The sequence below is a fragment of the Phoenix dactylifera genome, chromosome 3, assembly GCF_051530095.1.
Source record: "Phoenix dactylifera cultivar Ajwa chromosome 3, Ajwa_hap1_PhDact_Kaust_v1.1, whole genome shotgun sequence".
NCBI classification, from domain to species: Eukaryota; Viridiplantae; Streptophyta; class Magnoliopsida; order Arecales; family Arecaceae; genus Phoenix; species Phoenix dactylifera.
The window spans coordinates 28,734,579-28,806,667 of NC_143192.1; the positions used below are offsets into that span (position 1 = coordinate 28,734,579).

Genomic DNA, 72,089 nt, shown 5'->3' on the forward strand with positions numbered 1-72,089 from the left:
ATGAGACCATGGCTCCAAAGCTAGTGCTATGGTGCCAATGTTATCGCAGTAAAGTGTTATGGCATCTAATGACATTACACCTAACTCTGCAATTAACTTTTAATCAGAAGGTTTCCATTGCACCCTTAGATACGGCTTAACATTCAGCTTCTAAGGTAGAATCTATAATGATCGGTTGTTTGGAACTCTTCCAATTTACTGAACCGCAATTGCACATATTCTGATGTAGACTTTCTATCATCAATATGTGTGCATCCTTCTACCTTCAACTCTGATTTTCTCCCAAAGACCAAGAACATGTCCTTAGTTCTTCTCAAGTACTTAAGACTGTTCTTCACAGCTATCCAGTGCTTCTTGCCTGGATCCGACTGATATCTGCTTGTGACACTCACAGTAAGAGCTATATCAGGTCGTGTACACAACATGGCATACATGAGGCTTCCTATTGCCGATGCATAGGGAATCTTGCTCATGCGTTGAATCTCTTCAGATGTGTTGGGGCACATCTTCTTGGAGAGATGAATTCCATGTCTTAGGGGTAAGAGACCCCTCTTGGAGTTTTCCATGCTGAACCTCTTCAGCACCTCCTCTATGTACATCTTCTGTGAAAGGGCAAGCATCCTTTTAGATCTATCTCTATAGACCTTTATTCCCAAAATATAGGATGCTTCCCCAAGGTCTTTCATGGAGAATTCTTTTGACAACCAGACCTTGACCGAGGTTAGCATGGGAATATCATTCCCAATCAGGAGAATGTCATCTACGTACAGTACGAAAAAAACGACAGCACTCCCACTAACCTTTTTGTAAACATATGGTTCCTCTTCGTTTTTGATGAAATCAAACGTTTTGATTGCGTCCTCGAAACGAGTGTTCCAACTCCAAGATGCTTGCTTTAGTCCATAGAGGGACCTTTGCAGCTTGCAGACCTTGTGATCTCCATCACTGGAAGTGAAACCCAAATGCTGTTCCATATAGATATCTTCATCAAGATATCCATTCAGGAAAGCAGTTTCTCGGAATCGATATCAGATATCGCCTCGTTGTAGGTTTTGGGATCCTGTATGCGATCCCTATCTCCCACTAGGAACATTTCCTCGGTATCCTCTTCTAGTATACCTAAGTATCTATCAGGAGGATGGGAGATCCTACTAGATCTACGAGGTGGTTGAGGGACATCGTGTACTGGCTCTGTATGAATGGGTTCTATAGGATCCATGACTCGTTGCTTTTCAGAGACTTTCTTTTCAAGCTCAATTTTCCTCCCACTGCCTCTATCAAGGATAAACTGATTTTCCAGGAGGATGGCATGACGGCTCACAAACACATTGTAATCCTCTGAGACGGAAAAATTGTATCCTAATGACTCTTTAGGATATCCTATAAAACGAGCACTTATGGTCCTAACCTCTAACTTGTCTGCCTGTAGTCGCTTGACGTGGGCCGGACATCCCCAAATCTTGAGATGACCAAGACTTGGTTTCTTACCATGCCATATCTTATACGGTGTGGTAGGAACGGATTTAGAGGGAACTCTATTCAATAAATAAATCGCTGTGAGTAAGGCATCTCCCCAAAGGAACATAGGTAAATCAGTGAAGCTCATCATGGACCTGACCATGTCCAACAGGGTCCGATTCCTCCTCTCTGACACCCCGTTGAGTTGAGGTGTACCCGGAGGTGTCCATTGTGAGACTATGCCGTTTTCTTTGAGATAGTCCCGGAATTCCCCACTAAGGTATTCTCCTCCTCGATCTGATCGAAGAGCCTTAAGAGGTTTTCCAGTTTGTTTTTCTACTTCATTCTTGAACTCTTTGAACTTTTCAAAAGACTCAGACTTGTGTCTCATAAGATACACATACCCATACCGCGAATAATCATCGGTAAAGGTAATGAAGTAAGAATAACGTCCCCTGGCTAGCACATCGAATGGGCCACATACATCTGTATGTACTAGGGTAAGAATTTCAGTGGTCCTCTCCCCATATCCTACAAAGGGCAGTCTAGCCATTTTTCCTTGAAGGCAGGACTCGCAAACTGGATATGACTCGGAAGTCAATGAGCCTAAAAGCCCATTTTTATCCATTTTGTTCATTCTGTCTTCTCCAATATGGCCAAGCCTGAGGTGCCACAAATATCTTTGGTTTATCTCATCTCTGGATCTTTTGGATCCTTTGGCACTCACTTCTTGCTCGGTAACGTTCACAGATACATCCATATGTAAATGATAGAGACTGTCAATCATGAAACCACGTGCGACTATTTTATTTCTTAAATAAATAGAACAGCAGTCTTTGTCAAATGTAAAAACATGACCTTCCTGTGCTAGACATGAAACAGAAATCAAATTTCTGCTAGCAGCAGGTACATAATAGCAGTCTCTAAGTAATAAACTAAATCCAGACGGTAGTCGCAGATGGTAGGTGCCCACAGCCACAGCAGCAACTTTTGCCCCGTTGCCAACCCGAAGGGTTACCGCACCTTCCGCCAGCCTTCTACTTTCCTTTAGACTCTGCATGGTAGTGCACAGATGAGCACTAGAACCAGAATCTATAACCCAACTAGAAGTAGAAGAAACCGTTAGATTAGTTTCAATTATGAGCAAGTCTATACCTTCTGAAGGTGTGTCACCTTTCTTGTTCTTCAGGCTCTCGAGGTATGAAGGACAGTTTCTCTTCCAGTGGCCTTCGACATTGCAGTGGAAACATTTTCCTTTGTCGTTAGCCTTTTTTTTTTTGAACTTCCTTCTTTGGCTTCTTGTCTTTCTTCTGCTTCTTAGCAGGCTTCTTTTTCTTCCAAGTAGACTTTCTCTTGGAACCAGAAGTCAACTCAGCAGCAAGGACATTGCCCCTTGAACCTTTCAAGGCTCCCTCAGCAGTTACCAACATGTTGATTAGTTCAGTCTTAGTGCATTCAATCTTATTCATGTGGTAGTTTACTATAAACTGACCAAATGAATCAGGAAGTGACTGTAGGATCAAATCCACTTGTAATTCCTTGTGCATGTCCATACCGAGCTTCTCAAGCTCCTCCAGGTCCTTGATCATGGTCAGACCGTGATCATGGACAGACTGCCCTTCGCGCATCTTCGCTTTGAAAAGCCTCTTGGACACTTCAAAACGAGCTGAGCGACTCTGCTCACCATACAACTCTTGCAGGTGTGCCAGTATGTCCCTAGCAGTCTTCATATTTTCATGCTGGCATTGGAGTTCATTTGACATTGATGCCATCATATAGCATTTTACTCTAATGTCATCATCCAACCACTTTTTATGCATCTCACGCTGAACATCAGTAGGACGTGTTGGTAGTGTGGGGATATCTGAATCGAGTATGTAGCCTATTTTCTCACAGTCCAAAATAATTTTGAGATTTCTAAGCCAGTCCTTGTAATTGGTTCCGGTCAGTCGGTTGGTCTCAAGAATACGGGTCAAAGGGTTTGAAGCTGACATTGTATCTGCAGAGAGTAAAGATTCTAGTTAGACTTTTGTACTTGATCCTAATCTGTTCTAAGGTCTTTTAGAACAAATGTAACTCCCACTATTTTCTCGAATTCCTCACACTCCCCTGGTAGGAAAACGGAAATTCCACACGACTAGGGTTTCTAGTGGGTACTGCGGTCCCACCGATTTACATGCCACCTCACCTAACAGTTATTGGTGACACATAGATTGATGAATGTACAACTCTTGTACAATGCTTCTCAAGCATGTTGCAGTGTAACTTGGTCTCTAAGCCATGAAAACCTCACCTAACAGTTATTGGTCCCATTTCTTAGTTAAGTCAGACCCACCGTATAACCGTAGGAATAAAGTCGTCATTGGGTCCTCACCTAACAGTTATTGGTGCCCAACCCCACCTTTACCCTACAACATCTCATGTCTATAGAGAGGTCCAGCCCCCCGATGCAACTTGACCACTGTGTCCAGCCGAGACAAATCAACATCAGAAAGGCCTTAGCAGCTCTACTACAGTGGAAGACCTATTGACTTAATATTGGTTAATCAGGTCTTAGTGTTTGCAACTTAAGCCCTTCATAAGAGGTAATCGAACAATTGGCCAGGTAAGCAGGTGGGAGGCTCCCCTTACTCAGAGAGTAAGGTCCTAATTAAGTAACCACCTTTCATGCTTTCCTAGACACCAATTAGATCAATTAATCTAATATGACTTGCTCATGTCGGTTCACTCTCGACTTGATTGAGGAGGTTTTGATTTAGGTCTCAATTGGGTTTGCTACATCACATGTAAACCTATCTACCCGACTCGCATTCACATCACATGCAAACGGTACATCACAGGCAGTTATAATCGCAGCATCAAATAAAGTTAAACTTTAAATAGGTGATGATCATGGATTCTAATTAGGTCGTATAACAAGCACATGCACATCAATCGATCAAGTGGTCTTCAACTCTTGAATTGGTTCCAAGCCTCCTTGATTCGATCCTTGATCAACTCTTGATCCCATCGCCATCAACCGCTTAGATCACCTTTCGTCTCATGCCTTTGCTTCAACTTTATCGTTGATGTACATCACATCACAGAAATACAACCAGATGTAAAATAAAAATAAAAATAATTTACATCTCCTTTTAGGAGGCACGCAGGCCTCTCAAAACATCAAACAAGATGCATGCAAGCATCTGAAAAATTACATGACATCGCAGATCACATCGCAGGTCATTACATTTGATACCAAAAGGGTTTGAATCCTATGATCATCACCGTATGCAACAATTATAATTTTCAGATCTGAAAACTAACTGATTATATCATGACATAGGTCGCTGATCATGCTAATCATGATTCTAAACTTTGTAATCCCATTAACAATGCAATTAGAATCATCTTTTTATCACATAAAAATCAGCATTCAGAAAATCAGCACCCCTGAAAAATCTGCATGCAGAATTTTTCAGCATGCATGATCATTCAATTTTCAGATCTAATAAGCCTTTAGATATTTAATTCTTACCTTAATCTACGAAGCCTAGGCTCTGATACCACTGTTGGGAACCCGCACACGCCGCTGATATTTCAAAAATTAAATCAGAGGGCAGCGGAAGAGGCATGCGCGGGATCGACGTTCATCGCATGAATGTTGTTTCGAGACATTTCGTAATTAGGTAAGAATTAAAACTTTTTAAAACTATTAGGAAGATCAGATCTTCACCTTGCGCAGGTAGATGATCACCACAAATCTGAATTCGTGGTTTTAGGATGATGGTTCGTTTGAAGCCGTTCAAACGTCCGGCCTCTACGGGTATCCACACGAAGCAGAGGACCGATCAAAGCTTTCTTGTCTTCCCGGGGTGCTAGCTCCCTTGCAAAGACTTCTTTTGATGGCTGATCTCCTCTCTTTCAATCAACCCTTGATTGTGCTTGAGAGGAGGAAGAAGAAGGATGAAGATGGGAAGAAGATCAAAAGCCCCTGCAGCCTTCTTCTCTTTTCATGCGCTGGAGCCAAGGAAGAAGACCAAGAAGAGGAGGGAGACGCCTCCTCTTCTTTTTCCTTTGCTGATGGCGGCTGAACCAAGGAAGGGAGACGGGTGGCCACGTGATGGAAGAGGAGAGGGAGAGCTCATCTAGGGCGCCGGCCCCCTTTGCCCCTTTTTATAACCATCTAGGGCTCCTACAATCTAGGAGCCCTAGAGTTATTTCCTAAGAGGGGCTCTCTTCTCCCTTCTCCACATGGAAAAGGGAGGGGCATATCCCCCTCCTCATGGTAAACCCTAATCCACATTAAGTAGGGTTTGAAATGCCCTAATGTGGTCAAGCCTTAATCCAATTAGGCTTAGTCCAAGGGTGAACCAATTAGGATCCAATCTAGGTAAGTCCTAATCCAATTAGAACTTAAATCAATTTTGACTCAATTGAACTCTTCAATCCTAATCCAATTAGGAGTCTTATTGATTCATTAGATTAATAATTAATTGTGACTTAAGAAATCCTAATCTAAATTAGGACATATTTAATTTTAGTCCTAATCCAATTAGGACTCTATTTGAATCCGAAGTCCTAATCTAATTAGGATTTCTAGGAATCCTACTCCAAGTAGGAATCCTATTTTAATTCAAAATTTCTAATCTCATTAGGATTGTAGGAATCCTATTCCAAGTAGGAATCCCAGTCCTACTCCAAGTAGGATTCCCAGTCCTAATCCAATTAGGACTCTAGGAATCCTACCCGAAGTAGGATTTGTGTTTAAGTCCAATTAATTAATTCCCTTTGTTCCTTCTTCAACTTCTTATCAATCAAATTGATTACTTGTGATTCCTAATCACGATTTCAACCATCGGATCGGTCAATACTTCTAGTGTGCGTGACCCCATAGGTTCTATTCTGACTGGTAGTGAGATATATTATGATCTCTATCACAATATCATTGAAAACTCCTTTCAATGGATTGGAACGATTCCAACTCAACTCGTTAGGGTTTATTGATCATCAAGATAATCCCTATGAGTCCCACCATTCACCAGTGACACCTAGCAGCATGTAGTGGCTACCCAGCAGAATGGAATGATGAACCTCTAGGTGCAGTTAACATGTGATACAGTCCTACTATTGTGGATCCCTACAGGACGGAGGTCATGGACAACTCGTCAAACCCCATCGTCTGTCATATGTCAAGATTTATTCGACTTGAGTTCGATGGTGGAAAACTCTTTTTCCACTTTATATTACTGCCCTGGCCAAGGTCTTAGAACTCAGTCTAACAAATCACATAGGATCACTCCTCTCCTATCAAGGTCGATAGATTCCTTATAGGTGCATACCCTACTCCTACAGTGAACCTACTGCAGCCAATCTACACTGCATGGACCCATATGGCTAGAGACCATGTATGTGTGCAGTCAAACTACAATAACCTCACTGTGAGTAGCCGAAGCACCGCAGGTCAAAGGACCAGTCACACTACTGCAACATCAAGCAAGTCACTGACGAGTGGATAAACATCCAAGTGACTTCTTGTCTTGGTCACGCTCAGTACCCTTGTTCTTAACAAGCACCTGCACTATCACTTCAGTGTCCCTACACGGTGGACTCCAGCCTCATCCATCCAGAAGGAAAGTGATCTGTGCACTGATCGGATCGATCACCGTCCTCGTGATGATCCATTGATCAGGAGCATTTAGAAATTAATCACCAATGATACATGGCTCAAATTCTCAACTCTTGAGAATATGTATCATCATCTTATTAATTTCTTGGACGATTCATAGACACATAAACAATATGAATGAAAAGATGCCTTTTATTTATTCCATAATAAATAGTCAAGTACAAAATTATGTTCCTAGAATTAACAATGCGTCAGCCAGATTGGCTTCTAGGGCATACATCTAACAATTAGTGCCTTCATGTATAACTTCCAGACTATCCCAGAGTTCTTTAGCAGTCATGCAAATAGATATACGATTAAATTTATTTGCATCTAAAGAACAGTAAAAAACATTCATGGCTTTTGCATTCAGCTGAGCCATTCTTTTATCATGGTCATCCCATTCAATTTTAGGTTTAAATAAGGTGATGCCATCAATAATCTTAGTGGATGTGTGAGGTCCATTGACAATAACAGTCCATAAATCATAGTCAAGTGCTTGAATAAAAAAACGCATACATGCTTTCCAATAAGTAAAGTTTGTGCCATTGAAAAGAGATGGTCTGTTGGTAGATTGCCTTTCGGCAATAGAAGATCCCATAGAGGCTGCCATGACCTTTAACTTTTGATTATTAGATCAATAAGTTACTGTGAGTACCAGGCTCTGATACCACTTGTTGCCCGAAGGTGCAGCCTAAGAGGGGGGGTGAATTGGGTCTCTTAAAAATTAATAATGTGAAGTAAATGAATCACTGAAATCTTTTGATAACTAGGAGATCTGGTAGCGAAACTAAAGTAGCACAAATAAAGCAGTAAATAAGGTGAGGAATGCAGATAGAAATATGCGGTGGAAGAAGAGAGACAAGCCAAATACAAACACCAGAATTTATAGTGGTTCAGTGCACTCCCAGCACCTACATCCACTCCCCAAGCCTAGTTTGAGATTTTACTATAACCCAGCAGATTACAGCCTAATTATTTTTCGGATGCACAATCAGAAACCAAATCGATTTTTCCAGGCAACCAACCGAAAATCTATCATCATTTATTTTTCCGGGCTCACAAACAACCCAGTTGGTTTTCAGACAAACCAACCAAAAATTTTACACTGATTATTTTCTCGGGCTCACAAATAACCTAGTTGATTTTCAGATAAACCAACCAGAAACTTTCTCTTTGCTGAATACTTCTGATTCAGCATCCAATCAAGGCTTGGAAGTGTCTTTACAAGTTTCAGATGATGAAACTGTTACAGCAACAAATAATCCAAACAAAAGATTGCTACAACAAGAAAACTAAAGCTTTATAACATATAAAATAAATCAATAGAAGCAATGCTGAAGCCGATGAAGAGGTTGGTCGATGATGTGAATCTCAATGCCGAGTACCAACTCTTTTTGCTGTAATGGATGAGAGGCTTTGACTGTTTTCCTTACAGAAGCAAGTTTCAGAGGAGTGCCAGTGTGAATGATGAACTTTTTAGCTTTTTTCTTCTCCTTTCTTTTTGGAAACTTCTCTTTTTTGATAGAATATTTCTCTCTTTTCTTGTTGTTTCCCTTCTAAGGTTTCTTTGAATTTATAGACAAGTTCTTCAGAGGGATTCAAATTCCTTTCTTGCTGTTCTGATGGAAATCTTTTATGTTATTAAAAAAGATAAAAGTTGTTACAAGGTTTCCGTCGTGGTCCCAGCTACAAAGGGGTCGACTCATGTAACTCAGGGGTTGACTCATGTTTATCCTGGGTCGGCACTTCAAAATATTGAGATGGCTCTTGCTGTTGTAACTTCAAAGGGTCGACTCATCTTGTTCAGGAGTCGCTTCTTTAAATACAAGGGTCGACTCATCCAATAATTTTTCTGGCCAACGCTGAGACTGAACTGGGGTCGACTCTTCAAACACAAGGGTCGACTCTTCAATGTCGGGGTTCGACTCACTTGGAACAAGGGTCGACTCTTCAAATTTTGTCTCAGGTGGTAAAAGTTCTCTGTTTAATTTGAACTACACAAGGATCGACTCATATTTTGCAGAGGTCGACTCATTGACTGTGCCACCTGAAGAAAACGTGCCACAGTCAACTCAAATTTGTCCTTTTTGCTTTGAGATCGACTCAAATGTCTCAAACAGAAAACTATAGACTTCATCTTTGATCTTCATGGATTGGATAAGGATCATCTTTTATTTAGAACATATCCAATAAAGTGTTTATAAAAAATTAAGGATAAGGATTTTGCAGTGCTTTATTTTTTCTGATTTTTTAACTTATAGAACTTCACAATTAAGTCAATATCATTAGTACACAATATTATCTCAAGTATTTTGTAATCATCAAAATTCTATTAGAATCCCTCGCACGTTGCAGAAAATTCCAGAAAAATTCTGCGGGCGGCGGAAGACTTGCGCAAGATCTCGTTCATCGCATGAACGTATTTTTAAAGCTGCCATTTGTAGATAAATTAGGATTAAAAACTTTTTACAAGATTAAAAAGATCAGATCTTCACCTTATGCGGGTGGATGATCACCTCAAATCTGATGATCGTGGATTTGTTGGAAGGTTCGCTTGAAGTCGCACACGCGTCGGGCCTCTACGAGTATCCACACGAGGCAGAGGACCCAACAAAGCTCTCGAATCTCTCCGGAGTGCTAGCTCCCTTGCAGAGAATACTTTTGATGGCTGAAATCCTCTCTTTTGAATCAACTCTTGATTGCGTTAGAGAGGAGGAAGAAAGACTAGAAAGGGAGAACCAGATTCACCCTTTCTTTAGCCTTTTATTTTGGTGGAAGAAGGAAGTAAGGGAGAGGGAGAGGTTCAGCCGCCTCTCTCTTACCTTTTTTTTTTCTTTTGTGCAGATGAATGCCAAGAGGGAAGGGGGCTGCCATACCCAAGAGCAATTAAAGAGAGAGTAGGGCCCACATCCCCTCCTCTTCCTTTTTAAACAACCCTAGGCGTGGAGCTCCTACAAAATAGGAGCTCACGCACGCCTAGGCCAAGAGGAAGGGCGTACGCCCCTCCTTATCCCCTTTTTAAATGGTGACTAGGTGGCTGAACCTTAAGGATTAATTCCCAAACCATGGCAGCCCCTATCCCCCTTTTCTTTGGCGTATGGAGCTCCTAAAAAATAGGAGCTCCATCCTTATCCCCTCTTAGTGCTGCACTTGTGTGTTTCTAATCCTCCTCTAAGGAGGATTAGGTGGTCCTTCAAATTAGAGATCTAATCTAATTAGATCTCTCCCAAATTATGAACCAATTTGGACTTATAAAAGTCCTAATCCAATTAGTACTCAATTGAATCATGACTCAATTGAACTCTACAATCCTAATCCAATTAGGAGTCATTTTAATTAGATTAAAATTAATTAGGACTTAAGAAATTCTAATCCAATTAAGACTTATTTAGTTTCAGTCCTAACCCAATTAGGACTTTAGAAATCCTACTCCAAGTAGGACTCTAATTTAATTTGAAGTCATAATTCAATTAGGACTCTAGAAATCCTACTCCAAGTAGGACTCGTATTTAATATGATCAAGTCCAATGGATTAAATCTAATTAATTCAATTAAATTGCAATCCAATTACAATTATTCCTTCTTCAACTCACTAATTCTTAGTGGGTTACACCAATTATCAATCAAATTGATAATTATGAATTATTTGTGATTCCAAATCACAATTCAACCATCGAATCAGTCAATACCTCTAATGTGTGTGATCCCATAGATTCTATTCTATCTGGTAGTGAGATATATTGCGATGTCTATCACAATATCATTGAAAACTTCTTTCAATGGGTTGGAACAATTCCAACTCAACTCATCAGGGATCATCGATCATCAAGATAGTCCCTGTGAGTCTCACCATCCACCAGTGATACCTAGCAGCATATAGTGGCAACCCAGCAGAATGGAATGATGAACCTCTAGGTGCAGTTATCGTATGATACAGTCCTTCTATTATGGATCCCTACAGGACGGAGGTCATGGATAATTCGTCAAACCCCATCGTCTATCATATGTCAAGATTTATTCGACTTAAGTTCGAGTGTGGAAAGCTCTTTCTTCACTGTTCATACTGCCCTGGCCGAGGTCTTACAAACTCAGTCTTATAAATCACTTAAGATCACTCCTTACGTACCAAGATCGATAGATTTCTTGTAGGTACATATCCTACTCCTACAGTGAACCTACTGCAGCCAATCTACACCACAAGGACCCATATGACTAGAGACCATATATATGTGTAGTCAAACTACAGCAACCTCACTGTGAATAGCCGAAGCACCATAGGTCAAAGGACCAGTCACACTACTGCAACATCAAGTAAGTCACTGACGAGTGGATAAATATCCAAGTGACTTCTTATCTTGGTCACGCTCAGTACCCTTGTTCTCTAACAAGCACCTGCACTATCACTTCAGTGTCGCTACACTATGGACTCGAGTCTCGTCCATCCACAAGAAAAGCGATCTGTGCACTGATCTCATCGAATTGATCACCGTCCTCATGATGATCCATTGATCAGGAGCATTTAGAAATCAACTCTTGAGAATATGTATCATCATCTTATTAATTCCTTAGACGAATTCATAGACACAGAAACAATATGAATGAAAAAGATGGCCATTTATTATTCAATAATAATAAGGTCAAGTACAAAATTATGTCCCAGAATTAATAATGTGTCAGCCAGATTAGCTTATAGGGCATACATCTAACAATCTCCCACTTGCACTAAAGCCAATCAGTCATATATCTAAGTCTCATTTTCTCAAGGTGGGCTTCAGTCTTCTGCTGACTTAGCTGCTTAGTGAGCGGGTTTGCGACATTGTCCGCGGAGTCTACTCTCTGCACCTCGACATATTTTTTCTCGAGGAAGTCGCGTATGAGGTGAAAGCGTCGCTCTATGTGCTTGGACTTCTGATGAGATCTTGGCTCTTTAGCAAGAGCTATGGCACCATTATTATCGCAGTAGAGTGTTATGGCATCTGATGGCATTACATTTAGCTCTGCAATGAATTTCTTGAACCAGAAGGCTTTCTTTGCAGCTTCATAGGCCGCGATATACTCAGCTTCAATGGTAGAATCAGCAATGATTGGTTGTTTGGAACTCTTCCAATTTACCGTACCACCATTGCATAAGAACACATACCAGATGTAGACTTTCTATCATCAATATCAGTCATGAAGTCTGAATCTGTGTATCCTTCTATCTTTAACTCTCATGCTCCTCCAAAGACCAAGAACAAATCTTTAGTTCTTCTCAAGTACTTAAGAATGTTCTTCATAGCTGTCCAGTGCTCTTTGCCTGGATTCGACTGATATCTACTAGTGACACTCACAGCAAGGGCTATATCATGTCGTATACACAGCATAGCATACATGAGGCTCCCTATTGCCGAAGCATAAGGGATCTTTCTCATACGTTGAATCTCTTCAGATGTGTTGGGGCACATCTTCTTGGAGAGATGAATCCCATGCCTAAGGGGTAATAAAGCCCTTTTAGAGTTTTCTATGCTGAACCTCTTCAGCACCTTCTCTATATACATCTTCTATGATAGGCCAAGCATCCTCTTAGATCTATCTCTATGGACCTTAATTCCCAAAACATAGGATGCTTCCCTAAGGTCTTTCATGGAGAATTCTTTTGACAACCAGACCTTGACCGAGGTTAGCATGGAAATATCATTTCCAATTAAGAGAATGTCATCCATGTACAATACGAGGAACACGACAGCACTTCCACTAACCTTCTTGTAGACACATGGTTTTTCTTCGTTTTTGATGAAATCAAACGATTTGATCGCATCATTGAAACGAGTATTCCAACTCCGAGATATGAGGTGGAGGAGGTACTACGTATACTGATTCTATATGAATAGGTTCTGTAGGTTCCATGACTCGTTGCTTTTCAGAGACTCTCTCTTCAAGCTCAATTTTTCTCCCACTGCCTCTATCAAGGATAAACTGTTTTTCCAAGAAGACGGCATGTCGGCTCACAAACACATTGTGATCCTCTGAGACGTAAAAATTGTATCCTAATGACTCTTTAGGATATCCAATAAAACGAGCACATATGGTTCTAGCCTCTAACTTGTCCGCCTGTAGTCACTTGACGTGGACCATCCCCAAATCTTGAGATGACCAAAACTCGGCTTCTTACCATGCCATATCTCATATGGTGTGGTAGGAACGGATTTAGAGGAAACTCTACTCAATAAATAAATCGCGGAAAGTAAGGCATCTCCCCAAAAAAATAAGGATAAATTAGTGAAGCTCATCATGGACCGGACCATATCTAATAGAGTCTGATTTCTCCTTTCTGACATTCCGTTGAGTTGAGGTGTACCAGGAGGTGTCCATTGTGATACTATGTCATTTTCCTTGAGATAATCCCGAAATTTTTCACTAAGGTATTCCCCTCCTCAATCTGATCGAAGAGCCTTAAGGAGTTTTTCAGTTTGTTTTTCTACTTCATTTCTGAATTCCTTGAACTTTTCAAAAGACTCAAACTTGTGTCTCATAAGATACATATACCCATATCATGAAAAATCATCGGTAAAGATAATGAAGTACGAATAACGTCCCTGGCCAGCACATCGAATGGGTCACACACATCTGTGTGTACCAGGATCAGTATTTCAGTGATCCTCTCCCCACGTCCTACAAAGGGTAGTTTAACAATTTTTTCTTGAAGACAGGACTCGCAAACTGGATATGACTCGGAAGTCAATGAGCCAAGAAGCCCATCTTTCTCCATTTTATTCATTCTGTCCTCTCCAATATGGCCAAGCCTGAGGTGCCACAAATACTTCTGGTTTATCTCATCTCTGGATCTTTTGGATCCTATGCCACTCACTACTTGCTCAGACACATTCACAGACACATCGACATGTAAGTGATAGAGACTGTCAATCATGAAACCACGTGCAACTAATTTATTTCTGAAATAAATAGAACAACAGTCTTTGTCAAATGTAAAAACATGACCATTTTGTGCTAAACACGAAACATAAATCAAATTTCTGCTAGTAGCAGGGACATAATAACTGTCTCTAAGCAACAAACTAAAACCAGACGGTAGGTGCCCACAGCTACAGCAGCAACTCTTGCCCCATTGCCAATCTGAAGGGTTACTGCACCTTCCGCTAGCCTTCTACTTTCCTTTAGATCATGTATAGTAGTGCACAAATGAGCACAAGAACCAGAATCTATAACCCAACTAGAAGTAGAAGAAACCATAAGGTTAGTTTCAATTACGAGCAAGTCTAACATACCTTTTGGAGGTGTGTCTGCCTTTTTGTTCTTCAGGCTCTCAAGATATAAAGGGCAGTTCCTTTTCCAGTGGCCGTCTACATTGCAGTGAACATTTTCCGTTGTCATTAGCCTTTTTCTTTTAAACTTCCTTCTTTGGCTTCTTATCTTTCTTCTACTTCTTTGCTGGCTTCTTTTTCTTCCAAGTAGATTTTCTCTTGAAATCAGAAGTCAACTCAGCAGCAAGGACAGTGCCCCTTGAACCTTTCAAGGCCCCTTCAGCAGTTACCAATATATTCAACAGTTCAGTCTTAGTGTTGCATTCAATCTTATTCATGTGGTAGTTTACTATAAACTGCCCAAATGAATCACGAAAGGACTGCAGGATCAGATCTACTTGCAATTCCTTGTGCATGTTCATTCCGAGCTTCTCAAGCTCCTCTAGATCCTTGATCATAGTCAGACCGTGATCATGGACAGATTGCCCCTCGCGCATCTTTGCCTTGAAGAGCCTCTTGGACACTTTAAAACGAGCTGTGCGACTTTGCTCACCATACAACTCTTGCAGGTGTGCCAATATCTTCCTAGCAGTCTTCGTATTCTCATGCTGGCATTGGAGTTCATTTGTCATGGATGCCATGCTGTAGCACTTGACTCTAATGTCATCATTCGTCCACTTTTGATGCATCTCATGCTGATCATCAGTAGGACGTGTTGGTAACCTAGGGATATCCCTTTCGAGCACATAGCCTAGTTTCTCGCAATTCAGAATGATTTTGAGGTTTCTAAGCTAGTCCTTGTAATTGGTTTCGGTCAGTCGGTTGGTCTTAAGAATACGGGTCAAAGGGTTCGACGCTGACATTGTGATCTGTAGAGAGTAAAGATTCTAGTTAGATTTTGTACTTGATCTTAATTTGTTCTAGGATCTTTTAGAACAAATGTACTCCCACTATTTTCTCGAATCCCTCATACTCCCCTGATGGAGAAATGAAAATCCTACGCGACTAGAATTTCTAGTGGGTACTGCGGTCTCACCGATTTATATGTCGCCTCACCTAACAGTTATTGGTGACATATAAATGGATGAGTGTACAACTCTTGTACAATGCTTCTCAAGCAAATTGCAGTGCTACTCGGTCCCTCAGTCATGAAGACCTCATCTAACAGTTATTGGCCCCATTCCTTAGTTAAGTCTGACCCACCGTATAACCGCAGAAATAAAGTTGTCATCGGGTCCTCACCTAGCAGTTATTGGCGCCCAACCCCATCTTTACCCCGCAACATCTCATATCCAATAGAGAGGTCCAGCCTCCGATGCAACTTGCCCACTGTGTCCAGCCAAGACAAATCAACACCGGAAAGATCTTAGCAACTCTACTACGGTGGAAGACCTATGAACTTAATATTTTCGAGGAGATTTAATTTAGGTCTCTTTCATTTAATTATCTACATCTCATGCAAATAATTATCTACCCGCTATGCATAAACATAAACATCAACAATAAGGCATAATCACAATATAACTGGTGATGATCATGAATCCAGGATGGGGTCATAGTATAAGCACATGCACGTCAATTAGTTAGATCATCTTCAACTCTTGACTCGATCTTGAGCACCCTTGGTCCAATTGCGATCAACTCCTTGACCATCTTCATACGCATCTCATGCATTAAATATAATTTACAGATCTGAATATTTAACTAATTATGTCATCTTATAAGTTGCTGATCATGCAAGATATGATTCTAAATATTTGTAATCACATTAACAAATCAATAGAATCATTAATCTAATCGCATAAAAAATCAGCATGCAGAAAAATCAGTAAGCTAAAAATTCTGCATGCAAAAAAATTCAGCAAGCATAATCTTTAAATTTTTAGATCTATTATGCCTTAATCTTTTAATCCTAATCTTAATCTATGAAACCATGGCTTTGATACCACTGTTAGGATCCCTCGCACGCCGCAGAAAATTCCAGAAAAATTCTGCAAGCAACGGAAGACATGCGCGAGATTCCGTTCATCGCATGAACGTATTTTTAAAGCTGTCATTTGTAGATAGATTAGGATTAAAAACTTTTTAAAAGATTAAGAAGATCATATCTTCACCTTGTGCAGGTAGATGATCACCATAAATCTGATGATCGTGGATTTGTTGGAAGGTTCGCTTGAAGCCGCACACGCATCCGGCCTCTACGGGTATCCACACGAGGGAGAGGACCGATCAAAGCTCTCGAATCTCCCCGGGGTGCTAGTTCCCTTGCAGAGAATACTTTTGATGGCTGAAATCCTCTTATTTGAATCAACTCTTAATTGCGTTAGAGAGGAGGAAGAAAGACTAGAAAGGGAGAACCAGATTCACCCTTTCTTTAAACTTTTATTTTGGTGGAAGAAGGAAGTAAGGGAGGGAGAGGTTCAGCCGCCTCTCTCTTACCTTTTTTTTTCTTTTGTGCGGATGAATGCCAAGAGGGAAGGGGGCTGTCGTGCCCAAGAGGAATTAAAGAGAGAGTAGGGCCCACATCCCCTCCTCTTCCTTTTTAAACAACCCTAGGCGTGGAGCTCCTACAAAATAGGAGCTCACGCACGCCTAGGCCAAGAGGAGGGGCGTACGCCCCTCCTTATCCCCGTTTTAAATGGTGACTAGGTGGCTGAACCTTAAAGATTAATTCCCAAACCGTGGCAGCCCCTATCCTTCTTTTCTTTGGCGTATGGAGCTCCTAAAAAATAGGAGCTCCATCCTTATCCCCTCTTAGTGCTGCACCAAATCCTCTCGTGTGCTTCTAATCCTCCTCTAAGGAGGATTAGGTGGTCCTTCAAATTAGAGATCTAATCTAATTAGATCTCTCCTAAATTATGAACCAATTTGGACTTATAAGAGTCCTAATCCAATTAGGACTCAATTGAATCATGACTCAATTGAACTCTTCAATTCTAATTCAATTAGGAGTCATTTTAATTAGATTAAAATTAATTAGGACTTAAGAAATTCTAATCCAATTAGGACTTCTTTAGTTTCAGTCCTAATCCAATTAGGACTTCAGAAATCCTACTCCAACTAGGACTCTAATTTAATTTGAAGTCCTAATTCAATTAGGACTCTAGGAATCCTACTCCAAGTAGGACTCGTATTTAATATGATCAAGTCTAATGAATTAAATCTAATTGATTCAATTAAATTGCAATCCAATTACAATTATTCCTTCTTCAACTCACTAACTCTTAGTGGGTTACACCAATTATCAATCAAATTGATAATTATGAATTATTTATGATTCCAAATCACAATTCAACCATCGGATCAGTCAATACCTCTAATGTATGTGACCCCATAGGTTCTATTCTGTCTGGTAGTGAGATATATTGCGATCTCTATCATAATATCATTGAAAACTTCTTTCAATGGGTTGGAACAATTCCAACTCAACTCACCAGGGATCATCGATCATCAAGATAGTCCTTATGAGTCTCACCATCTACCAGTGATACCTAGCAGCATATAGTGGCAACCCAGCAGAATGGAATGATGAATCTCTAGGTGCAGTTATCGTATGATACAGTCCTTCTATCATGGTCCCTACAGAACGGAGGTCATGGATAACTCGTCAAACCCCATCGTCTGTCATATGTCAAAATTTATTCGACTTAAGTTCGAGTGTGGAAAACTCTTTCTCCACTGTTCATACTGCCCCGGCTGAGGTCTTACGAACTCAGTCTTATAAATCACATAGGATCACTCCTTACCTACCAAGATCGATAGATTCCTTGTAGGTGCATACCCTACTCCTACAATGAACCTACTGCAGCCAATCTACACCACAAGGACCCATATGGCTAGAGACCATATATATGTATAGTCAAACTACAGCAACCTCATTATGAATAGCCGAAGCACCGCAGGTCAAAGGACCAATCACATTACTGCAACATCAAGTAAGTCACTGACGAGTGGATAGACATCCAAGTGACTTCTTGTCTTGGTCACGCTCTTGTTCTCTAACAAGCACCTGCACTATCACTTCAGTGTCGCTACACTATGGACTCGAGTCTCGTCCATCCACAAGGAAAGCGATCTGTGCACTGATCTCATCGGATCGTTCACCGTCTTTGTGATGATCCATTGATCAGGAGCATTTAGAAATTAATCACCAATGATACATGGCTCAAATTCTCAGCTCTTGAGAATATGTATCATCATCTTATTAATTCCTTAGATGATTCGTAGACACATAAACAATATGAATGAAAAAGATGCAAATTTATTATTTAATAATAATAAAGTCAAATACAAAATTATGTTCCAGAATTAATAATGTGTCAGCCAGATTGGCTTCTAGGGCATACATCTAACAAATTCATTCTTTAGGGTTGACACCCTGATGTAGCCCAAATTGAATCTTATTCAATTTAGCTCAACCTAAACCCAATCATTCAATCAAATTGAGTTCATTAGCAATCTAATTGCCAGTTATTCCTTTAATAATTCAATAATTATTTTACTGCAACCTTTGCTTAGGATAATTTGTCAATCGAATTGACTAATGTACCTCTGGATGATTCTTAATCGTCAATCAGCCATTTGATCAACCTATAAACTTTTATGCGTATGACCCCATAGGTTCGAACCTAAGCCGGTAGCATAAGAACGACTTTCTGTACTAATCGAAGTGACCATCTAGCAATGGTACCCGACGTCCGGATAGGCCGAATAATTCCAAAGCAATATTCTGGAATTCTTGGACTATAGTTACCGTATAATTCATCCCTATGACTCTGAATGCATAGGATGACTTCCGAGTTCACTGTCAACTATTTAATCAATTCATCCAAAATATGTTTCAACTTTACAAATCTTATGACTCCTCACATCGATTACCCTAGCCAAGGTTTTGCTAAATTGAACATAAAAGCATTATCTCTTGTCACCAGGAGGGGTCAATCCCTTCTTGACTCACCCATCGACTTTGTAAGTACTTGACTGTACCCAAAATACTTTCGTCACTAAATTAGAAATTCAGATAGTCCCGTACCAAAGTACAGTGAGTTGCTTACTAGTCACTAGGATGATCTTAGGTCGGAGGGATACTTATATCCATATCCACTCGAAATATTTCTTGACAGTAGAGCGCTCCGGAACAGGTCACATTCAGTGAAATATACTCCTACACTTCACTTGTGTGGCAAACTAGTGTCTTTACACTCCTTGGTTAAGAGGACAACCAACATATATGGCACACAATGACTTATACTTGATAATGTCATTGTCCTAGTAATAGTATACCGTTCGGTCGTGAACAGGTTTAAGGACTCGTAGATAAATCCTTCTTTATCATTTAAAAGAGTCCTAAGGATTTCATCATATTACATGAGTTCATGAAGATGTATAAAATATGCGATGAAAAAATGCCAAATAACTTTTATTATTTATTAGTTCATATACATCTCAATCATCAACAGGTTGACGATTGACTTTAGGACACATTTTCCAACAACTCCCACTTGGACTAAAGCCAATCGGTACGGTATCGTATACCCATCTTCGACTTATGATTATTGAACTCCTTCATACCGATGACTTTAGTAAATGAGTCAGCCAGATTTTTCTTTCCTTCGATCTTCTGGAGATCTATGTTCCCTTGTCTATTATCTCACGAACTAGATGATATCGACGCAGAATGTGCTTGGTCCGCTGATGTGCCTTTGGTTCCTTTGCTTAAGCAATGGCTCCAGTGCTATCAAATCTAGTGAAGGTAACATGACTTTCATCTATTTTGACTTTATCTAATCTGATCTATGTGGCACTTGCTTTCGGGCGTCGACTAGATTGTTGAGATTGAGTGTACATAGGGTATTTTTATAATTAGATTATATAGAAATTGCACATTAGCTACTTTCAAAGATTGGAGTTTCCTTTCTACCCTATCCCCCTTCTTTTTATACTCAAGCGATAGATTAAGTTCTCTGTCTAAGGGGAAAATGAAAAGATACAAATACATGTAGTATCATAATATCTACAAAGACACTTCTAGTGAATCTAAAATTCAACAAAATTAAGGATTAGGATTAAAACGAAGTTTATAATATGTTGCACCAATGATTTGGCAAAAAGAAGTCTATGTTGATGCCTTTACCACACTTAGAATTTCACCTGATAGATAAAACTTTAAAACTTCTTTGACTACTTCCATGTTAATTAAAATGGAAAAATGGAGAATATATATGAAATATGACCTAGTCAACAGCAAACAAAGAAAAAATGAAGTATACGTAACTAGCCATATATTTAAAAAATCAGTTAATTGGATTGTGAAATATTAGCCAAGATGCTTGCCCTAACAATTTTCTCCAAGATCATTTTTTTTACTTTGTTATATGAAATTAATATCGGGCATATTTTTAGGTTACTTCCACTATTTATTTGACAAAGATTGAGCCTTGAGCAATGGTAAGGTTGCTCTATTATAACTAGAGTGTTATGGGTTCAAAACATATAAGTAGCTACTTCGCGTCCAAGGTAAGGCTATGTATATTTGAACCCCTATACACTGTAGTTATAATAGCTTCATGCATTGGGATAATATTTCCACTACATTTTTGACATGAATACAACAAAAAAATGTCTATTCAATTCAATTTATTGATATGACAACAACCACATCGTCTTCTCATCTATTCTTAACTCAATTTAAAAGAGTTGTGATTGTAATTTTGGCTATGCTATGATCTACAAAATTGTTCTTTATTTGGAAAAGCTTGCGATTGGGCTCTCCTTGCTTGATTTGGCTTGGTAATGGCCATTAGCTTGTAAAATGCGTTTGTAATGAATTGATAACCTAAATTCATCCCTAGAGTCACTGCAGAATGGTTCATCTTCTTATAATGTACTAAAAGTGTAAATTTGTTTTATAAAGCTATTTTCCTCAAGGTGGCCTCCTTACACATATGAAATATTGTGGATTATAATAGGGCAAATCCGCTTATGTGCTCTAGATTCTTTACTCATAGGATCCTTTCCTCTTTAAAAATTTAGTAGTGAATATCAAGTAATGTTTCAAACAACCACCACATATAGTGTCAAGAAAAATCTGCTAATGTGGTAGCGTCAAGAAAAATTTAACACATATGTCTAATCTATCCTTTAAAGCAATACATTCAATCTACTCTATTGCAATTCTTCGGGTGATATCAAATATAAACAATATATATTACAATAATATACTCTAATAATTAAAGATTAAAATGCATCATCCATGATCTAATAATTAAAATGGATTGCTTTCAATCTCTATATAATTAAAGAATATGATCCATGAAGATCATCCATTTTTATATAAGAATACAGACTTTTTAATTTTTAAATATTTTAAGCGATATAGATAATGGAAGAAGCTTCATTATTGATTTTGGACCGTGAAGCCGGGAACTTAAACCGACTTTTACAGCTTTAGGGTTTTGCAGGCCACCCGGCCCCCTCCGATCAGTTGCTTCGTCCGTCAATCGTCATCGCTTACACGCTTCTTACCCCATTGCTGCCCTTCTCGGGCCTTCCAATCTCCTCCCATGGCATCGCTTCCCTCCGAGAGCTTTGGCATCGTCACGATCGGTGGCAAGGGTTCCTCCCTCTCTCCCGCCGCCGTCTATGCCGTCTGCCGCCGCCTTTCAAAGGTAACCATCGACTCCTCCGCCCTCGAGAAGCTATCCCAATCGAAGAAGCCATCTCCGCCACCCCGAAACGAGCCTCCTTCAAACCCTAGATTCCTAGCCCCGGAGGAGTCGCTCGCGGCCCTCGCCATTCTCCTCAACAAGCTAGTGCTCTCCGACGCCGCCATCCGGCCCACCCTCCCCGTCCTAATCGAAGAAACCCTAAACCTGGCATCCAGCCCCGAAATCCTAGATTTCGGCTCGCCGGTCAGGTTTCTGGATTCGCTATCCCGGTTGAACGGGAAGAATCTAGACGATATCGGAGTCGGGGAAAAGGAAACCGGTGTCTTTGAGGGCTCTTGCGCTGCTTCGATTGGAATCTGTGCCATATTGGACTGCTGCTCGTCGGCTCTGGTGAAGGTGTCTGATGCTGTGGCGGCCTTGTCTTGTGAGGCTGCTAGGGCTGATGTCACTGCGTTCGATTTGCCAGTATCTGGCGATGGTTTCTCCATTAAAGCTGAGATGGATGTAGCTGGCGACATGAAAGTGTTGCTGTTTGGGTCGAAGCTTGTAGGGCAGAATGATTCAGGACCCTTCGCTGAGATCCCGGCCATCCATGGTAGCTTCAGGGAAGCTGTAAGGTCACTGCATGGAAGAATCCGGGTTGAGTTGAACTCCGGTGTTAAGGTCAAGAAGGCAATGAATGCTGGAAATTATGGAAAAGAGAAAGCTTTGATTACTTCGGTTTTGCCGTTGGCAGTATCTATTCAGTCGATGAGCGAGTGTAGCTTGGGTAGATCAAAATTGACTATTGAATCAATTAGTGATGATGATCTAAGGTCAAAGGTGGCTGAAGTTTTTGAGAATGTTCGCCCTAGTTCTGATTGGCTGAGAGAGCAGTTCCAATCCATTACAGAAAAAGCTGCTTCTGGATTGGATTATGTTGGGGTTTTTCATCATGTATATGAGTTTTTGGTTAAATTTAGGGAGGTTCTTGCTTGGGAGGCGGCATTGGTGTTGTTTGCAATTGAAAGGGATGATGATTCAATTGAGAAAAAACAAAATTGTTGTTCGACCAGCATCAAGCCAGATGGAGAAACTGCAAAGGGTGAGAAGAAGAGGGAGAAGAAAAAGAAGACCTCAGGGAAGGGAACTTCTGTTATAAGGCAGCTCCTTAAAGACCGAATTATGGATAAGAATGAGATAGTCACTGAAGATGTTAAGATTCTGGTTGAGTGGGCACAAGAGCTTTCTTTGTGTTTTGATCCCAAGGATGCTGGTCTCGACACCTTGCTTGCAAAGGTGAAGGAAATAATTGAGAGCAATGAAGTCAGAAGGCTTCCTAAAATTCCAAAGGTGAGGACTACAAATCATATCAAGGTCTTAGTATTCTTTGAACTGCTAAAATGGTTATATTACTTGATTTTCCATTCCCCTTTATTTGATTTTTTGTCTTATCATGCATTTTTGACTAATAGCAACAAAGTATGTTTGTTCCCACCTATCTACCCTGAAGGAGCAGAAGAGTTGGAATATGTGCATAGAATTCATCTTTTGTTTTTGTTGTATATTTGAGATTTGCAATCTTTGGATCCCATTACAATCTTTAAAACATTTTGTGCAGAAATTAATGGTTTGTATACGTGCAATGCTGTCAATTTTCTAATTTAGCTAGAATTGATGAAGAAAAGACCACTTTCTCTACTTACGATGCTGATGCCTAATCTTTCAATTATTTGTTGTATATTATTAGCTGCATTAAATTTCATTGTGATTCTTTTTCTCAACCCAGGATTTTTGTAATTCTCTGAGACATTAGAAAATATAATTGATATCAAGTTGCTGATAAAACTGCTATTGAAATTTGACAGAAAGACAACCCTTCATATACGTATAGAGAAAAATTATTTTAACAAATTTTCGCCATAAATTTCCACTTACGTGTTTTCCCAGGATAAAATGCATTTTGTGAACTTAATCTTCTATGCCCTTGAAATCATTCTAAATGGTCAAAGAGGTGCTGATGTTTTTCATTGTACACATGAATTAAACTAAATTTGAATCATTTTCCATCAATTTAATGTTTCCTATATTTCAGTGCTTGTATATTACCTCTCAATGCTGTATACTAAGTCAGATCTCATTGTGATTGTCTAAAGGGCACTCGTGATTTTGGAAAAGAGCAAATGGCCATACGAGAACGTGCATTTTCAATTATCACAAGTGTTTTTAAGATGCATGGAGCAGTGGCCCTTGACACACCTGTCTTTGAATTGCGAGAGACTCTCATGGGAAAATATGGGGAAGATTCAAAGTTGATTTATGACCTTGCTGACCAGGTACTCACCAGGCATTGGAGTAGTTACATTTTGCTATTATAGTCAGTTTAGTTTTTGCTGCATGTTATATTTTATCTAAGCAGTCCAAGTATGTGTGCAATTTAATTCAGGGGGTGCTCAATCCCTCAAGCTTTCTCTATTTCTTCACTTTTGTTACCATCATATACAACTTCGAGGATACACATGAGTATACAACAAAATCATTTATCTAAGGTGGATAAATTAATGCCTTTATATTCAAATTCTAGCCATTGAGATTAATAAATTATTGCATAATAGTTATAAGGTTAGCTGAATCATATTAATTAGAAAGTTGGGCAGTCAAGAGGTCAAATGATCATAAGTTGTGCTAGCAAAATGAGACTATTTAGGTGAATGCCAGTAGGGATTAAGAAGGAAAATGTTTGACATGAGTATACCTGTCGAAGCTTTGCAGCAGCACCAGTTATGATCAGGGGACTGACCCTAATTTGATTTTACTAGAATTGGAGGCTAACTCCATGATAGATTTAACTTGGGTTTTGAGCGTTCAAGTCAGCAGCATTCCATGTTTTGGTTCCAAGGTCTGAATTTGGTGTGGACTATGGTCTCATATATTGAGCATTGCAAATTTCTTAGGCACTTTTGAAGCTCTTTGATTTGATTGGACTTGAACGAATTGAATTTAATGGACCTTACCGTAGCCACTTTGAAATTTGAAATTGAATAGGCTTTTTGGACCCAAGTTGAATTTGTTAAACTTAAGGTTTGAGTTGTTTGACTTTGTTAAGTCTAAACCTAACTTTGCTAACTTAAATATAAGCCTTCTTGGAATAGGTTGGAGTTTCTTGACATGCTTCTAGTTTTGCACCTTCTTGTTTATGTGAGCCCAGTCTTTGTTCATTTTGGTATTTCCAGAATTCCATGTAGTTTTTAAGGCTGAAGGCTTTTAATAGAGGCCCGAGTCACTAACGTTCATCATACCTTGAGCCCTTTTATACTTATGATCTGAGCTCATTTATATTCAGAATGTACTTGACCTTTATACATGTTACGTTTGAATTTTGTTTAGATCTAAACTTTTTTTAGATTGTATCCACCACTCTTGGTTAGTCCATTTAAGTCGACCCATGTGATTGTCTCAGACATGTTAATTATATCAACTCCCACCTTATTGGATATATTTTTTCCCACTTGATTTCAAGGGGTTCCAATTTCTTAATGACCCCAATCTAATAAACCTGTTTCGACCAGTCTACATTTATCTGTTTAAACCGTTTATACGAGATACATTTTCTGTTTAAACCATTTATACTAAAGTTTAAGAACCAATCCACATTGCTGGTATGGTATCAGTATGTTGTGAAGGCTTAGTGTGCCCTTGTATCAATCAACACATGATATGGGTGCTTATGTTGATTCCAACGACATCACGTGTTGTTATGCGGATGAGGTACATGTATGGATTCCAATATTTAGACTTAAAAACATTGACTTGAAGTTCACTTTGAGACCAAGGTAACAGGTTTAAACCCATTTAAGGAACTTTCCAAAGATTTTTTAAACTTCTGATTGGATTGTTTGCGCTAATTAATTGGAACCCATTTAAGACTCAATCAAGCTTGGAGACTTTGATATCTATATATGAATGTTCATGAATGTTGTCTCAAACGTGAGTCCATTTGAGAATCAACCTAAAATGCTGAAGTAATCCAAGCATAATTAAGTCGAGCAAACTTTTGATCATTTACTGCCTCAACTGATTTCAGTTAAGTTAATCTTTTCTATCTGATTGTATTAGGCTCAATGAATCCTTTTTAACTTCCATTGTGTTTGGCCAAGTCACTGCATTTATTGATTTAGGTTCAAGCAATTAAGGGCTCAGTTAAGACTTAAGACTGGATCAGGTTAAATTTAAAATGGCTTCTTTGTTGAAGATTGCATCTCATCATGTTCAGAATCAGTCTGATATTCAAATAAGTTTAGCTAATTCTATTTTAGACCTGTTAATAAAGTTCAGCATCACTCCAGTTCTCTTGGCGTAGATAATTTTGCAATCAGGTTCAGGACTGTTCATTTGTGATATTACAAGCTAGAGAGATTGACTTGAAGCACATCTAACTAGTTCATGTTGACTAAATTGGCCATCTTTTGATTCTTTTCCATTAAATTAGTTTACTTGAATCTTTGGAGTGCTGGAGCTTGAAACTTGTCTTGCTGTCAGGGGTTGAAACAATTTCAAATCATTGTGTCTTGTTTTCTAACTTAATGCTGAATCCTCAGAAGTTGGTTGGTTTAGACATTTGGAACTGAAGAACATGCATAGAACCTGAACTTGTTCAAAGGTTTGAAATAGGCTAGTAACTGAAACTCATTTGCTGAGATGAGAATGAACCGAATCCAGTTTGATATTTTGAAACCCTTTCTTCTTGTTCTTCTTCTTTGTAGATACATGTGGTGGATTATGAATATAAAGGGGAAAATCACACCCATATTGCCGGTAGAAACTAACAGAAAGCAGAATGAAAGATTAAAGAAAAGGAGATTGTCCGAGAAAGCTCCCAGATTAGCCATGTAGTTGGCCAGCTGATTATCCTCTCTAACAATACGTGGACCCCGACACACTGCTAGATCATTGAGCAGCTGCTTGATGTCTTGGAGGAACGGATGCGTGGAAGAGAGAGAACCATTTAGCCAAGACAATAACCGTAGTAGTTTCCTTCTAGCCATATATGGTTTTTATGAAAATGATGAATAGCAGTCTTGAGGCCAACCCATACACCAGTGAGTTTTGTAGTTTGTACTTAAGAGTTGCTAACAAGAATGGCACCTACTGCCACTACCATCCGGTCATGGTCATGAATTACAAAGCCCGAACCTATTGCATCATCCTTGATGGAGCGATCAAAGTTAACTTTTACAAGTCCAGGTTAAGGGGGTTCTCAGTGACATAAGAAAGGTGAAGGTCATGGCTGCAACCCATGGCTTTGAGAACCACAGAGACCGAGACAGGTGAGTTATTGTCTCTGATCACGGAAGACACTCAAAAGCTAGACTAGCTGCAGTTTGTGCTACAACATCCGTTTGAGACATCTCACCCAAGAGAACCTCACAGTTCCTAGCCTTCCAAATGTGCCAAAGGATATTGGCATTAAAAGTTTGAATATAGTTGGAATTAGGTCTAGACATCTTTAGAATGACTGACGTAGAGCATCATTTGCCTTCCTAAATGATTTTCAAGAGATTAAGACCCCATTTGGAGGAGCTTTTGGAAGGCAAAAAAACACTTTTTGGCTCTCCAAAAGTATTTTTAGATGAAATAAGGGTGTTTGGTAAAAATTTTAAAAAGTTGTTTTAGCTTTTTCAGAAAGCTAAAAACAGCTTTTTACGAAAAACGGAAAAGCACTTTTAGGCTCCATCGGAAAGCTGCTTTTTGGACCAAAATACCCATGATAAAATATAATAATTACACAAAATGTCTTTTTATAATTCTAAAAATCTGCAAGAGGGTGAAAAATTAATTTACATTAATAATTATAATATTTTATACCTTCATTATTGTATTATACTATAAATATAATATTATATTACGTTATATCATAATACATTAATATGTTATGTTAAATAATTTAATATTATGTTATATTATGAAAATTAATTTATGCTAATAATTATGATATTTTATACCTTTATTATTGTATTATACTGTAAATATAATATTATATTACATTATATCATAATACCTTGATATGTTATGTTAGATAATTTAATATTATATCAAATTATTATGCTATAGTATACAATATTATATTACTATATTATAATAATATTATATTACATTATAGTAATATTATACTATATCATATATTTATGTATTAATACGTATTATATTTTATTATGCTCTATTGTATAATATTATGCAATATCTTTTATGGTCATTTTGTCGTACCAAAAGTATTTCTCAGTTTGTTTACCAAATATATGTTAAAGTGCCACAACACTTTAAAAATGTAGTTACCAAACAGCAAACAGCTTTTTATAAAAGCTCTACTTCATAAAGCTTTACTTCCAAAAGCTCTATTGCCAACAACCCCTCCAAACGGGGCCTAAATCTCAAAGGCAATCAACTCTTTTGGAACTCTTTATAGAACATACTTTCATTAGAGTTCCAGGACCTTCCCTTCTCTGTCTTGTAAGGTTTTTCAAAGAGCTTTTATTTGAATCTTCCTGCATATTAATAAACCTGGAGCTAATCTTAAACATCAGACTTGGTTATTCAAACTTGAACTCAGAAATCTGATATTTCATAGTTCAAACCTGAAACTCTAGAAGCCTGAGTCTTAAAGCCTTCATTTATTAATTAATCATTATCATTATTTATTATCGTTATTTTATTATTATTATTATTTTAGTATTATTTTGTTATTATCATTTATTATTATTATTCTATTATTATTCAATTCTTGTTCTATTTTTATTTTATAATTGTTGCTTAAGACAAGCTAGAAATCTTGAACATGGTTGGTTTCCATTGTCAGAGATCCCAAACAAAAAGAAAGAAAAAAATTGTTTCTTTTGCTGGGGCCTAAGCTGAAATTTGATTTGGAGTTTAAACATTCCATCCATTTAACATTTAGGCCCATTCAGCCATGACTTAGTATTTCATGAAAGCCTCAAAATTTCTTCTTCTTATTAGACTTTCCAAGATCAAGTCTCTATTCATCCCAGGTCTGTGGGGGTCTGTTCCAGGTCTGTTGATTTCTATCAACATCAAAGTCTGGATAGACATTTAATTATTATCTTAAAAAGAAATTTAGCCTTTGTCAAAGCTAGAAGATCATCTTTATCGCATCTTTACTTCTTTAGGTGTTATTAACCCGTACTCTCAAGAACCATGGCTTATACAATCGTGAGCAACCTCTTGTGATGAAAATCTCTACAGGAGAGGACATACCTATTGTACCTTTAGTCTTCAATCTGAGGTGGGGGAGGACATGCCTGTCCCATCATCAGCTTTAAAGAAACAAAACAAAAGAAAAAGAAATTGACGGCACCATAAAGGAAGAAAGAAAGGTATACAGATTCAGAGGAGGCTTCTTAATTTTGGGCATGGTAAAGCACAAGGAGCAACGAACAGATAATAAAAGAAAAAAAATGAAGTAGAGTTTCGAAAACGGAAAATGGGAAATCTCAGTATATGTCTGGCTAGAGAGGAGAGGAAGTTTGAGAATGTGTAGGAAAATTGTTAAAGATGGGTAAATAAGAACAAATAAAAGAAAAAATAGGAGTGATAAAAGGTTTAACTGAGTCCACCAACATCCACCTACTCTCTGTCTCTTTCTCCTCTATTGTTCCCTCTCTCTTATGCTTTGTGACTATGGGAGGCTAAAAGAGTATCATTCAGTGTTTATGTTCTTTTCTGTATAAAACACTAAATAGTCTCTGCCATTAATTACTATGTGAATTGAACAAAATTACAGGGACAAACCACGTCCTCACATGGATTTTCTCATATAATTGAATTGCTGATTCCAATTTTGAATTCAACTTGACCTTTCGAACCTCGACAATACTGTCATGAATCAAATGGTAAATATGTGTATATGCATGATATCATCATTAACCTAGATTGGATGTGGATCAACCATAGAGTTCATTGCATAAAGAAGTAGCTAGCTGTACCAATTATTAGTCATTTGTTATTGGTTTGTATTATGGTTCCATGAATATTGTGGTGAGTGTATGATTGTAATTCATGCCTTAAACAAGGACTCATGCTTTTTGGTTCAGCAGAGGATTGATAGCTGTCTCCTTCTACATCTTGATTTGGTGTTCATGTATCATCATAACTGTTGGAGGCCATTGTGTGATACTTAATGTAATGACTAAGCAATTGACTTTGTGCAAAAACATAATTTCATATTGCTTTTTTGACATTCATGGTTAGTAGAATTATCTTAAACATAGGGCCAATTGCATTTCAGCAACTGTCAGAACTTAATGCTGGTCAGAGGACATGCATTTACATGAGATAAGTTTAACTTATCTTATATTTGTAGATTCTTGAGAATTATTTCATTCAACTTTATCATTGTAAATAGAAAGGTATAAGATATTGGAATTTTTTTTTTGGAATAAAAGTCCCTCACTCATTAAACCTTTTTTGAGATATTGGTCTGCAGTTTGTTCTTCCAGAATTGAGAATCTTTTCTTGTACCTTTCTCCCCTTGTTATCATTTATTATTGCACACTTAATATCAAATGGCATTTACTTTTCATTTGTAATTCTATTGCAGGGTGGTGAGCTTTGCTCTTTGAGATATGATCTGACAGTCCCCTTTGCCCGATATCTGGCCATGAATAATATTAGTGCATTAAAAAGGTATCAGATAGCTAAGGTATATCGAAGAGATAACCCATCAAAGGGGAGGTATCGTGAATTCTACCAATGCGACTTTGATATTGCTGGCCACTATGAGCCAATGGAACCTGATTTTGAGGTTATTAGAGTTTTGACTGAGCTGTTGGATCAGTTAGATATTGGCACCTATGAGGTATATTATAACCTATGTTTCTGGCATCAACTATATCACTTTCCTTATCTAATGCATTGTCATGTTTTCTTAATTGTCATAATGGTAAATTGATGGCATTGTTCAATGGGTGGAAATAGGATCCTTTTTTTTGAAGTAAAAGAATCTCTCTTTCATCCTCTATTGTGGTGTCTGACAGTGATTTTTCCTGAATTGAATATTGAATCGTCATGAGGGGTATTTCTTTTTTATTATTGCAGATAAAGCTGAATCATCGAAAGTTATTGGACGGAATGCTTGAAATTTGTGGTGTATCTTCTGAAAAATTCAGAACAGTTTGCTCAAGTATTGATAAATTGGACAAACAATCATTTGAACAGATAAAAAAGGAACTGGTGAGGACAGCATTATGTATTATTTGAAGAGAAAATTGTTGATGTACATTGTGTCCTTGATCTTCTTTTTATGTTTTAATTCCTTGCTTTTTTGTCTTGTGAAGTTCATTTCTTCTCTTACTTTGGAATTTGGTCATAATCGAGGACTAAGTCTTGTATTGGGGCTGTCTCAGTCTGGTCCAGTCCTGGGTGGATGCCTCCAAACCCCTTTTCTTGTTTTTTTTTTTATTGTTTAAGATTTTTTTTGTTGGTTTTAATAATTTTTAAAATCTTCCTGCTTCCTCTCCCTTCCTATCATTTCTCTCTTTATCTTGTTCCTCTTCTTTCTCTTACCTCCCTTCGTGTCCTTGCTTTCTCTTTTCCTCTCTTTTGATGAACCAGAGCTGACAAAGCATAGAGGCATCAGGCTTTCTTTTTCTTTAATCCAGATCCAGTTGTCCTGGTTGCTACCAGGCAACCTAGTTACCAAACCAGTCTTGGTCCAGAAGAGACGGGTTCCGGGAACTTCCAAGGACCGGATCTGTCACTGGTCCAGTACGGTACCAGTGGGATGCACCAGGGTGGAATGGGTCCCAGTTCGTTCTTCACAATTCTTGATCTAATTAAAAAACATATCTTGTAGGTGGAAGAGAAAGGTTTAGCTCTTGAAACGGCAGAGAAGATTGGCACTTTTGTGAAGAAAAGAGGGCCACCACTTGAAATATTGTCAGAACTGAAGAAAGATGGCAGCCAGTTTTTGGAGAATAGTGGGGCTGTCCTTGCATTAAATGAATTGGAGATTTTATTTAAAGCTCTTGAAAAATCAAAGTGCCTGGAACAAGTGGCTTTTGACCTGAGTCTTGCCAGAGGCCTTGATTATTATACTGGAGTTATATATGAAGCAGTTTTTAAAGGTGCTACACAGGTAAACACAGTTTTAGCACCATGGCACAATTTTATGTTGATTTCTACTATAATTTTTATTATCCTGTGTAGCAGCATATCTTATCAATCTTTGGATCTTTTATTTTTTACTCTGAATTTCCTGATTAAGGTTGTTCTTAATTTTATACATGGAAATAGTATTGACAAATTTGGCCATTAATTTTCATCTGATCCACATGAACAGAAATGGCTATCTTAAAAAGTAAAGCATGTTATATTAACATCAGATTAGGTTAAAATGGGGTCTATCTCTTCATACTGTGATAAAGAGTCATCTGGGACCATGGAAGAGACCTTTACTAATTCTGCCTTTGGGATTGATTGTTGGTCTAGTCATATGTGTTATAACTCTTTTCATTCTTTGTTCATTCTTTCTTTTTTCTTTCTTTGTTTTAAAGATGAATGTATTATTTTAAATTGAAATGCATAAAATAATCAATAAATTTCCATTGGCTTTAAACACAGGAGGAAGTCTTTTTGGCCCAACCTATCACAATTATCCGCATTTTTATAGGCCAATTAGAATAACATAATATCTCATATTTCCATCTCAATTTGAGTGGGTCTCATATGATGTCACTAAGCTAGGCTAGTTTTCTGAATGCGTGAATTTATGCCAATCACGTAGGTAGTGAGTTCCTGTTTCCTTACTAGATGTTCTTTATCTTAATCATGCTTTAAATAATGCAGTTTACATGTACATTGAAGGACATTGTTTGGCTACATTTTGCACCAACAATAATGCAGTATGTTTTTCTTCTATTGCATGATAATTGATTTTTAACTCAATTCTTTTGGCTTGAGGCTCATTGTCTCATAAAATCAATTATTCCCATCTATTGCATGCATGGTTTGCCGAATTGGGCCGAACCGCCCGGTTCCGCCTGTACCGAGCCAACTCGGTGGGGGAGCAGGTTGGTTCACCTAGTTTTTTCGGAATCGGTCGGAATTGGTCCCAAACTGATTAGAATCGGCCGAAACCGGCCACGAACTACATGAACTTGGTCCGAACCGGCCGGTTCCGTGCGAAACCGGCGGTTCGCACCGAGTTGGACCGATTCTGTACTGGTCCTATCTTTCATTTTAAACTTAAGTTGGAAACACCTGAAAAGTTAGAAACATCTCAGGCCTTCCCAACCTCTCCAAATAACTTCCTGCTCCATGATGAAAACACGTTGATTCAGTACAATTGAAGGAGTATCCAGCTCAAAATAAGATATGCTTCTTCTCACCTATCTTATTTTCTCTTTTTTTGGATGCCGAAAAATATCTTGAAATTTGAAAAATATGGTGAGATAATGTCAAAATTTTTGATTTTGGCATGATTTCATGATATGTTGTAGATTTATGGATGATCTACATGATCACATAAAAATTTTTAAATTTTGTGTTATATATAATTTTTAAAATTTTAAAGTACATTTTTGGATAAAAATAGAATTCAAAGAAATATAAAATCAGAAACATAGTTAGGGGCATGCAAGCTACTCTTTAGCTAAATTTGGTGTCTATTTATTCAAATTTTGATGCGATTATGTGCATAGTAGCGTAGGCCTAAATTTTAAAAAAAATTGAGAAATAAGTAACCTTTGATGCATGCCACGGGTCTAGAAAAATATATGTAACATCTATAGTAGGGTTCTATATGAATTTGAGCTCAAATTATTTTTTAAAATATTTATATTAAAAAAATATTTTTTAATTTTAAAATAATTAAAAATATAATTAATAAAAAAATATAAAAAATTACTAGTACGTAATACATATTTAGGAAATATTTTTTGAAGTAAAAAATATATATTTTTCAATTTATTGTATTTAAACATATTTTTTAATTTCAAAAATATTAACAATGTATAAATAAATAAAAAAATAAAAAATTAGTAATATATATTAGATAAGCTAGATGCATTTTTTGAAGTAAAAAATATTATTTTAATTAAAATAAAATTTTGTTATTTTTAAATAATTGATAAACTGACGTACTTGATAAATCTGCAAGAATGGAACTATAAAAAAAAGAGTCAGAGCGTGACATTGGTTGGGATCATGGCTAAATACTCTCGAGCCGGCATGCTAGAAGTGCAATTGGTGCAATATAGAGTTTAAGAGAGAAATAATTAGGTTGAAGCAATACTTAATTGGTGGTTACTCCGATGTATCTGCATCGAAAATGTCCACGGAAGATTCGACAGCTGATGTAGTACTTCGCTGATTTCAGAGCAGCGAAGGAGAGGGTTGCCAAAAAGAAGCCGGAGGTGGACCGCCGAGCTGTAGAGCCACCTTTCTATTACTCTAGAGAGTCAAAGAAATCGTCTGCTCTAGATAACAAGGTCTAGATCCAAGCTCATCATTCAGGCGAGCCTAGATGGTCAGTGGCAGCAGAATGAGGTGGCCATGAATTTGGGCCCTCATACTACGAGTCCGGCTCGGTTCTGCGAGCAACAGGGCTGATCTAGAGTTTAGGAGGACCTCAGTTAGAAAGGCCACCAGCAGAGGCAGTGAGGCTGGATGATCAGTGGCAATAGGATGAGGTGGCCAGGCATAGGGCACGATTTGGGCCCTCACAGTATGAGTCGGGCTCTGATTCTGTTAGCAGCAGGACAGATCTAGAGTTCAGAAGGACCTCCTTGGTTAGGAAGGCTGTCAGCAGAGGCGATGGCCGTATTGTATCTATGCTGGAGGCTTTTGGCAGCAGAAAGAAGTCTTCTAGTGAGATTCCATCAAGAGCCACCATCCATAATTTAGATCCACATGCCTTCTCTAGCAAGAATTCAAAGCGGCAGGGGGTTGACACAATGCAAAAGAAGGATATGTGGGGAGCTATTGGATTCTAGTTTCACTTCAGCCACATTCCAGCGAATACCGCAGACAATACGTATTATAGATCTGCCATTTTTTTCATACAGGCTGCCGGTCCCTATAGATCATCTAGGATTGAAGAACATTACGGTGAGCTTTTTGACAATAATGAGCTAGAAAAGTAGATTGCTTCATACAAGAGCAAGTGGCCCACATATGGGATGACGATGATATGTGATGGTTGGATCGGTCCTACCAAGTGGAACATCAACTTCTTGATATGTTTGTGTTACGAAGACTTAATTCCATAAGTTGGTTGCTGCTTCCGATCTGGTGCATGACACCATGTACATCCTTGGCTTGATATAAGTGATTTATTAGATAAAAAAGAAGAATGTCGTGCAGGTCGTCACTGATAATGAGCTGCAATATAAGGTCATCGGGAAGATCTTGATAGAGCGGTGGCCACATATTTTCTGAATTCTATGTGCAGCATGTTGTATTGACCTCATGTTCGTAGACATTATGAAGATTCGTAGGGTGCAGTAGATAGTGAATACAGCTTAAACCATCACCAGATATATTTATAAATATAGCCTATCATTGATGAGGAGGTATGCAGGGGAGAGATCTTGAGACCAGGTGTGACATGGTTTGCTACCAAAACACTTGATAGCCTTCTGAAGAGAAAAACAATCCTACGTCAGATGTGTCAATCCCGAGTGGCAAAAAAGTAGATTTGTGTTGGGGCACTGAAGGGAGGATTGTCAAGGACTTGGTGATGAGGCAGACATTCTACAACAGGCCGAGAAGATAGTGAAGATTCTCAAGCCATTGTAGAAAGTGCTTTGGGCCATGGACAGTAAGAGGTGCCCCCAAATGGACTTTTTGTACATCAACATCATTAAGCGGTGGTGGGACTACCAGATGGATGGGGACTTGCATCTAGTAGGTAAGCAAAAATATTAAATATTAGACTACTCTTGTACTTGTACAATTTTACTAAAATAATTACGAACTCTATCTGCAGTATACTACCTGAACCTGAGGTTTCAGTACACCATACCTGAAATCGATATGGATGATGAATGATGCGGAACAAAATGCTGAAATGCTATTCAGAAAATTCTATTCCTTTTTAAATTCGAGAAAATGTGGATCGGTGATGATTAAGAAATCCTCACTAAATTAAGGCACCTCGATCTATTTTTAATATGAACCGGGTTAAGCATAAACTTGGGTTTTTTCATCTAATTTTCAATAACGATCTACTCATGAATATAATTGTGGAAAGGTCTCACCGATACGAAGATTGGATTCCTGGAAGAGGGAGGACGGATCCACGGGTCCTGGCTGTTGTCGGGTCGCCCTTCGTCTTGGCACACGACGAACTCCGAGTAGACCTGAAACAAAACTATGGGGGATTAATTTCTGTGGACTAAATATGGATACGGATAAACTCTAACTAAGATAAATAACCCAGATGACGGATCGTCGGATCTGGGAAGGAATCCGGAAGGGAGAACAGAAGCCGGAGAATGTGCGCCGCCTGCTCTAGAAAGAGGAAACCGGAAGAAGGGGAGAGGCCGGTCGATGCGCTGCTTGCGCTAGAAGAACTTGCGGAAGACAGGGAGAAGCCGCTTTCACTCAAGAGGATGGGAGAACTCAAGGGGAGGGAAGCAAGAGAGAGAGCCTCAGCTCTTTCTTTTCAAAATACTCAAAACACTTTCATATTCATTTGCTTAATTCATTCATATCTGCCCTTTAAACATAAGAGGCCTATTTATAGGCAGGGGAAACCCAGGTTACAAGACAAAATAAAACTGGTGACCGTTGGATTAAATGGATATGGGCCATGGGATCCCTGTTGAAGACGTCTTGAATCGCGATGCTTTGGACGGTGGAAGGCATTGATGGCTGACCGGGTGATGGGAGAATAATCCTGAAAAATCGCTGAATGCGGGCTTCCTTCTTCTCTTCTCCGCGGAAAAGAAAATGCAACGATTGATGGTCTAGTTCCAAGAAAATCGCAGCAAGGAAGGAACCGATTGATCTTCCCTTGGTCGGCTGGAACAGCGGTTGCTTCCGTGGAACATCTTGGGATGAGGCGATCTCGAAGAAGCCTTGGAAAGGAGGAAACACCGGCTGGTTGGGAACCGGATGGATGCATCGCGATGCTAGAAGTCAGTGGCAATATTCCTTCGGTTTGGCTAGGCGTTCTTCTTGGGATGAAGCTGTTTTGGGAAGAGAAACGGGCGATATGGATCTGCTGAAAACGCTTGGGATGGCATCGGTTTGTTCTAGGAACCCATCGCAGGAATTAAAGGCATTGAATCGGCAATTTCCTTCTTGCTGTTGCCGATCGGTTGGGCGATGGAATCAGGTGCAGGAAATGATTAAATGACAAGGACTCAATACTACTTAGACTGGACCGACATTGACTTGACTCACCATTACTTGAATTGGACTTGAATTGGATTGGACCTGATACGAACTTGACTTAACACAGAAATTAACTGGACTCAAAAATTAAAATTTATGGATGCAAATAAAAAAAACTGGCATAACAGATAAACCAAAAATAAATGGCAGATAGGCTGGTGTCCCCACCAATGAACTTCTGGCAGCTCTGCGTAATGTGATTTATAAGATTGAGTCTGATCCAGAAGTCGCGACTCTATGTCTATAAGAGATAAGTTAAATAATTTGTGTAAATTAACTAGTATCTTCGGTTATTAACATATCACTATATGATTCTTTTTCATAGACCAAAATATGTAGAAAGGGCATTGACAGTTTTGAAGTCTCGACAGCTATCGTAAGTAAGAAAAGTATGAATGCAGATATATTACACATCAACGATAACTATTACTTGACGTTAGATGGTTACTAATACGATATTATTTTATATGTAATTTCTTCAATATTTTTGCAGTTCAATGGTGGATTCATCTTGGTTTGTCTGGGAGAAATTTTAAGTAGCTAATTATCTGGATCCTTTCCTAAATAGTGTTCTTGAGTGGTTGTGAGCATAATTGGTCCATCTTCGTCCTCATCCACAGCAAGCAGAAAAACTGTCTGACATAGAAGTGCCTCAATGATCTTGTATATATTCACTACGATCTAAGATTGAGGCTGAAGTGCATTCAAAAGGACGTAGAGCTAAAGTTCACAAATCCGATCCATATTGCTTTCATTGACGATGAGGATGATCCTATGATCGGATAGCTTGATGAGCCAGGATCGCCTCTATGATCGGCCAGTTTCGTAGCCAGTGAGGCTAAGATCGATGTAGGGCAATGGGCAGATCGCAACATTTCATGCATGCTTTCAGCTGATTAGCCACAGAGATCACTGGAGAGCCCATTATCACATGACTCGTTTGAGATATCCTCTCAGAGATATGATCGAGAGTTGCTTAGACAAGGCCACCATGCTACCTGATTGACTCAGTCAGGAGGGCGACAACCATCCTCCTAGCATAGTCAGGCAGAAAGGGCATAAAGGGTAAGTAGGCAGCTGCTTAGTGCACCAAAAAAGAAAAAAATGCAGCTGCAGCCCCATGGATGGTGTGGAGGAGCTTGTTCACTCAGATTTAGAGACTAGGAGCAGTAGCGATAGCAGTTCTGGTGGCCATGGATCTGCTGGCTAGAAAAAAAGTGAAGGACATGAGGCCACTGTTTATGAGACAGCCACAGGGTGGTCTTTAATTCATCGGTGAGTTCTAATTTACGCATGCTACATAAAATAAGGACTACAATGTACGATTTGGTAGAGCCCGCGAGGATACGATTGCATATAGAAGATGAGTTCTTCGAGATTACTTAAGAGGACACGATGCAACTGCAGATGACCTTGCACGTGAAGTAGGATCTATAGACGTATTAGGCTCTAAGTCGTATACTGAATCCTATTATCTGAAACCATAGACAGCTTATGACCCATACGGATACAAATATGGATATAGTGTATCTGAGGCATCGCTTTTCGGTGTTACTATCCTACGCAGCTCGGAGCATCTTATGGGTCGGATTTTGCTGCCGACATATTCGGATGGCCCCTTCGCAGCCGGATTATTAGCTCAGCGAGAGATCCGAGAGTGCTTATAACCCAAAGCGCGTTTCTTATAGGATGAATACACAAGACTACAATGCTGATTGGCTAGAGGGGTAGGCTGATGTGCCTCCTGACTATGCTAATGATCCGGATATCTACGAGAAGTATCGCTATTCGACAAGATTTGCACATAAGTACTCATCATTGTTCAAAAGTTGCAATATCGTTCATGTGGATGCATGTAATGATACTTGCTGACCTTTTTGGTTTGTCAATTCAATATATTTACCTTTTGCATTAATATTATTCACACATCAACTAAACAAATTTGATTCTCTTTTTCTGCCTCTTAAATCTTAGATTTGTATTTTATAAATCCATACCAAGGAACATTTGAACTATATCTTGGTGTCAAGTGGACCACATGCATTTCTTGCATGATTATTGATTTTTATGTCAGTTCTTTTGGTTCGAAGCCCAGTCTGTTAAAATCAATCATTGCTATCTATTGCATGTAATTTTGCTGACCTTTACTGCTAAACTGGGAAAGCAGGCTTGCATACAAATTTAAGGATTCAAATCTTTAAAATAAAATTATATCCACGTACGATGTACTCGTCATTGTTCAAAAGGTGCAGCATCGTACATGTCAATGCATGTAATGATATGTGCTGACCTTTTTTTGTTGGTCAATTCTGTATATCTAACTCTTGCATGAATATTATTTGCACATCGGCCAAACAAATTAGATTCTCTTTTTGGCCACTTAAATCTTAGTTTTGTATTTCATAAATCCATACCAAGGAATTTTCTTGAACTATTGGTCAACTGCAAATATCCATTAATCTTGGTTTTCTCTGTACCAATGCATACCTATGTCATTTGGACCACGTGCAACTCCAGAGGATCCTGTACAAAATACATGCAGTGAAATATTTCTCAGTCCTTATCTTTTGTTGATCTTATGCACAAAATTTATTGTTATCCCCCATCTGCTCCACAGATGTAATATGTTGTCCTTCCGAAAAGTTTTCAGTCATTGATAGTTTAAGTAATAACTTTAATTTTTCTACAAGATGATTTGTTTTGTTGGTACCAAGGATAAAGCATTCAGATCCTTCACTAACTAATGTGCATTCTAGGTTGGTTCAATTGCTGCTGGGGGCCGATACGACAACCTGGTGGGGATGTTTAGTGGAAAGCAGGTCCCTGCAGTTGGTGTCAGCCTTGGGATTGAAAGAGTCTTTACAATAATGGAGCAACTTGAAAGAGACAGAAACCAGGTAGTGGTTATTATCTTTTCTTACTAATGCTTGGTGTATCTGTTTCTTAGGAGGTAATAAGTCAATTTTGCTTTATATATACATGGTACCTTGCTAGTTTGTCTTAAATGCGCATCTAAAACCTATACATAATATGTAATAACAGATTATGCCCGAGTGTGGTTATTCTATTGTGCATACAAAAACACTCTCTATCAATGCTATTTAAGAAAGAATTATTTTGCTTTTGCTCTTGATCCCTTGGGATCAGCCCTCTTATGAGTTCCTTGTTTCAATATGGCATTCCACTTGATAAAATACATCATATCTTAGATTTGTGTGGATAAGTGAAGGGGAAGATCTGAGAAAATTCAAATGGAAGTTGTATAGACAAGAAAAGATAGCCCTTAATTGAAACAAGTCGAAGAAAGATTCATAAATATAACTAAACACAATCATAAGCATCGTTCTTGTTGGGAATATGATTTACTTTTTACGAACCTTCGTGGTATTTATGCATCATTCTTATATTAGTTGCAAGAACACCCAACAAGTTATCTTTGTACCTTAGATCTCATTTGGTTTGAGGAATAACTAACCCTGGCGTACATCTATTTCTGTGCCATATTTGTATAGTTATTCCTAAACTAAACCTGAATTTTGTTTTGTTGGAGTCCTCCTTTCTTGAGGTAAAGATGATGAGGGATGACTTAGTAACAGATTTGACCAACACTACTATAAGAGGTGCCAAAAATGAAGTAGGTAACTGGACGGTGGGATAAACTGGAGAAGAGTTTATTCCAGCCTCCTGATAGAATTGTTATCCCTTGGATATGTGTAATTTGACCAGAATAAGATCAACCTGTTATATACCATTCCAGCTAAAATTAGCTTGGCTGAAATAAAGGTTGTCACACCCCTTATCTCAGCCTTGTACTAAGAACAATTTTAATTTTTATCTAATTCTCTTGAATGTCATTGGTAGCAGTCCCCAAAAGTTATGTAGAAGTTAAATAGTTCCTTCGTCAGATTTAACAGTGCATTTCTTCTTGTTGGTATACCATTTATATTAGCTGGTTCAATTATATGCATGTGGTTTTGCAGGTGATTCGTGCTACTGAGACACAGGTTTTGGTGGCCATTCTGGGGAAGGATCTCATCTTGGCTGCAGACCTAGTGAGTGAACTATGGAATGCCAAAATAAAAGCAGAATTTGGTCTCACCAAAAGGGTGATGAATCATATTAATCGTGCGAAGCAATCTGGCATCCCATGGCTGGTGATTGTGGGTGAATCAGAACTAAACAAGGGTGTTGTTAAATTGAAGAACATTGAAGCCAACCAAGAGGAGGAGATTCCAAGAGAAAAAATTGTTGACGAGCTTCAGAGAAGGCTCGACGCTATCTAAAAAGTGCAAGCAATATCATACAATCAAGTTCTAAAGGACTGAATATATACTCACTTTATGCATGGATGATCCAACTTGACTCTATATAACAACACCAAGAGGAAAGGACATGACTGAATTCAAGCAGGCTGGTGTCATGGCAGAGCGAAAGCTTTAACCTTGGCAAACCTATGGGTTGGTAGCTGACAGACAAATTGGTTCAATAGTTAGCTGGTCATTGCATCCTGAGCTTGAGATGTCTAAATTGCTTTTTATGCAGGAATCAGATTTCTATTTCATATTAGTGGCTGGTTCTATTTTCCAATTTCATCATTCATTGTACCTTTTTGGGTTTTGCCCTTGTATGGGTAGCATCAGTCATCTCTTTTCTTTTTATCGTCAACCAGGTAACAGGCATTTAAAGGTACAAATTTTCATTTATCTGGAATGAAGTTTCTATTAGAGCTAACAGTGACATTTATTCCTTTGCTGTTGTCTCTTGGTATTGTTGAAGCGTATTCTGTTGAGTAGCAAGCTTTGTGCCAGGATATCTTATGCTGTTCAAGAATAGGATGCTGGTAGATTAGATCCCTCTAAAGGCAATATTAAGTTGCTGGCAGACAATTCCTGGGTTTTGTTTCTCCCTAATCTTTCTATTGATATACAGGGTCTCTCTCTCTCTCTGGGGCACAGGGTCTCTTCTTTAATATCTAACTTCCTCACTTTGCATCCATAGGAATGGTTGCGGTGGTTTGTGAACATTAAAGCCAGCCATGTGGTAGGCTAATTCTCTCCCTTTTTGATGTCATATAGATATTTGGCCAACAGGCATGAATCCAACCACAGTTTCGAGGAATGTTTCATGACATGCAATGATGGCACAAAGAGGGGAAAGGGAAATCATGCGATGCTGTGGCCAAATCTCTTATCATCCATATAATAGATATTGGACTCAAATTAATAACTGAAACTGACTTTATTCATGTATGACTTTGGGGACATCAGGGCTGGCAAAATGCAACCCGACCTGCAACCTGACCTGTGTTAGATTCATTATAAGTAGGTTTGTGTTTGGGTTGTAAAAGGTTGTGACCTTTTTAACCTATTAAATTCTCATCTCTTTATTGGTTTAACCTATTTGTTATATGGGTCAGGCTGGATACTCGGTTAGTACGTGCTCCATTTTAAATCTAGCCCTCATAGAATCCATTTCAATTTTGAAAGTCTAGTTCATTTTCGATTTTCGAGTAGAGCACGTGGAGTGCTGGAGATAATTGACATCTCATCCCGTCGACCACAGACGGATTCCACATCTACTCCAGCACCAACTCTATCTCTAGAGACTTCCCTTCCACATTTCATTCGTGAGTTTGTGATTTCGTCCCTTTCTATTTTTTGCATTCCAAGTTTTTCCACTATTGCTTAGTTAGGGTTTTAAGGTTTTTTTCTGTTGACTAAGCTACCTGCCTACCCAACCGACCCTTAGCCCTTTCCATCGACTGATCGACCGATTCTGAGCTCCTTTTCTTAATGATTGAGTCGGCAAGTAGCAAGAGGCCGAGATATTGCTACTTGAGAAAGATTGACCTCTAACTCACTCTAGATCACTAGACTCTGAGCTCCTTTCCTCAACGATCTAGTCTTCCTCAATATACCTCATCTCAAAGACTCAAACCCTTTCTATTTCGATCTCTCACCTCCTCTTGATTTGCCATCCTTTTAGCAAGAACTAGAGGATCTCCAAGGGAAAGAAGTGCGACAAGAATAAGATGCATGACATCAACTCCTTTTTTATATTTCATCTTTTTATATTGTCCTCGTTTATCTCTCACTATAGTTTTGATTTGCTCGATCTACTGTAGTGTGGTGTGAATCTCATGGCAAAGAAAGACTGATAGTCTATAAAAAGCCTAGTCTTCAACATGAGGCACAAAAGTTAGTTTATATGCTTATTTTTCTTGCTATTTAGGTCTAGGATCCAGACAAAAATTTGCCTAATCAAAGATTTTGGTGGTTCTCACTGGAGGGAATCAGATCTTAGTGAAAGGATTAGATTCACTTTTTATTTTTGAGAACTAAAATGGTAGGAAACCTGGTCAAAATTAGGAGAGGGAAGGATTTTGCCATTGACGACAACTTCCTTTTCTTTGCAATATTTTAAACCCAATTCACCCCTCCCCTCTTGGGTTGTCTCCTTGGGCAACAAGTGGTATCAGAGCAGGTGCTCTTATATCGATTGGTGTTCTAATCTTTAAAAAGAGTAAAAGATTAAGATGACAACCCCATTTGGATCGTCCCTTAGTGAAGGGCAATCTACCAATAGGCCATCATTTTTCAATGGTACAAATTATACCTATTGGAAGGCTAGGATGAGAATCTTCATCCAAGCCCAAGACTATGATGTATGGAGCATCATAGTAAATGGACCACACATTCCAACACACACGGTAAATAATGTGTCCATTCCCAAGCTTGAAAAAGATTGGAATGAATTTGATAGAAGAAAAGTACAACTTAATGCTAAGGCAATGAACGTACTATATTGTGCCTTAGATCCAAATGAATTCAATAGAATCTCTACTTGTATTTCTGCAAAAGAGATATGGGATAGACTTGAAGTGACCTACGAGGGTACAAATCAAGTCAAAGAATCCAAAATCAACATGCTAGTTCATAAATATGAGCTATTTAAAATGGAATCTAATGAAACTATTACTTGCATGTTCACCAGATTTACTGATATTGTCAACGGCCTAAAAAGCCTTGGCAAAAGTTATACTAACAGTAATCTTGTCAGGAAGATTCTTCGCTGTTTACCAAGGTCATGGAAAGCCAAGGTCACGACAATCTAAGAAGCAAAAGACTTGAACAAGCTGCCACTTGAGGAGCTTCTTGGATCTCTAATGACACATGAGCTCACGATGAAACAACACAGCGAAGAAGAATCATTCCATAAGAAAAAGGTAATTGCCCTCAAGTCTACTTCTTCTAACAAAGATCTTTCTTACAGTAGTAGTAGTGAAGAAGAGGATAATGAGGAGGATGAAGAAGAGGCACTTCTTGTGAGGAAATTTAGGAAGTTCATTAATAGAAAGAAAACCTTCCACAAGAAAAGGTTCCCTTCAAGCTCCTTCGACAAGGACAAGGGTAAGAAGAAGGAAAGTGAGAGAATCAGATGCTATGAGTGCAAGAAGCTGGGTCATTTCAGAGCCGACTGCCCCATATTGAAAAAAAGGGGCAGATTCAAGAAGAAGAAAGCCCTCTTCACTACTTGGACAGAATCCGACAACTCATCATCAGAAGAAGAATAAGAAGAGAAGGCCAACATATGTCTTATGGCCAACAAGGATGAGGTAAGTATTGAAAATCATTTAGATTTTACCTTTGAAAAATTGTATGATGCTTTTAATGAACTAATGGATGAATATAGGACAATAATCTTTAAAAACAAAGAATTGAAGCTAACTAATCAATCTTACAGTCATAAAACTGAAAAACTGATTAAGGATAAGGACTCTATTATCAAAGAAAATTTAGAACTTAAAACAAGCAACCAATTGCTAACTCAAAAAATTGATACCCTAATTAAAGATAAAGAAAGACTAACTAAAAAAATTTCTGAACTTAAAAACAGTAATCATACTTTAAAAGATAATTCAATTAATAATGTTAAATCATTGAATGAAGAAAACTTGAAATTAACTAAAGAACTTGAAAAATATAAACCTATTATTGAGAAGTTTACCTATAGCTCTGAAAAACTAGAAATAATTCTTAATAGTCAAAGAGCTATGTTTAATAGAGCCGGGTTAGGGTATAAGCCTAAGAACAAACAGAAATTTCTTAAAAACTTCTTTGTAAAAGCTGGTGAAAGTAAAGCTAAAGATGTAATCTGTTTTTATTGTAATAGAATAGGACATAAAGCTAATGTATGCAACTATAGAAAAACAGAAGCTAAAAGAAATATTAAAAAGGTTTGGATTCCAAAAGGAACTAACATAGCTAACCTAGAAGGACCCAAGAAAACTTGGGTACCTAAGACTGCTTGATTTCTTTGTGTATAGGAGTGTATTGCGGCCAAGCTCAATAAACAATGTTGGTACTTGGATAGTGGCTGCTCAAGACACATGACGGGTGACAAGGAGCAATTCTTCACCCTAGAATCTAAGAAAGGAGGTGTAGTGACTTTTGGAGATAATAATCAAGGTCATATCATTGGTATCAGTAAAATACAAATCACACCTTTAATCCTTGTTGATAATGTTCGGTTTGTAGATGGTCTCAAGCATAATTTACTTAGTGTTAGTCAATTATGTGATAGAGGTTTTGATGTTTTGTTTAAGTCATCTTCATGCATCAAAACCAATTCAATTAACAATAGCTTAGTTTTCAAAGGACTAAGATGTGGCAATGTGTATGTAGTAGATCTTGATGATCTTGCTAAAAATAGCCGCTGCTTAGTAGCTGATGATACTAAGCTAAATGAGGAAAGTGTTGGAAACCCGCCCATGCCGCTGATATTTCAAAACAAAAATCAGATGACAGCGGAATCGGCATGCACGGGTTCGACGTTCATCGCATGAACGTTGTTTCTAGACCTTTCGTAATTAGGTAAGAATTAAAACTTTTAAAACTATTAGGAAGATCAAATCTTCACCTTGCGCGGGTAGATGATCACCGCAAATCTGAATTCGTGGTTTTGGAAGAGGGTTCGCTTGAAGCCGTTCAAACGTCCGGCCTCTACGGGTATCCACACGAAGCAGGATCCGATCCAAGCTCTCTATCTCACCGGGGTGCTAGCTCCCTTGCAGAGATAGCTTTTGATGGCTGATCTCCTCTCTTTCAATCAACCCTTGATTGTGCTTGAGAGGAGGAAGAAGAAGGATGAAGATGGGAAGAAGATCAAAAGCCCCTGCAGCCTTCTTCTTTTTCCATGCGTTGGAGCCAAGGAAGAAGACCAAGAGGAGGGAGACGCCTCCTCTTCTTTTCCCTTTGCTGATGGCGGCTGAACCAAGGAGAGATGGAGAGGGGGTGGCCACGTGATGAAGAGGAGAAGGGTCCATCTAGGGCGCCGGCCCTAGTCCTCCTTTAATAAGGATGAAGGGCTCCTACAAGTTAGGAGCCCTTGACTACTTTCCAAGAGGGGGCGCCGGCCCCCTTTCTCTCTTCATGTCGCACCAACTAAGTGAAGAGGGGCTGATGCCCCTCTTACTTGGTTAACCCAATCCTCTTCCAAAAAGGATTAGGTGCCTCTCTCATGGTTTAATCCTAATCTAATTAGGATTAGCCAAATTTGGGTTCAATCTACGCTAGTCCTAATCCAATTAGGACTTGAATGAATCATGACTTAATTGAACTCTTCAATCCTAATCCAATTAGGAGTCATGTTGATTTATTAGATTAATAATTAATTTAGACTTAAGGAATCCTAATCCAATTAGGATTTGTTTAATTTTAGTCCTAATCCAATTAGGACTTTATTTGAATTCGAAGTCCTAATCCAATTAGGATTTCTAGGAATCCTACTCCAAGTAGGAATCCAATTTTAATTCAAAATTCCTAATCTCATTAGGATTTTAGGAATCTTATTCCAAGTAGGAATTCCAGTCCTACTCCAACTAGGATTCCCAGCCCTAATCCAATTAGGACTCTAGGAATCCCTCCCGAAGTAGGATTTGTGTTTAAGTCTAATTAATTAATTCCCTTTGTTTCTTCTTCAACTTCTTATCAATCAAATTGATTTCTTGTGATTCCTAATCACGATTTCAACCATCGGATCGGTCAATACTTCTAGTGTGTGTGACCCCATAGGTTCTATTCTGACTGGTAGTGAGATATATTGTGATCTCTATCACTATATCATTGAAAACTCCTTTCAATGGGTTGGAACGATTCCAACTCAACTCATTAGGGTTTATCGATCATCAAGATAATCCCTATGAGTCCCACCATCCACCAGTGACACCTAGCAGCATGTAGTGGCTACCCAGCAGAATGGAATGATGAACCTCTAGGTGCAGTTAACATGTGATACAGTCCTACTATCGTGGATCCCTACAGGACGGAGGTCATGGACAACTCGTCAAACCCCATCGTCTGTCATATGTCAAGATTTATTCGACTCGAGTTCGATAGTGAGAAACTCTTTCTCCACTGTGTATACTGCCCCGGCCGAGGTCTTACGAACTCAGTCTTATAAATCACATAGGATCTCTCCTTATCTATCAAGGTCGATAGATTCCATATAGGTGCATACCCTACTCCTACAGTGAACTTACTGCAGCCAATCTACACTGCATGGACCCATATGGCTAGGGACCATGTATGTGTGCAGTCAAACTACAATAACCCCACTGTGAGCAGCCGAAGCACCGCAGGTCAAAGGACCAGTCACACTACTGCAACATCAAGCAAGTCACTGACGAGTGGATAGACATCCAAGTGACTTCTTGTATTGGTCACGCTCAGTACCCTTGTTCTCTAACAAGCACCTGCACTATCACTTCAGTGTCCCTACACTGTGGACTCAAGTCTCGTCCATCCAGAAGGAGAGTGATCTGTGCACTGATCGGATCGATCACCGTCCTCGTGATGATCCTTTGATCAGGAGCATTTAGAAATTAATCACCAATGATACATGGCTCAAATTCTCAACTCTTGAGAATATGTATCATCATCTTATTAATTTCTTGGACGATTCATAGACACATAAACAATATGAATGAAAAGATGCCTTTTATTTATTCAATAATAAATAGTCAAGTACAAAATTATGTCCCTAGAATCAACAATGTGTCAGCCAAATTGGCTTCTAGGGCATACATCTAACAATCTCCCACTTGCACTAAAGCCAATTGGTCATATATCTTAGGCCCATCTTCTCAAGGTGGGCTTCAGTCTTTTGCTGACTCAGCTGCTTAGTGAAAGGGTCTGCCACGTTATCCGCGGAGTCTACTCTCTGCACCTCTACATATTTCTTCTCCACATAGTCGCGTATGAGGTGAAAGCGCCGCTCTATATGCTTAGACTTCTGATGAGACCTTGGCTCCTTAGCAAGGGCTATGGCGCCATTGTTATCGCAGTAGAGTGTTATGGCATCTGATGTCATCACATCCAGCTCTGCAATGAATTTCTTGAACCAGAAGCCTTCCTTAGCAGCTTCAGAGGCGGCGATGTATTCGGCTTCCATAGTCGAATCAGCAATGATCGGTTGTTTAGAACTCTTCCAATTCACCGTACCACCATTGCACAAGAACACGTATCCAGATGTTGACTTCCTGTCATCGACATCAGTCATGAAGTCTGAATCTGTGTACCCTTCTACCTTTAACTCTGATGATCCTCCAAAAACCAAGAATAAATCTTTAGTTCTTCTCAAGTACTTAAGAATATTCTTCACAGCTGTCCAGTGTTCTTCACCTGGATTTGACTGATATCTGCTTGTGACACTCACAGCAAGAGCTATATCAGGTCGTGTACATAGCATGGCATACATGAGGCTTCCTATTGCCGATGCATAAGGAATCTTGCTCATGCGTTGAATCTCCTCAGGTGTGTTGGGGCACATCTTCTTGGAGAAATGAATTCCATGCCTTAGGGGTAAGAGACCCCTCTTGGAGTTTTCCATGCTGAACCTCTTCAGCACCTCCTCTATGTACATTTTCTGTGACAGGCCAAGCATCCTTTTAGATCTATCTCTATAGACCTTTATTCCCAAGATATAGGATGCTTCTCCAAGGTCTTTCATGGAGAATTCTTTTGACAACCAGACCTTGACCGAGGTTAGCATGGGAATATCATTCCCAATCAGGAGAATGTCATCTACGTACAGTACGAGAAAAGCGACAGCACTCCCACTAACCTTTTTATAAACACATGGTTCCTCCTCGTTTTTGATGAAATCAAACGTTTTGATTGTATCATCGAAACGAGTGTTCCAACTCCGAGAGGCTTGCTTTAGTCTATAGATGGACCTTTGCAGCTTGCAGACCTTGTGATCTCTATCACTGGAAGTGAAACCCAAAGGCTGTTCCATATAGATATCTTCATCAAGATATCCATTCAGGAAAGCAGTTTTCACATCCATCTGCCAGATTTCATAATCATGAAATGCTGCAATGGCAAGCAATGTTCGGATGGATTTTAGCATGGCTACAGGTGAAAAGGTCTCCTGATAGTCAATGCCTTCGCGCTGACTATACCCTTTCGCCACAAGCCTTGCCTTATAGGTCTCTACCTCTCCATCCGAACCTATCTTCCTTTTGTAGATCCATTTGCATCCAATAGGTACAATACCTTCTGGTGGGTCTACTAAGGTCCAGACTTGGTTGGAATGCATGGAGTCTATCTCCGACTTCATAGCTTCCAGCCATTTCTCGGAATCGATATCAGATATCGCCTCGTTGTAGGTTTTGGGATCCTGTATGTGATCCCTATCTCCCACTAGGAACATTTCCTCGGTATCCTCTTCTAGTATACCTAAGTATCTATTGGGAGGATGGGAGACCCTACTAGATCTACGAGGTGGTCGAGGGACATCGTGTACTGGCTCTGTATGAATGGGTTCAATAGGATCCATGACTCGTTGCTTTTCAGAGACTTTCTCTTCAAGCTCAATTTTCCTCCCACTGCCTCTATCAAGGATAAACTGATTTTTCAAGAAGATGGCATGACGGCTCACAAACACATTGTGATCCTCTGAGACGTAAAAATTGTATCCTAATGACTCTTTAGGATATCCTATAAAACGAGCACTTATGGTCCTAGCCTCTAACTTGTCCGCCTGTAGTCGCTTGACGTGGGCCGGACATCCCCAAATCTTGAGATGACCCAGACTTGGTTTCTTACCATGCCATATCTCATACGGTGTGGTAGGAACGGATTTAGAGGGAACTCTATTCAATAAATAAATCGCTGTGAGTAAGGCATCTCCCCAAAGGAACATAGGTAAATCAGTGAAGCTCATCATGGACCTGACCATATCCAATAGGGTCCGATTCCTCCTCTCTGACACCCCGTTGAGTTGAGGTGTACCCGGAGGTGTCCATTGTGAGACTATGCCGTTTTCTTTGAGATAGTCCCGAAATTTCCTACTAAGGTATTCTCCTCCTCGATCTGATCGAAGAGCCTTAAGAGGTTTTCCAGTTTGTTTTTCTACTTCATTCTTGAACTCTTTGAACTTTTCAAAAGACTCAGACTTGTGTCTCATAAGATACACATACCCATACCGTGAATAATCATCGGTAAAGGTAATGAAGTAAGAATAACGTCCCCTGGCTAGCACATCGAATGGGCCACATACATCTGTATGTACTAGGGTAAGTATTTCAGTGGTCCTCTCCCCATGTCCTACAAAGGGTAGTCTAGCCATCTTTCCTTGAAGACAGGACTCGCAAACTGGATATGACTCGGAAGTCAATGAGCCTAAAAGCCCATCTTTATCCATTTTGTTCATTCTGTCCTCTCCAATATGGCCAAGTCTGAGGTGCCACAAATATCTTTGGTTTATCTCATCTCTGGATCTTTTGGATCCTTTGGCACTCACATCTTGCTCGGTAACATTCACAGATACATCCATATGTAAATGGTAGAGACTGTCAATCATAAAACCACGTGCGACTATTTTATTTCTTAAATAAATAGAACAGCAGTCTTTGTCAAATGTAAAAACATGACCTTCCTGTGCTAGACATGAAACAGAAATCAAATTTCTGCTAGCAACAGGTACATAATAACAGTCTCTAAGTATTAAACTAAATCCAGACGGTAGTCGCAGATGGTAGGTGCCCACAGCCACAGCAGCAACTTTTGCCCCGTTGCCAACCCGAAGGGTTACCGCACCTTCCGCCAGCCTTCTACTTTCCTTTAGACCCTGCATGGTAGTGCACAAATGAGCACTAGAACCAGAATCTATAACCCAACTAGAAGTAGAAGAAACCGTTAGATTAGTTTCAATAATGAGCAAGTCTATACCTTCTGAAGGTGTGTCACCTTTTTTGTTCTTTAGGCTCTCGAGGTATGAAGGACAGTTTCTCTTCCAGTGGCCTTCGACATTGCAGTGGAAACATTTTCCTTTGTCGTTAGCCTTTTTCTTTTGAACTTCCTTCTTTGGCTTCTTGTCTTTCTTCTGCTTCTTTGCAGGCTTCTTTTTCTTCCAAGTAGACTTTCTCTTGGAACCAGAAGTCAGCTCAGCAGCGAGGACATTGCCCCTTGAACCTTTCAAGGCTCCCTCAGCAGTTACCAACATGTTGATTAGTTCAGTCTTAGTGCATTCAATCTTATTCATGTGGTAGTTTACTATAAACTGACCAAATGAATCAGGAAGTGACTGTAGGATCAAATCCACTTGCAATTCCTTGTGCATGTCCATACCGAGCTTCTCAAGCTCCTCTAAGTCCTTGATCATGGTCAGACCGTGATCATGGACAGACTGCCCTTCGCGCATCTTCGCTTTGAAAAGCCTCTTGGACACTTCAAAACGAGCTGTGCGACTCTGCTCACCATACAACTCTTGTAGGTGTGCCAGTATGTCCCTAGCAGTCTTTATATTTTCATGCTGGCATTGGAGTTCATTAGACATAGATGCCATCATATAGCATTTTACTCTAATGTCATCGTCCAACCACTTTTTATGCATCTCACGCTGAACATCAGTGGGACGTGCTGGTAATGTGGGGATATCTGAATCGAGTATATAGCCTATCTTCTCACAGTCCAAAACTATTTTGAGATTTCTAAGCCAGTCCTTGTAATTGGTTCCGGTCAGTCGGTTGGTCTCAAGAATACGGGTCAAAGGGTTTGAAGCTGACATTGTATCTGCAGAGAGTAAAGATTCTAGTTAGACTTTTGTACTTGATCCTAATCTGTTCTAAGGTCTTTTAGAACAAATGTAACTCCCACTATTTTCTCGAATCCCTCACACTCCCCTGGTAGGGAAACGGAAATCCCACACGACTAGGGTTTCTAGTGGGTACTGCGGTCCCACCAATTCACATGCCACCTCACCTAACAGTTATTGGTGACACATAGATGGATGAGTGTACAACTCTTGTACAATGCTTCTCAAGCATGTTGCAGTGCAACTTGGTCTCTAAGCCATGAAGACCTCACCTAACAGTTATTGGTCCCATTTCTTAGTTAAGTCAGACCCACCGTATAACCGTAGGAATAAAGTCGTCATTGGGTCCTCACCTAACAGTTATTGGTGCCCAACCCCACCTTTACCCTACAACATCTCATGTCTATAGAGAGGTCCAGCCCCCCGATGCAACTTGACCACTGTGTCCAGCCGAGACAAATCAACATCAGAAAGGCCTTAGCAGCTCTACTACAGTGGAAGACCTATTGACTTAATATTGGTTAATCAGGTCTTAGTGTTTGCAACTTGAGCCCTTCATAAGAGGTAATCGAACAATTGGCCAGGTAAGCAGGTGGGAGGCTCCCCTTACTCAGAGAGTAAGGTCCTAATTAAGTAACCACCTTTCATGCTTTCCTAGACACCAATCAGATCAATTAATCTAATACGACTTGCTCATGTCGGTTCACTCTCGACTTGATTGAGGAGGTTTTGATTTAGGTCTCAATTGGGTTTGCTACATCACATGTAAACCTATCTACCCGACTCTCATTCACATCACATGCAAACGGCGCATTGCAGGCAGTTATAATCGCGGCATCAAATTAAAGCTAAACTTTAACTAGGTGATGATCATGGATTCTAATTAGGTCGTATTACAAGCACATGCACATCAATCGATCAAGTGGTCTTCAACTCTTGAATTGGATCCAAGCTTCCTTGATTCGATCCTTGATCAACTTTTGATCCCATCGCCATCAACTGCTTAGACCCCTGTTCATCTCATGCATCGTCTTCGACTTGATCGTTGATGTACATTACATCACAGAAATACAACCAGATGTAAAATAAAAATAAAAATAATTTACATCTCCTTTTAGGGGGCACGCAGGCCTCTCAAAACATCAAATAAGATGCATGCAAGCATCTGAAAAATTACATGACATCGCAGATCACATCGCAGGTCATTACATTTGATACCAAAAGGGGTTGAATCCTATGATCATCACCGTATGCTACAATTATAATTTTCAGATCTGAAACTTAACTGATTATATCATGACATAGGTCGCTGATCATGCTAATCATGATTCTAAACTTTGTAATCCCATTAACAATGCAATTAGAATCATCTTTTTATCACATAAAAATCAGCATGTAAAAATTCAGCACCCCTGAAAAAATCTGCATGCAGAATTTTTCAGCATGCATGATCAATCAATTTTCAGATCTAATAAGCCTTTAAATATTTAATTCTTACCTTAATCTACGAAGCCTAGGCTCTGATACCACTGTTGGAAACCCGCCCATGCCGCTGATATTTCAAAACAAAAATCAGATGGCAGCGGAATCGGCATGCACGGGTTCGACGTTCATCGCATGAACGTTGTTTCTAGACCTTTCGTAATTAGGTAAGAATTAAAACTTTTAAAACTATTAGGAAGATCAAATCTTCACCTTGCGCGGGTAGATGATCACCGCAAATCTGAATTCGTGGTTTTGGAAGAGGGTTCGCTTGAAGCCGTTCAAACGTCCGGCCTCTACGGGTATCCACACGAAGCAGGATCCGATCCAAGCTCTCTATCTCACCGGGGTGCTAGCTCCCTTGCAGAGATAGCTTTTGATGGCTGATCTCCTCTCTTTCAATCAACCCTTGATTGTGCTTGAGAGGAGGAAGAAGAAGGATGAAGATGGGAAGAAGATCAAAAGCCCCTGCAGCCTTCTTCTTTTTCCATGCGTTGGAGCCAAGGAAGAAGACCAAGAGGAGGGAGACGCCTCCTCTTCTTTTCCCTTTGCTGATGGCGGCTGAACCAAGGAGAGATGGAGAGGGGGTGGCCACGTGATGAAGAGGAGAAAGGTCCATCTAGGGCGCCGGCCCTAGTCCTCCTTTAATAAGGATGAAGGGCTCCTACAAGTTAGGAGCCCTTGACTACTTTCCAAGAGGGGGCGCCGGCCCCCTTTCTCTCTTCATGTCGCACCAACTAAGTGAAGAGGGGCTGATGCCCCTCTTACTTGGTTAACCCAATCCTCTTCCAAAAAGGATTAGGTGCCTCTCTCATGGTTTAATCCTAATCTAATTAGGATTAGCCAAATTTGGGTTCAATCTACGCTAGTCCTAATCCAATTAGGACTTGAATGAATCATGACTTAATTGAACTCTTCAATCCTAATCCAATTAGGAGTCATGTTGATTTATTAGATTAATAATTAATTTAGACTTAAGGAATCCTAATCCAATTAGGATTTGTTTAATTTTAGTCCTAATCCAATTAGGACTTTATTTGAATTCGAAGTCCTAATCCAATTAGGATTTCTAGGAATCCTACTCCAAGTAGGAATCCAATTTTAATTCAAAATTCCTAATCTCATTAGAATTTTAGGAATCTTATTCCAAGTAGGAATTCCAGTCCTACTCCAACTAGGATTCCCAGCCCTAATCCAATTAGGACTCTAGGAATCCCTCCCGAAGTAGGATTTGTGTTTAAGTCTAATTAATTAATTCCCTTTGTTTCTTCTTCAACTTCTTATCAATCAAATTGATTTCTTGTGATTCCTAATCACGATTTCAACCATCGGATCGGTCAATACTTCTAGTGTGTGTGACCCCATAGGTTCTATTCTGACTGGTAGTGAGATATATTGTGATCTCTATCACTATATCATTGAAAACTCCTTTCAATGGGTTGGAACGATTCCAACTCAACTCATTAGGGTTTATCGATCATCAAGATAATCCCTATGAGTCCCACCATCCACCAGTGACACCTAGCAGCATGTAGTGGCTACCCAGCAGAATGGAATGATGAACCTCTAGGTGCAGTTAACATGTGATACAGTCCTACTATCGTGGATCCCTACAGGACGGAGGTCATGGACAACTCGTCAAACCCTATCGTCTGTCATATGTCAAGATTTATTCGACTCGAGTTCGATAGTGAGAAACTCTTTCTCCACTGTGTATACTGCCCCGGCCGAGGTCTTACGAACTCAGTCTTATAAATCACATAGGATCTCTCCTTATCTATCAAGGTCGATAGATTCCATATAGGTGCATACCCTACTCCTACAGTGAACTTACTGCAGCCAATCTACACTGCATGGACCCATATGGCTAGGGACCATGTATGTGTGCAGTCAAACTACAATAACCCCACTGTGAGCAGCCGAAGCACCGCAGGTCAAAGGACCAGTCACACTACTGCAACATCAAGCAAGTCACTGACGAGTGGATAGACATCCAAGTGACTTCTTGTATTGGTCACGCTCAGTACCCTTGTTCTCTAACAAGCACCTGCACTATCACTTCAGTGTCCCTACACTGTGGACTCAAGTCTCGTCCATCCAGAAGGAGAGTGATCTGTGCACTGATCGGATCGATCACCGTCCTCGTGATGATCCTTTGATCAGGAGCATTTAGAAATTAATCACCAATGATACATGGCTCAAATTCTCAACTCTTGAGAATATGTATCATCATCTTATTAATTTCTTGGACGATTCATAGACACATAAACAATATGAATGAAAAGATGCCTTTTATTTATTCAATAATAAATAGTCAAGTACAAAATTATGTCCCTAGAATCAACAATGTGTCAGCCAAATTGGCTTCTAGGGCATACATCTAACAGAAAGTTGGTTATGGCATCATAAATTAGGTCATGCAAGCATGGATACACTATCTAAATTAATTAAAAGAGATTCTGTGATTGGTTTGCCAAAGCTGAAATTTGAGAAAAATAAAATTTGTAGAGCATGTCAATTTGGCAAACAATCTAGAAGCTCTTTTAAGTCTATAAACTATGTTTTTACTACTAAACCCCTTGAGCTACTTCACATGGACCTCTTTGGACCAACTAGGACCACAAGCCTTGGTGGAAAGAAGTATAGTCTTGTGATAATAGATGATTTTTCTAGATACACATGGGTCATATTTTTGGCTCATAAAGATGAAACATTTTCAGCATTTAAGAAATTCCATAAGGAAGTAACTAATGTAAAAAATACTTCAGTTATAGCTATTAGGAGTGATCATGGAACAGAATTTGAAAATCATCTCTTTGAAAAATTTTATAGTAAAAAGGGCATAACTCACAATTTTTCTGCACCTAGGACTCCACAACAAAATGGAGTGGTAGAAAAAAAGAATAGAGCCCTAGAAGAGATGGCTAGGACCATGTTGTGTGAAAATGATATTCCAAAGTACTTTTGGGTTGAAGCTATTAACACATCATGTTATATTCTAAATAGAGTTTTGTTGAGACCAATTATAAAGAAAACACCTTATGAACTTTGGAGAGATAGAAAACCCAAAGTAAACTAGTTTCATGTTTTTGGTTGTAGGTATTTCATTCATAATAATGGTAACGATAATTTAAGCAAATTTGATTCCAAATCTGATGAAGGTATCTTTTTGCGATACTCTACATCAAGTAGGGCATATAGAGTCTTCAACAAAAGAACTCTTGTTGTTGAAGAATCTATTTATGTTATTTTTGATAAGACTAATGATGCTTCCTCTAGCAAGAAAATAGCTTTTGATGATGATGCAGGGATACTTGAAGAAAAGATGGATGACATGACCTTACAAGAGGATGAACCGAAGCAAATTGAAGAGATTTCAACAAGCCAAGAGGTAATTGCTGATCATGGGCTTACAAAGGCTTGGAGGTATGCTTACGGTCACCCTAAAGAGTTAATCTTAGATGATCCATCTCAACCTGTTAGAACTAGAGCCTCTCTTAGGAACTTAAATAATCATCTTGCATTTGTATCACATTTAAAACCTAAAAATATTGAAGAAGCTGAAAATGATGTAAATTGGATAAATGCTATGCAAGAGGAACTTAACCAATTTACAAGAAACAATTATGGAACTTAGTTGAAAGACCCTCTGAATACTCAATAATTGGAACTAAATGGGTGTACAAAAATAAGCTTGATGAAAATGGAGTTGTGGTTAGGAACAAGGCTAGACTAGTAGCAAAGGGCTATAATCAAGAAGAAGGTATAGTATTTGATGAGACCTTTGCTCCTGTGGCTAGACTCGAGGCAATTAGACTGTTACTAGCATTTGCATATTTTAAAGATTTCAAATTATTTCAAATGGATGTAAAAAGTGCTTTCTTAAATGGGTATATTAATGAGGAGGTTTATGTAGAACAACCTCCTAGTTTTGAAAATCATCAATACCCTAACCATGTTTACAAATTAAATAAAGCACTTTATGGTCTAAAATAAGCCCCTAAAGCATGGTATGAAAGACTTAGCAAATTTCTATTAGATTATGAATTTTCTAGAGGGAATGTTGATACAACCCTATTTTTGAAAAAGAAAAACAAAGATATGTTAATAGTGCAGATTTATGTAGATGATATTATTTTCGGTGCTACTAACAATCGTCTTTGCGAAGAGTTTGCTGAATTAATGCAGAGTGAATTTGAGAGCATGATGGGAGAGTTGAACTACTTCCTCGGACTTCAAATCAAACAATCTAAGGAAGGGATTTTCATCAATCAAGCTAAGTACATCAAGAAAATGCTAAAGAAATTTGATATGGATGGAAACAAGTCAATTGGCACCCCAATGAGCTCATCATGCAAACTAGACAAAGATGAATCAGGTAAGTCAGTAGATCAAAAACTGTATAGAGGTATGATCGGATCATTATTATATCTTACAGCAAGTAGACCTGATATCATATTTAGTGTATGCATGTGTGCTAGATATCAATCTAATCCTAAGGAATCACACCTAATTGCAGTTAAAAGAATTTTTAAGTATCTAATAGGAACAAAAGATATAGGGTTATGGTACTCTAAAGAATCAAGCATAGACTTAATAGGGTACACTGATTCTAACTTTGCTGGTTGTAAACTTGATAGAAAAAGCATCAGCGAGTCATGTCAATTCTTAGGAGAGAACTTAATCTCATGGTTTAGCAAGAAACAACACTCGGTTGCACTATCTACGGCGGAGGCCGAATATGTTGCTGTAGGGAGCTATTGTGCTCAAATTTTGTGGATCAAGCAACAACTTGAAGATTATGGCATTAGTAAGATAAGATTCCCATAAACTGTGATACAAGTGCCATAAATCTAACTAAAAATCCAATTTAGCACTCAAGAACTAAACACATTGAGATAAAACATCACTTCATAAGAGATCATGTGTTAAATGGTGATGTGATGCTTGAATTTGTTTGTACTGATGATCAACTTGCTGATATCTTCACAAAATCTTTGAGTGAAGATCGATTTTGTACTCTTAAAAGAGGGTTAGGAGTAATTGATCCATTTCTTTGATTCTTTTCTCTCATTCAATGATTTTGATCATTAATTTATGTTTGATATAGTATCCCACGTCTATGATCATCAAATCATTCCTTAAGCTCTAAAGATTACCATATCTCTCTCTTTTGGCACGGTACTAACTGAGATTTTGGTTATGTGCCAGAGTTCGAGTCGACTCGGATGATTCTAAACGAGTCGACTCACGAATTTTCAGGAGTCGACTCGAGGTCGGAAATCCGTCTTTTAACCCTAAACGAAATGACTTTTTCCAAATCTTTCTTTTCGGCCGCCACTATTTCAAAACCCTCGAGTCGTCTCCCACGGTCGTCTCCGCCTCTTCCCTTAATTTTTCCTCTGATTTTCCTCCCATTTCACGTCTCTCCCTCCTTGGGTAGGTCGGGATGCCTAGGAAAGCCATTGTATCTCGCCGGAAGAGATCTCTCGTAGCGAGCGGCGCCGAGAGACGATCCAAGGCGAGGAATGAACCCGTAAGACCACCACCTCCGGTTCCCTCTCCGCCTCGGTCGGTTCCCTCGCGTTCGTGCGCCGGGAGAGTTGTCTCAATCGGGAGAAAAGTCGATTTTGACTTCCTCTCCTGTGAAGGGTTTACCTTAGGGCATCATCTTAGGGCTCAAGGTTTAGATTACTTTTGTTCCCTTGATCTTCCCACATACCCTGGGTTAGTTCGGGAATTCTATGGCACCGTCACACAGGGTGGCGGCGGTATTCAAGGGAGGGTAGCCAATGTCCCTATTTCCATCTCGGAGGACCTCATTGCACGAGTCCTCCACCTCTCTCATGAGGGTATAGCTCCCACTCACCCCTCTGATAGATCTGAGGCTCTTACGACCATTCTAGGGAGAGCACCCCAGTCCCCCATTGAGGAGGTTTTCGTAAATCAGCTTTCTGCTGAGATGCACCTCCTACTGAGTATTATTTCTCGCACCCTCTTTCCTAAAACGGGTAGGTTTGACTTTATTTCTGAGAGAGACCTAGCTATCATGTTCAACATCCTACATGACATCCCTCTCAACTTTCCTAGACTCATTTACAGTCATATCTGTGATCCCCCAGAAAAACCAAAATTGAGTCTTCCATATGGTATGCTCTTCACCCTGATCTTTAGGGAAATAGAGGTCCCTATCCCTGAGAGGGAACCCTCTCATGCACTTCGCTACACTGACCATATGGGCGAGGGGACTCTCCACCTAATAGGATTCCATAAGGTGGAGGGTACCTGGGTTAGGAAAACTTCTTTTACCATACCCTTTGACCCCACTGCTCCTCACGCTTCCACTTCTGAACATAAACCGGATACCTCCGTAGATCCATCCACCTTTCCATCCACTGCTGGCCCTTCATCCACTGCTGGCCCTTCATCCACTGTGCCACCATCTCAGCAGCCCCTTGAGGTTAGGCTTAGTGGTGAGCAGCTTAGAGCTCTAATGGATGATATTTTGAGAAAGCTAAGGAGTACAACAAGTACACCCTCCACTGATCTGACCCCCTCCACTGTAGCAGTTTCAGTGATGATTGCTAAAGTCAAGGAGGAATTATCCAGTCTGAGAAGTCTTATTCAGGGTCAATACATGAGATTCTCAGAAATTAAGGAAGACACGAAGCAGATGCAAGATTCAATAAGATCAGAGCTACTAAGGCTAAATGAAGGAGCTGAAAGAGTAGCAAACGCTGTTATCAATAAGCTTGATGCGAACATTGACAGTGTAAACCAGCTGACCCAAACCCACAATAGGACTACTTCAGAAATTATTCAGCGACTGGGAAATATCTCTGATGGAGTTCGTTTGCTTCTGGAGTGTCAACGACAAAATTTGGGAGCTTCATCTTCTTCTAGACGTCCACCTCCCTAAACTTGTATTTTCTTGAAAATCATATAAAGTCCTTTTGGACTTTCAATCATTGTACTTAATTTTGTAATATTTACAATGAATTGAAAAGTCTTATCTTTATCTAAGAATTTGTGTATTTGATGTTGTGTGTATGCTTTTTGTGTTTTGAGTACTATGTACTTTCTGAACATGTTTTATGTATTCAAGCTTACAGTGAATGAAAAGCATATCTTTTTGTCTCATCTTGTATGTTTTGACTCTTTGATACTTCACCTTTTTGCTACGATGACAAAAAGGGGGAGAACATATGATATATTGTAAATAAAGGGAATCACTAAATGAGAAAACTTTTAAGCAAAATGTGATTTGTTCTTAGTGGATTCAATACATCGAGGTTCATTATTCCTCCGTTGGAGCTTCTCAAGGAGTAATCTCCAGAATCTATTCAAGAAATATTCGAAGATTAGTTGAATCATATTCAAGAACAAATCGTCAGATTTTTTCTTCTATAATTAAGAACTTAAGTTCAAGTTTACAACATTAAAAGAAAATTCAGAAAACTTGAACAAGGTTCAAACAAAATTGAATGCACATACTGAGGAAGAGAATCTGAAATTCCAAGAAAGCAAATTCATTAAAGACATATAAGCCAAACAATTGATTGTATGATTTGAAGGCTTATATAATTCCAAATGAAAGGGGAAGCTTTATTTTTCAGAGTTTACTGACTCATATCTTTCAATTTTGGATACACTAAATAACTAGACATTTGAATTCACTTCAAAACTTTACCTTGAATCGTTTCTTGAATGAGTAATTCACTTTACAAATACTCAATATTTTGTCATCATCAAAAAGGGAGAGATTGTGGAGTGATTGAGTATTCCCTAATTGATTTTGATGAGCTAAAAACATTTGAGTATGCCTTATGTTGTTCTAATGAATTCAATCTAGTATTTCAGATAAATCCTTATGAATTTCTGTCTAAGTGCCTTGAGCTTTGGTTCAGAGTATTTTGGTTAAGTATTGAACTCTATTTGAACCAAAGTCTGCATCAGAAGTCGACTCCTGAACTTTACGAGTCGACTCCTGCACATTTGGAGTTTCTGGCACAAGCTCGAGTCGACTCCAAAACTTTTCGAGTCGACTCCGACTGAGAACAGACAGAAAGACAGAACGATGAATTTTGGACCCTGTTAACGAGTCGACTCCAAAAGGTTGCGAGTCGACTCCGATGCTTGGTGAGTCGACTCCAGATGGTCCCGAGTCGACTTCATGGCAAAGCTGATAAAAAGACAGAACGTTAGTTTTTGAGACCCTATCAGCGAGCCGACTCGCGAAGACTTCGAGTCGTCTCCCACATCAGCCGAGTCGACTCCCAGTTTGTCCGAGTCGACTCTCAGAGGAAAGCAGTCTGAAAGGCGGAGATTCAGTTTCGGAGACCCTATGAACGAGTCGACTCCAAGTGTTTCAGAGTCGACCCTCAAGTTAGCCGAGTCGACTCCAACAAGGCCCGAGTCGACTCCAACAAGGCCCGAGTCGACTCCGAGGCAGAACAGCTCAAAAAATAGAAAATCAATTTTTCGGTCTCTGAGAATGAGACGTCTTCCGAAGATCTCGAGTCGCCTCTCAAGTCAGCCGAGTCGACTTCTAGTAAACCCGAGTCGACTCGAGGAAGAAAAATAGAAAGTTGGGTTTTCTGAAACTCTGAGAACGAGCCGACCCTTAAGTGCCCGAGTCGTCTCCAGCTGTTGGCGAGTCGACTCCAGTTTGGTCCGAATCGACCCCAGGACGAGGCATGCACTTTAATTCAAATTTGGAGTAGTGGGGGAGTCGTCTCCAGTAAAGTGCGAGTCGACTCCAGTAACAGACGAGTCGACTCCAGATCGCGTGAGTCGACTCCGATCCCAACGGATATATTGTCAGATTGTGCAGACGGATCAGAACGGCTCCAAATCACTCTCTAACGGCTATTTTTCGAAGGAAATCACTTAAATAGCTAGAATGAATAGTAGTCGACAACAAGAGAGTTATTCCATTTTAGCATTAAAGGTTTTCAACCGCCAAGAGCTTCCGAAGAGTGAATCCAAGCAAAAGAAGGGAAAAGTGCATTCAACTCAAACCAAAAGGGATTCCTTCACATTCAAAGCTCTACCTACTGTCTTACATCATTCGGCTCATTCAAGAGGAGACTCAGAAATCGAGAAGCCCCCACTTCCTCATCTCAAATCTGTTTGTGGGCTTCTAACTCAATCTCGTTTATATTATTTCATATTTGCTTTGTAGAAGCTTTCCTTGTGAACTTTAAACTCTTGCTTTTGTACTTGATTCAATCAGGGGATTGAATCAAGGGTTGTAAGATTTGTTGGTGAGCCAAATATAAAACCAACAGTGTAAGGTTGTGATTGGTGAACCGGAAAAAACCAACTGGATTTGATTGTGAACCCGGAAAAATAATTGAGTGGTTATAGTCGGTGAGCCTGTCAAAACCGACCGAGTTTGTTGTGACCTCGTGAAAACAACAAGTTAGGTTGTGAGCTTGCAAAACAACCGGCTGCAATCCTAGAGATTATAGTGAACTCCCAAGTACGACTTGGAGAGTGGACGTAGGAGCAAGAGTTGGCTCCAAACTGTTAGATAACCCGCCCATGCCGCTGATATTTCAAAACAAAAATCAGATGGCAGCGGAAAGGGGCATGTGCGGGATCAACGTTCATCGCATGAACGTGTTTCAAAAACCGTTCGTAGATAGATAAGGATTAAAAACTTTTAATCTAATTAGAAGATCAGATCTTCACCTTGTGCGGGTAGATGATCACCGCAAACTGGAGTTCGTGGTTTTAGGATGAAGGTTCGTATGAAGCCGTTCACACGTCCGGCCTCTACGGGTATCCACACGAAGCAGAGATCCGATCAAAGCTCTCTTGTCTTCCCGGGGTGCTAGCTCCCTTGCAAAGACTTCTTTTGATGGCTGATCTCCTCTCTTTCTTTCAACTCTTGAATGTGCTTGAAAGGAGAAAGAAGAAGGAGGGATAGAGGAAGAGGAACGAAGCCCCTGCAGCCTTTCTTTTCTTCCCTACGTTGGAACCAAGGAGGCCAAGGAGAGGTGCACGCCTCTTTTTCTTTTTCCCTTTGCTGATGGCGGCTGAACCAAGGAAGGGAGAGGGGTGGCCACGGCTTGGAGGAGGAGGAAATTCTATTCACCTAGGCGCCGGCCCCTTGTCCCTTTTTATAACCATCTAGGGCTCCTACAAATTAGGAGCCCTAGACTAGTTTCCTAAGAGGGGGCGCCGGCCCCCTCTCTTCATGCCGCACCAAGGAAGCAAAAAGGGGAGGGGCTTGCGCCCCTCCCTCTTGGTAAACCCTAATCCACATTAAGTAGGGTTTGGAATGCCCTAATGTGGTCAAGCCCTAATCCAATTAGGCTTAGCCCAAGGGTGAACCAATTTGGATCTGATGACCCAAAGATTGATTCATAGATTGATTTTGACGATCACAAAACCTTGAAGTATAGATACTAATGTTTATGTTGCAAGGAGAAAGATATTTATTTTGCAAGGAACATAGCAAGTTGGAAGAACACAAGAAGGCCTCCAAAGCTCTCAAGTTGGAAGAAAGCTACAATTTATTGGCCCAAGTTTAAAGTTCAAAGGATTCAAATTGGAGGAGTAAAATCAAAAGAAAAAATCCAAAAGAACAGTCTTCGAGTCGACTCCAGTGGAATTCGAGTCGACTCCGGAGAAGTATGAGTCGACTCCGGAGAAGTATGAGTCGACTCCTAGGAGTCACAGGCAGAAAAGTCAGAGAGCAGTTTTCGGGTCTGAGATTCGAGTCGACTCCAGTGAAACGCGAGTCGACTCCGATGGTTGGTAGGTCGACTCCAAAGAAAGCAAGAGTCGACTCTCAGCGGAACACAAAGAAAAAGTCAGAGAGCATTTTTGGGACTCTGAGATTCGAGTCGACTCCCGCATTGCACGAGTCGACTCCGAGACTCCGCGACCATCAACAGACAGAAAACCAAGTTACTGCCTCTGAGATTCGAGTCGACTCCCAGACAGCTCGAGTCGACTCCAAGGCAGCGCTACACCAAGATGGCAGAAGGCTGTGTTTCGCAAACTGAGAGCCGAGTCGACTCCAGGTTAAGACGAGTCGACTCCCAGTCGAGGCAAGCACATTAATTCAAATTTGGAACAGTGGCCGAGTCGTCTCCGGTAAAACACGAGCCGACTCCTGCAACAGGCGAGCCGACTCCTGATCGCGCGAGTCGACTCCGATCCCAACGGTAACATTGTCAGAAAATGCAGACTGTGTCCAACGGCTCTTTTTCTTGTCTCTAACGGCTATATTCTTGTTTCCACGCCATCTAAAGCTATAAAAATAAGAAGAGAGCTAGGGGAGAACTCATGGAAGTGGGAGAAAACATTTAGGGAAGAGATTTGAAAGAGATTACAAGGAAAATCTTCCATAAGCACAAAAGGGCCATTCAAAGTAAAATAGAGAGAAGAAGAGCATCCAAGTGAATCCCAAAGCTTCCTCTCCATCCGTGTGCTGCCTCGGAGATCCTCTACTTCGTGCAAAATCAGAAGAGGGGGCAAGTGAAGAAGAAGCCGAGTTCCTCCATCTACAAATTAGTTTGAGGGCTTCTTCTCTTTTCTTTACTTATTTACATTTGCTATATTTGCTTATTTGAGAAGCTTGTATTTGATTTAAACTCTTGTTCTAATATCTTGTAACTTGATTCAATCAAGGGATTGAATCAAGGGGTTAAGGTTTGTTGGTGAGCCAAAGGGAAAAACCAACGTTGTAAGGTTGTGGTTGGTGAGCCTTTGGGGAAAACCAACTGGGTTGATTGTGAACCCAGAAAACAATCATTGTAAGGTTGTGGTTGGTGAGCCTTTGGGAAAACCAACTGGGTTGGATTGTGAGCCCGTGAAAACAATCGGTTGGTTCTAGTCGGTGAGCCTGTGAAAACCGACCGAGTTCGTTGTGATCTCGCAAAACAACAAGTTGGGTTGTGAGCTTGTAAAACAACCGACTGTAATCTAAGGGATTATAGTGAAATTCCCAAGAGGTCTTGGGGAGTGGATGTAGGTGCTGGGGTGCACCGAACCACTATACATCTTTGTGTTTGTGATGCTTTATCTCTTGTATTTCATGCCTTCCATTCATGCTTGATTGTGTAATATCTCTAGATTTGTTTCTATAGAGTTATAAGTGATTTGCTTAGCTTCCACTCCATTCTTACCATACACATAGATTAAAATTGATCATACAACTATAAGTTAATGTTAGATCAATTGCACCCTAAAGCCATAGTATAATTGCTCTAGCTTAATCTTCCACTGCTTTACTTGTAATTGCCTAGAGCTTAAGTAAATAACATCTTATTATTCCGCTGCATTCTATTCAAAGTAAAAATTAGGGAACATAATTTTTAGAAAACCCAATTCACCCCCCCTCTTGGGTTGTCACCTTGGGCAACAAGTGGTATCAGAGCAGGTGCTCAAGATTAATTGTTGATCTCACGATCAAGAGCCAAAGATCATGACAACTCAAATAGATAGTTTTCTAGGAAAGGGACAGTTAATTGATAGGCCTCCACTGTTTAGTGGCATAGACTACACATATTGGAAAGCACGCATGCGCATTTTTATTCAATCACAAAACTATTATTTATGGAAAATCATAATAAATGACCTTCACACACTCTCTCAAACTATTAATGAAAAGGACTTAGCACAATTGAATGCTAATGCTATGAACATATTATATTGTGCTATTCATGAAACGAAGTTTAATGAAATTTCTGCATGCTTATCTGCTAAGGAGATCTGAGATACTTTAGAAAATATTTATGATAAATCTCAGATTAGCTCACATGTGCTTCAATTGCATACTAACAATGAGATTGCAGAATCCTCCACAGTAGCCGAGTCGACTCCCAGTTTGTCCGAGTCGACTCCTAGAGAAGAACAGTCTGAAACGCAGAGACACAGTCTTGAAGACCCTGTGAACGAGTCGACTCCAAGTAGTTCTGAGTCGACTCCCAAGTTAGCCGAGTCGACTCCGACAAGGCCCGAGTCGACTCCGAGGCAGAACAATTCAAAAGACAGAGAATCATCTTTTAGGCCTCTGAGAACGAGACGTCTCCCGAAGATCTCGAGTCGACTCTCAAGTCAGTCGAGTCGACTCCAAGTAAACTCGAGTCGACTCGAGGAAGAAATAACAGCAAGAAAATTCAAAAGCTTCCTAAAGTCAAAGAAGAAGAGGAAGCAAGAAGAAAGGAAGAAAGAGATAAAAAGCAAGAAAGCTAGAAGCAACAATGAACTACAAGAGGTAACTAACTTATGTTTTATGGCACTAGAAAATAAAGTAAAATCTGAATCTAGTGAATTTCATGAAGAATTTTCTTATGATGAACTTTTAAATGCTTTCCATGATTTGTATGGTGAATGTAGAAAATTAGCTATGAAAAATAAAAATCTTAAAAAGCTAAATTTGCAAATTTCAAAAGAAAGAAATTCTATTGCTGAAATACAAGACAAACTAAATTCTGAAAATAAAAGCTTAAGGTTAAATTCAGAAGAATTGATTCAGAAAAATCATAGCTTAATCAAAATAAACCAAAACTTGAGTAAAGAAGTTAACCAATTGAAATCTCTTATTAACAAGTTCACTGTAAGTTCAGAAAGATTAAAAATGATGTTTGAAAGCCAACATGCTGATTTTGATAAATCAAAATTTGGCTTGATTCCTTCACTTAGCAATGAATCCCTAAAGAAAAATGTTTTGAATTTATCAAGCAAACCATTAAATAAGATAACATATTTCGAACATGAAAAGAATGGACATAACAACTTTACCTATCGTTCTAACATAATTAAATCAAGTAGTAAAGTTATTACAATTAAACAAATTTGGGTTCCAAAAGGAACCATATGTCCTAACTCTCAAGGACCCAAGCAAGCTTGGGTACCCAAAATAAAAATATGAGGATGTAGACATAGGTGTGCCAAGATACCCATGGAACAAATAGAACTTTCATACAAATGGGTGTTCTAGACACACGTCAAAAAAATGAAACTTAAAACATACTTATGAAAAGTAATTTTTAAATAAAAAATAATAATAATAATAATAATGAAATCAGTAATCCTTGCATCTCATCATTATTTTTGCCTTAGTATTTGATTAAAATATGAATTGCAAGTATTGATCAATTTTATAATATAGAAAATACTTTTGGAAATATAATCAAATCACTTCATTTTATAGTATACTTTACTCACTATTGGATAAGTTGCTAAATGATTAATCAATTTATTAAAAATAACTCTATGAATTCTCTATATGCTTGATTGAGAGTTTTTTATCCATGGCATTATTGTTTATTGATCATAGATATGATAATGTGTACTTGGTGTGCTTTTGAATATATGCACTATGAATACCAAGATTAAAGAAACCATCTTTGGCATATAAAATCAACTCATGCTAGTATGTACTTAATCTCAAAAGACCTTGCCATTGGCTTACTTAGATTATCTTCTGAAAGGTCAAAGTTTGCTATGCATGCTAACTAAGGAAACAAACAAAAATCAATTTCTAAATTGTTGTTTCCATCACTAAGTTTTCAAAAGCTTACATTGGATTTGTTCTTGACAAATAAAATTAAAATATTTTCTGTATTTGCTAAATCATGTAAAAATGTTTCAAATGATAAAAGTTTCCAAACTGTGAAGATAAAGAGTATCATGGCACAATGTTGAAAACCAAAATCCTGATAAAGTTTATACAGAAATTAATTATTTCAGCACCAAGGACACCTTAAGTAAAATAGGGTTAATAGAATTCTTGAAGAAATGAAAAAGACAATTGTGTATGATAGTCATCTACTTAAATAATTTTTAAAAAAAACTATCATCACTGCTTGTCATACATATGATTTCTATTAGATCTATTTTTTGATGAAAACTTCTTTTGATCTTCTGAAAAAATGAAAAATGAACCATTGCATATCTTTCACATTTTTCAGTCGTACATGTTATGCTTAATATGCTCTTATGAAAATAATGCCAAATCTGATAGAGATATGTCTACCCTTGGATATCATTCATCAAGCAATGCATATAGAGTATTCAATGAAAAGTTTTTAGGTGCAAAAATATCAAGGTATCTTATTCTTTATGAGACTACTGATTTATTATCAAAATACTAAAATTAAATTATATATGTATATGGTTAATCTTTTACATATAACAATCTAAAAACTTGTTAATAATTATAACCAAATTGAGTTTTTCAGAAATACATTTAATGAAGAAAAATTGTTTGCTTAGAAGATGAAATAGATCTTGATTCTTGCATGATTAGAAGTAAAGATCACCATTATTATTTGCTTGCTTTATGAGCTTTATATTCTATCAAATGAGTGTGTAGAATGGACTCCTATATGCTTACTTTATTAAAGAAGATATATGTTAAATAACCACCATATTTGAAAACACTCATTACAAATATGATAAAGCAATATATAATTTGGACCAAGCATCAAAAGCATAATATAAAAGCTTAAGTAACCTTTTTGATAGAAAGTAATAGTGATAAATCTACACATCAAAAAGAAGAATTTGTGATATCTTATTTGCTCAAAATATGCATTGATGACATCATTTTTGGTTCTACTAATGAAGAGTTATATGAAGATTTTACTGAGCTCATGTAAGGTGAGTTTGAAATACGTATGATGAATGAATTAACATCTTCTCTCAAACTCCAAATTAAGACAAACAAGAAAGGGGATCTTCATTGACCAAAGTTAGTCCACAAGAAAACTCTTATAGAAGATTGGCATGAAGAAGGTATGTCTATAACCCCATCTTGTAGAATTTGAAAAGGATGAGCAAAGTAGATCTATTATTTTAAAGCTGTAGTGAAGCATGATAGAATAATTATTTTATCATACAGCTAGTAGACCAGATTGTATGCTCATTATGTGCACTTGTGCAAGCCTTCAATCTAAGTTTAATGAATCATATTTTATTGATAACAAATAAATCATAATCTGAATTTTGATAGAAACAACTGTTTAAGATAAGTTGATTAAAACTTAGCTAGCATGTCTTATTAATAATTATCTTAAGCAAATAAAATCTAAACTAAATCGTTTTTGAGAAATTGATTTGACCATGATAAAACTTCCTATTGCCTCACATACTTGTCCTTGAACCATCTTGGTTAATAAAACTATCTCTTTAGTTCAAGTGATATGTGCTTGCTTATATTTAGGCAATCTCTGGCGTAAAGTGACTCAATATTCAACTATTGTCATATCTTATATTGAGTCATCTAGTTAAAAAAAAATATGTTGGATGAATGTTTTGTATCTTGAAGAAACCAATGACTTTCTTTCAAGAAAGAAAAGGAGTTTGTTAATAATGCAGGATCCTTGAGCAAGAAAATGAGAGATCTCAACTTGAAGGATATCTCCATGTAAGATACAATAAACATTCACTTGCAAACAAGAGAGAGGACCTTCTTCAGCCAAAGGTTCATACATAAGAAATCTAGTAGGTATTTGACTGAAGAATGCAGAATGGATTGGTAATTCTAGATACTTCTTGAGCAAAGTCAACAACTTAAGTCTTATTATGGCATGATTAAGTTCTTTAATTATTAACTTTTGATATCATGGCTCTATACATATTGATTGACTTATGCTCTTAGAAATTGTTTCATGGTTTGCCTAAACTAAATGATTTCTTTGCCTATATCATAACCATAAAATACACAAGTATATGCTTAAAAGTTTGATGTAAAATAACTTGTGAGAAGTTATGAATCCATGAGCATAATAAAAATGTTGTTTGCATGATATACATATATATGATACACAAGATTAATTCTTTATTCTGCTCTTTCATGTAGATTACTTGAGAATAACAAAAAGAGAGAGAGATAAAGAAAAGAAAATGGACATTGTTCAAGAGATGAAAAATCTGAGCAAAGGCAAGTACTTCAATCTTAAGGAAAAGCAAAACAAGCATAATATATTCGGCACATTTGGAAGGGATAAAATCTATAATTAATTACACTCAAACAGGAAGAGTTTGAAGTAAACATTTTAACCTTTCTATATTGCTCATCATAGGGATGGTGCCAATGGAGAGGCTAGTGGTAGTACCCGGCACTATTTGACCCAACTATTTGGTGTAGGGCATATTAGGGACGGCACAAGAGGGAGGCTAGTGGTAGTACCTCGTGCCCCTTCCCAACTCCACCGGATAGGGAGCAAATAGAGTATAGAGCATAAGAAAGTAAAAATGAAAGACAAAGTAAATGAAAGTATATAAGAAGAATCAAGTCTTTTTTATCACTTGAAAACATAATTTAAGGATGAAATCAATGCAAGATAATATTTAAATAGGAGGAGTTTATTTGAAAAGAATTGATTTTGATCCTTGACATGCTTGTTCTTATTATTTTAATGTATGACTTAACACTTAATATAGTATGCATATGGTATGATGTTTTGAATTATGGGTTCTCAATATTTTGTAATGCTCCATGCTTAGATAATTTAATTGAATGTTTGAAATACTGCATAAATTTTTGGGTATTATTGAAAAGAAATTTCAGATTTGTCGTTCACAATCATCTTTAAAATCTGAATGTTAAATAAATTTGTAAAAAGGAGAAGAGAAAGATATCTCTATTTAGGCAGAATGAATTAATCTTGATCTATCTTTCTACTTGCCTAACTTTGATACATAATATCCTAATACTTGTTAAAATATCCTCCATTTTGTATCAAAACTCAAAATTAAATACAAAGATTCTGAAAGTGCTCTAATGTTATTGAAATATGCGTTTTCAATCTTAATGATTTAAGATGAGCTATAATGTGGAAGATACATATCTCAAATTATGATTTTGAAAGCCTCAATTGAAAATCCTATGTAATTCAGAATCTGATTTTGTATACAAGCTTAGACTCAATATGATTTCTAAATAAAATCTTAATGTAAGAAAAATAGAATTAATTCTGATGCCTTTGATTGATTGCTCCGATACGCATCCGAAACATATCAATTCTTATCTTCAAAGTGTACTAATATTGGTCCAAATGATGTGTCTTTCGATGATCTTGATTGCAAACAAAAATTTCTAAATATATGATCTTATTTTGATATTAAAAAGATTTA

At 38.8% G+C, this 72,089-nt stretch overlaps 1 protein-coding gene across 2 annotated transcripts; it reads left to right on the top strand.

Annotated features, from left to right (window-relative positions):
- Nucleotides 1-21,711: 21,711 nt before the first annotated feature.
- On the top strand, nt 21,712-42,137 carry LOC120106921 (Class II aaRS and biotin synthetases superfamily protein). Of its 2 annotated transcripts, XR_015976184.2 has the most exons (8): nt 21,757-23,348; nt 24,152-24,331; nt 30,607-30,864; nt 31,104-31,238; nt 31,861-32,142; nt 40,163-40,303; nt 41,387-41,863; nt 41,949-42,137. XR_015976184.2 is itself a non-coding variant. In XM_039120009.3 (7 exons), exons 1-7 carry the CDS (start codon nt 21,912-21,914, stop codon nt 41,687-41,689), a joined length of 2,736 nt encoding a protein of 911 aa, XP_038975937.3. In that variant the 5' UTR covers nt 21,712-21,911; the 3' UTR covers nt 41,690-42,137. The 2 variants fall into 2 exon arrangements, 1 of the variants encoding a protein (XP_038975937.3); XM_039120009.3 differs by having other exon boundaries at nt 21,712-23,348; nt 41,387-42,137.
- Nucleotides 42,138-72,089: the final 29,952 nt, after the last annotated feature.

Excerpts from the sequence above, each read along its gene's own strand:
- LOC120106921 (XM_039120009.3), top strand. The coding sequence starts at position 21,912 with ATGGCATCGCTTCCCTCCGAGAGCTTTGGCATCGTCACGATCGGTGGC. Across the intron at positions 24,332-30,606 it reads TTTATGACCTTGCTGACCAG|GGTGGTGAGCTTTGCTCTTT; the intron begins GTACTCACCAGG and ends ATTCTATTGCAG. Across the intron at positions 30,865-31,103 it reads TAGATATTGGCACCTATGAG|ATAAAGCTGAATCATCGAAA; the intron begins GTATATTATAAC and ends TTATTATTGCAG.